This window comes from Phocoena sinus, chromosome 3 (assembly GCF_008692025.1).
Source record: "Phocoena sinus isolate mPhoSin1 chromosome 3, mPhoSin1.pri, whole genome shotgun sequence".
NCBI classification, from domain to species: Eukaryota; Metazoa; Chordata; class Mammalia; order Artiodactyla; family Phocoenidae; genus Phocoena; species Phocoena sinus.
The window spans coordinates 40,075,472-40,147,560 of NC_045765.1; positions in this window are offsets into that span (position 1 = coordinate 40,075,472).

Consider the following 72,089-nt stretch of genomic DNA (forward strand, 5'->3'; position numbering starts at 1 on the left):
ACAAGCTGGCAACCTGGATGCTTAACTCACTTCTCAAGCAGAGTTGGAATCAATTGAGCCCCTCTCCTGGAGTAGTTAGAAGAACATTGCTTATCTTTCAATGATTTTATGACAAGTTCCAGCTTCTGAAAATTACTGGATATTACTCTAAAAATAAAACATTACTTATAATTATCCCTTAGAATGGAACAAATCATTATAATAAGTTGAAAAGTTATCTTGGATATGGAGGAGAGAGTACTTATTTGAAAAAAAATTGCCAATGTACATGAAAAAAAGCTCATTTTGGAGAGGAAATAGGAGAAAAAGAAACTGCTTCATGCTTTCTGAAATTCATTATGCTGATGCTAATAACCAACCCAATGGTGTACAGTCTCCCAGAACCCTGGGAAAGAATTACACAAAGTGTGCTGTAACGAACAGACATTATAGGTGAGTGAAAAGTATTTTCTTAATTCTTGTTGGAGATGATATTTTGGATTTTTCTTGGATAGGAACTGAGACAAATAAGTTAACGTGGAAATATGGCCATTATATACAATTGCAAGGGAAGAAATAAAGCCTTATAGAAGTCTGTGAATAGGAAAAAGGAAGTATCAGTCAAAGTAATAATAAAATCAAAGTCCCATTCATATGCATTGACTCATTTCTTCTTCTTAACTAGCTTATTAGGAAGGTTCTATTATAACCTCCACTTCACAAGTGGGGAAAACAAGCAACTTGCCCAAAGTAGCAGTGCTGGATTTGAATCAAGGTGATTAGGCTCTAGAAGCCACCCTCATAACCACGGCACTGAACTGCTTCTCATGTCTTAAATCAGACATAAAGGGATATGTTCAATATTACATTGTGCCACTGACCCCCCCCAAAACCCTGGAGTTAGTAGCTCCAGATAATGCAGAAATAGACACACACAATGTTGTGTAAAGAGGAAAACTAAATCTTAGAGATCTGACTTGTACCAAATGATGCAAGATCTCCTAGTTCCTAATCCATAGGCATTCCCCCAAACCAAGGTTCCCCATTTGGAGTGCCTTTGAAACACGTGTCACTGTGTTGACAATAAGTCAGACAGTGGGTGATAAGTGATTTAGCAGAGTAAATATAGGCCCTGTGGGTTATCAGGGAGGGATAACCTTCACCTGGGGTATTAGAGAAAGAGGGGCTGCCATCTGAGGTTGAAGAGTATATAGGTGAATAAAGCATAAGAAGAGAGAAAGAGATGTGAAGATATTTCTACACAGAAAACACTGCATAGGAGAGCCTGGAAGAGAGAATGCTATGTTTTCAAGGAAGTCTCATATGGATCCATATGAATGGATGAGACATACGTTTTTAGGATGGAACATTATAAGCAATCACAGTGGAAAATCAACTGGGATGGGACCACACAGAGCTGTGCAATCTCCATGAAAGAGTTAAACAGATAAAGCTATTTTTAGAATTAAGGAGAGAGCAAGACTTCTAGCTGGCATGGCTCCCACCTACCCTCCCAGTCCACGTGCCTACTGTAACACCCCCACTAGAGAGAAATCAGAGAAGAACTAAACAAAACTGAATGACTAAGATCTGCACAGGGGCTGAAAAGAAGATGAAGCCAGAAGGTAAGACGTGAAGGGAGAAGAGGGAAGAAAGCATGTGTCCAAAAAACGGAGTTTCTACTTCCCAAGAAGGCAAGCAACTACAGTGATAAGATTCCTCTGAGCGACGAGATCAAAGGATTTTCCAGCGGTATGTCAAAGCCAGCTAGCGAGAGCCGCATGTTCCATTTTCAGGAATTTTGTGAGCTGGGTGTTCAATCGCTGGTAACTTGAAATCAGGCAGGCTGGGAATACTTTTTCCCTGAACACCAGCAAATGCTTTAAAATAAGGGTTTTCCTTTCTGAGAGCTGGTTACCAGCGCACTGTTGCCTATACTCACAGAGGATTTAGCAGCATTATTGCTGTTATTGGAGGGAGGTAAGTAGAACAGTACAGAGGAGCCATTTTTGAAGTTTCCCATTTCTCCACGTACTCTTCATGCATTGGAAAAGGTAACACAAACCCAAAGTAAAGTGCGGTGCATTTTAAGGGCTTCTGTGTTGGCTTGTCTCACTCTCAGTGAAGCTAAATACTGAACATGATCAACCCTCGTATCCGTGAGTTTCTATCCATGTTTGTAGCTATAAAGCTTTATAAAATTTATTGAATAAAAGCATTACCTTTGCTTAAGAAAGGCAACAAGGCTTGGTAGAAATTCCACCTATGGATCTCAACACTGCCAAAGATCCCATCAGTGGCCTCAATATCCTTAAAGTAAGTAAGATTAGGAGTTTTACAAGGCTGTTCCAAAGACAGAAAAGAACATACCATAAAGATCTATTCCAGACAGTATATGAAAAGTAAATACCTAAGCACTTTCATTATTATTATTTATAATTAATCACATTTATTGAATGCTTGCTATATGTGGAAGGCATCCAATCACATAAAAAACTACACTTGGTTACAAGTATTAGCCCCATTTTACAGTTGAGAAAATTCAGCCTTAAAAGTTAAATAGCTTGTCCAACGTTGTATTATTATTAAGAGACAAGAATTCTCAGCCACTGAATCCACAGCAAAATTTTTAAAACCTACAATAAGTGCCTCACAAAGATTTTTTAACATTATTAGATGTTATGGGATGCAGACAGTACAATGTAATTGTTACAATTTTGAAACTGACATTATTAAAATGAAACATGTGGCCTACAATACACCCACTTATCAAATTAGACAACATTCTTCATACTTTTTACAAGATATATAATGAGTGTCCATGTCAATTGAAGCTAATGGCCTACTTTCTTACATCTCGTACATTTCTAGCCCAATCAGTTGAGTGGTACACATACCAAGAGGCAACTATGTTTGTTCCCAAACCTGTTTATCTCAGTTATTCTTGCTTACAAAAGTGCTTGTTTCTACAATATTATAAACACCATGTAAATCAATAAAAATATGTGGAAAAACTGGACTTGCTGTTTTCATAGAGTAAGTTGAAAAATAGTGGTGCAAGGAATTCCCTGGCAGTCCAGTGGTTAGGACTCTATGCTTTCACTGCCAAGGGCTTGGGTTCAATCCCTGGTCTGGGAAGTAAGGTCCCGCAAGCCACATGGTGCGGCCACAAAGAAAAAGAAAAGAGAGGAAGGAGTGGAAGGAAGGAAGGAAGGAAGGAAGGGAGGGAGGGAGGGAGGGAGGAAGGAAGGAAGGAAGGAAGGGAGGGAGGGAGGAAGGAAAGAAGGAAGGAAGGAAGGAAGGGGGGGTAAAGAGGAAAGGAAGGAGGGAGGGAGGAAGGCAGGAAGGCATAAAAATAGTGGTGCAAATACCACTATAATATGGCAGAAAATATTAACTTGCACAAAAGACATATCCATAATCCATAAAGTGGAATCCATAAAGTGGGATCGAGAGTGGGCATGACAGAGGCAAAGGTTAACTACTTTTGGTTGACTTGAGGTTACGTGGAAGACAGAGCGCTTCATGGAAGAGGGGGTAATCGGCTTAACTTTGAAGAATGACTACATTTTGGAAAGTGGATATTACACAAATTTAAATTAATATGACCAAATAGGGACCAATGGCAGAATCTAATTTAGAAGCATATTTTGACAGAGAACTACTGAATTAGAACAGAATAATAAAGTGAGAACTGCTAGTCTTGGCAACTCATTATTCAGAGGTTTCAAACTGAAACCATGGATGGGCTGCTAGGGGTTCCATGGACTCCTTTCACTTGATGAAAAATGTGTTGTTATTTGCATTTTCCCTAAGGAAAAGGGCCTACAGCTTCTAATACAAAAAGAGATTTAGAACCACGAGCCATAAGTCTTATTCCAAAGTGAACTGATAGGCTAATGAGGTAGCTACTGCCTGTCTCCTAGAATGATAAGTATTCTAAGTTAGTTGTAACTACCAGCTTTATTTGCTTTTAAGTATTCATAACAGACACCACAAGTAATGGGCAGTGACTCTGAAAAGACAAAAAATAATTCTGGGCAGAAAAATGAAGTGGGGTGATCACATATCTCAGAAAAACTCTCAATTCTACGTAGGCCCACAAGAACCCTTTCTTCAGAGATCAAACGTCAAGGTTAAGAAATACATGCTGTAAACCCCCCCGAAAAGCATAAGCAATAGGATACATGTTTTCTAAAAATTATTAAAAAATAACTTAAGTCTCTTCACCTTAAGATATTGGATACACTAAAATAATGCATTAGGAAAGACTGAACAAATTAAAGAAAAATGCCAAAATATCGTGTTTGCACGTATTCAACGTCACTAAAAGGGGGATTCACTTTACAGACATGTCAGTGGGCAAGAAAGAGAAGCAGCAGTATCTGTCCCCAAAAAGGGATTTATGGGATACATCCTTCTAATATGTTCCAGAATTGTAATACTTTAGTAGTGCTTTTCTAAGTGGTGAACAGTTCAATATGGATCATTAGTCAGTGCGTGTTTAATTACATACCAGTATTTCTCAAAGATTAAAAATGTCTGTAGTTCAATTATTCCCACATAGGAGGTCCCATTTTCTACTCATTCAGTTTGGAACAATGCAGTCGCAAAATGTATTATTTTAGATTAAAATCTGTTTGATAGTGCTCCACAGAGCTGATTTCAAAGAGGAAAAAAATACACCTGTTTCACATCTCAGGGAGAATACTAGCTACTGCTTTATACCTTTCTGCATTCATTTTGATTCTAGAGAACAGCCATGCCCCCCTCGGCCCTTTTTCTCCATCATCACTTGCACACAATCTCAATTTTCACACAGCTAGCCTTTCAAGTCCAAGTCACAAGAAATAGCTAACCTTTCATTTAAATGATCTCAACTCTGGTTTTGAGGTCCTGTCCCTACACATAAGCAGATCATCTTCAGAGATTTGGATCAGTGCACGTAGTTACCAGCACAATAAAATTCTGACGAAATCCTATGTGATCCTTCACAAGGAGAGATCATCCTCAGGAAGAGAACAAGAAACGATAGTGTTTAAGTTCTGAATTTAAGGTAGAAGACCCAGAAAAACAATTTAAAATATATAAGTGCTGCTCAGAATAATTTACTTGATTACACGTACTGCAAGTATTTTCTTTCATGTTGTTGTAATGAACCTGACCATGAAAAAACAAATTTATGTCTGTCATCTGTTTCATTTTGAGCTGAGCTCATTTGGTGCGGAAAACCTACAGTTTAATTGCTTGATTTAAATTTGGCTATTAGAATGCATACTGAAACACTACTGTTTTAATTACGTTAATTTATAACTGAAAAGCTAAATTCACAAAGGCAATAACATTAATTATTTACGTGCCCATTAAAGCTGAATATATATTACAGAGCTAATTGGTTTCATAACTCTGCCCCAAAATTAAAAACAAGTTTGTTCACTGATTTATTTTAGAAAGGTACACATATTCTCGGCAGGTTGCTTGTTTTTATTGTATTACATGAAAATGTGTAAAATACTTTATCTGTACAACATTCCACGTTACTTCTTCCTTCCTAGGTTAAAATGCATTTTAAAAAGGGAAGGATTAGGGCTTCCCTGGTGGTGCAGTAGTTAGGAATCCTCCTGCCAATGCAGGGGGCACAGGTTCGATCCCTGGTCCAGGAGGATCCCACATGCTGTGGAGCAGTCAAGCCCGTGTGCCTAGAGCCCGTGCTCTGCAACAAGAGAAGCCACCGCAACGCACACTGTAACGAAGAGGAGCCCCCGCTCGCCGCAGCTAGAGAAAGCCCATGCGCAGCAACGGAGACCCAAGGCAGCCAAAAATAAATTAATTATTTAATTAATTTTAAAAAAGGAAGGATTAGAGTCGGCTAACATTTATTTAATGTTTATTCTGTATCATAGTTATATGCATTATCTCATTTAATCTCAGAACTGAATAAAACATGAATGAGCATTATCTCCTTTTTAAAGATGAAGAAACCAACGTTCAGAAAGATAAAAAATTTGCTAAGCCACAGAGCAAAACAATCAAATCCAGGACTTGCTCTGGAAAGAACCAAGACGTTACCGTTTATGCCTTACTATCTTATAATAATACCTGTTATTCACAGCAAATTGGACACTTGATGACTCAATACAATTCTTTAAAGAGAAGACTTGCTTCAATGTAAAAATCAAATTCTTCAATGAAAAATTTATTCATAACTCCATTTAGATATTGGCATAAAAATAACCACAGAACACAATCAAAAGCACAGAAGTCACCAATGAGTGTGTGACAGAAAACCAGAATAATACAAGGAAGAAGTCCAGCCAGTACAGTTGAACCTTGTCTCTGAAATGGGATTCAATATTAGGCAGATTCCTCTTAGACTGCAACTGAACAAGGGGGCTTACAAATTAAAGATTATACTACCCATGCTACTACCCTCTTGGGCATATTGTGAAGATCAGATGCGAAACTGGGATAAGAGCGAGCTATGAAAATGATCAAGCATTATGCAAATCCAAGTTAGTACAATTAGTATGAGACTGATTTGCAGCTAAAGAATTCCCATGGAATTTACTCTGAGTTTTCGTGCAGACTACAATTTAGCTGTATTCTCATGTAACGCGAAAGGCTTATAAAATTTCTCTAATACAGAGTAAGTTTAACCAGTATCTTGTCCAGAGAAAAACTCCATTGATTTGTGACCTAACGAGGGATGACTAGCAAACAGTCTTTAATTAATACTCAATAATGCATTATAAAATAAAGAATTCCTTCAAAAGGGCTTGGGTCATTTGTATTGGTAATATTTTAAGCAAGTGTTTTTATAACACAGGAAAGAAATCAAAATATTAAGCATGTATTATGCACTGCACACTTTAAATAACAATTTAATTGTTAATGGTTATAAAGCAATTAGGGCCATATTAATATATAATGAAAAGCGAGTCTGTGCACTTTCTAAGAGAGATTTAAATTATTCTGTGAATGTCTACAAGTCTTCCGGAAAGTAAAACAATATTCCACCTTAGCTGATTCCCTGAAACATTTCCAAATGGGCTGGATGATCTTAGAGATTTTCTGTAGTAATTTCAAACCTAATATATCATCATAAATTTATCTTCTAAGACTGCTGTGGAATACTTCATATATCATTCATTATGATGGAGTTTTGCTGAGGGATGGGGTCTAAAACCATCAGATTAGGTTTAAATTACACTTTGGCTCTTTTTTATTCAATATTAAAGCAATGTTGTATTATTTGTCTATGAAAAGACAGAGGCTATTTCTACATAGGAGAAAGAGACCATATAGATTTTTATATCCCTTCCATCACTAAAATGAAAACATTTAATTTTTTATTGTGTTAAACTAAGACATAAAGACATGAATCAATGTGTCCAGCATTTACTTAGGGCCTGCTAAGTATTAAAAGGATTTTCAAACCCTGAGATTACAAATGAAACAGTTCTCTGTAATCTCAAAATAACTTTCCGCCACCCACAGCAGAATAATATTATTCAGCATCAGAACTGGTCATGACATCCTATGGACCAATCTTTCATTTTCATTTATGGAGGCTGGGATAGAAGTGGAGGCTTACATATTACTTTCTATCCAACTCAGCTAATTATTCTGACATCATGGGAAACTAGATTTGTAGTAGCAGTCAGACCTTGAGATTTATCTAAAACTAGCTAAAATTTACCAAATCTAGAGAACCCGATCTAATTAATGAATCTTTTATAGTGATTACTATAGGAATTGCACACAAACCTTATAACAAATTAAAGCAATAGATATGGGCTTTGGATGAAACTAATAATCCACATTTTGCTTGGTAAAACATGTGGAACACTGTTGGAAAAATACATTTAATCCAACATGGTTTTTTGTCTTTTTGAACTATAAATGTTTAAAGAGAAGACTGTGATAGAGGGGAAAAATTAAACGTATACAATAGTGGGCTCTCACTGAGTCCCTGAAAGAAATGTATTTAAAAGCTTATGTATTGGAGGGACCTTGAAGATGGCGGAAGAGTAAGACGCGGAGATCGCCTTCCTCCCCACGGATACACCAGAAATACATCCACACGTGGAACAACTCCTACAGAACTCCTACTGAAGGCTGGCAGAAGACCTCAGACCTCCCAAAAGGCAAGAAACTCCCCACGTTAACTGGGTAGGGCAAAAGAAAAAACAGAGATAAAAGAATAAGGACGGCCACCTGCACCAGTGGAGGGAGCTGTGAAGGAGGAAAAGTTTCCACACACTAGGAAGCCCCTCCGCGGGCAGAGACTGCGGGAGGCAGAGGGGGGAGTTTCGGGACCGCGGAGTAGTGCACAGCGACGGGTGCGGAGGGCAAAGCGGGGAGATTCCTGCACAGACGATCGGTGCTGACCGGCACTCACCAGCCCGAGAGGCTTGTCTGCTCACCCGCCGGGGCGGGCGGGGCTGCGAGCTGAGGCTCGGGTTTTGGTTTCGGACGGAGCTCAGGGAGAGGACTGGGGTTGGCGGCTTGAACATAGCCTGAAGGGGTTAGTGCACCACGACTCGCCGGGAGGGAGTTCGGGGAAAAGCCTGCACCTGCCGAAGAGGCAAGAGACTTTTTCTTCCCTCTTTGTTTCCTGGTGCGCGAGGAGAGGGGTTTAAGAGCGCTGCTTAAAGGATCTCCAGAGACGGGCGCGAGCCGCGGCTAAAAGTGCGAACCCCAGAGACGGGCGCGAGTCGCGGCTAAAAGCGCGAACCCCAGAGACGGGCGCGAGCCGCGGCTGAAAGTGCAAACCCCAGAGACGGGCGCGAGCCGCGGCTAAAACCGCGGACCCCAGAGACGGGCGGGAGACGCTAAGGCTGCTTCTGCCGCCACCAAGGGGCCTGTGTGCGAGCACAGGTCACTCTCCACAACCCTCTTCCGCGGAGCCTGTGCAGCCCGCCACTGCCAGGTTCCCAGGATCCAGGGACAACTTCCCCGGGACAACGCACGGCGGGCCTCAGGCTGGTGCAACGTCACGCCGGCCTCTGCCGCAACGTCACGCTGCCTCTGCCGCCGCAGGCCCGCCCCGCACGCAGTGCCCCTCCTTCCCCCATCCCCCAACCCCCGGCCTGAGTGAGCCGGAGGCCCCGAATCAGCGGCTCCTTTAACCCCGTCCTGTCTGAGCAAAAAACAGACGCCCTCCAGCGACCTGCGCGCAGAGGCAGGGCCAAATCCAAAGCTGAGCTCCTGTGAGCTGTGAGAACAAAGAAGAGAAAGGGAAATCTCTCCCAGCAGCCACAGAAGCAGCGGATTAAAGCTCCACAATCAACTTGATATACCCTGCATCTGTGGAATACCTGAATAGACAAGGAATGATCCCAAATTGAAGAGGTGGAATTTAGGAGCGAGATCTATGATTTTTTTCCCTTTTCCTCTTTTTGTGAATGTGTACGTGTATGCTTCTGTGTGAGATCCTGTCTGTATACTCTTGCTTCCACCATTTGTCCTAAGGCTCTATCCGTCCATGACTTTTTTTAAAAAATTCTTTTTCTTAATAATTAAGTTTAATTGTGATAACTTTATTATACTTTACCTTCGTTCTTTCTTTCTTTCCTTCCTTCCTTCCCTCCTTTAGACAACGAATCACCCCAAATTGAGGAGGTGGTCTCAGGGAGCAAGATTTATGATTTTTCCCCCTTTACCTCTTTTTGTGAAGGTGTATGTGTATGCTTCTGTGTAAGATTTTCTCTGTATAGCTTTGCTTCCAACATTTGTCCTAAGGTTCTATCCGTCCCTTTTTTTTTTTTTTTTTTCTAAATATTTTTTAATTCAATAACTATATTATACTTTATTTTATTTTTACTGTATCATCTTTCTTTCTGTCTTTTATCCTTCTTACCCTCCTTCCTTCCTTCCTCCCTCCCTCCCTCCTTTCTTTCCTTCTTTGCTTCTTTCTTCCTTCCTTCCTTTCCTCCTTTCCTTCTTTCTTTACTCATACTTCTACTAATTCTCTCTACTTTTTCTCCCTTTTATTCTGAGCTGTGTGGATGAAAGGCTCTTGGTGCTCCAGCCAGGAGTCAGGGCTCTGCCTCTGAGGTAGGAGAGCCAACTTCAGGACACTGGTCAACAAGAGACCTCCCAGCTCCACATAATATTGAACGGTGGAAATCTCCCAGAGACCTCCATCTTAACACCAGCACCCAGCTTCACTCAACGACCAGCAAGCCACAGTGCTGGACAACCTATGCCAAACAACTAGCAAAACAGGAACACAACCCCACCCATTAGCAGAGAGGCTGCCTAAAATCATAATAAGGCCACAGACACCCCAAAACACACCACCAGACGTGAACCTGCCCACTAGAGAGACAAGATCCAGCCTCATCCAGCACAACACAGGCACTAGTCCCCTCCACCAGGAAGCCTACACAACCCACTGAAACAACCTTAGCCACTGGAGACAGACATCAAAAACAACGGGAACTACGAAAGTGCAGCCTGCAAAAAGGAGACCACAAACACAGTAAGATAAGCAAAATGAGAAGACAGAAAAACACACAGCAGATGAAGGAGCAAGATAAAAACCCACCAGACCTAACAAATGAAGAGGAAATAGGCCATCTACTGGAAAAAGAATTCAGAATAATGATAGTAAGGATGATCCGAAATCTTGGAAGTAGAATGGACAAAATGCAAGAAATAGTTAACAAGGACCTACAAGAACTAAAGATGAAACAAGCAACGATGAACAGCGCAATAAATGAAATTAAAACCACTCTAGATAGGATCAATAGCAGAATAACTGAGGCAGAAGAACGGATAAGTGACCTGGAAGACAAAGTAGTGGAAATAACTACTGCAGAGCAGAATAAAGAAAAAAGAATGAAAAGAACTGAGGACAGTCTCAGAGACCTCTGGGACAACATGAAACGCACGAACATTCAAATTATAGGGGTTCCAGAAGAAGAAGAAAGAAAGAAAGGGACTGAGAAAATATTTGAAGAGATTATAGTTGAAAACTTCCCTAATATGGGAAAGGAAATAGTTAATCAAGTCCAGGAAGCACAGAGAGTCCCATACAGGATAAATACAAGGAGAAATACGCCAAGACACATATTAATCAAACTGTCAAAAATTAAATACAAAGAAAGCATATTAAAAGCAGCAAGGGAAAAACAACAAATAACACACAAGGGAATCCCCATAAGGTTAACAGCTGATCTCTCAGCAGAAACCCTACAAGCCAGAAGGGAGTGGCAGGACATACTGAAAGTGATGAAGGAGAATAGCCTGCAACCAAGACTACTCTACCCAGCAAGGATCTCATTCACATTTGATGGAGAAATTAAAACCTTTACAGACAAGCAAAAGCTGAGAGAGTTCAGCACCACCAAACCAGCTTTACAACAAATGCTAAAGGAACTTCTCTAGACACGAAACACAAGAGAAGGAAACGACCTATAGTAGCGAACCCAAAACAATATAGAAAATGGGAATAGGAACATACATATCGATAATTACCTTAAATGTAAATGGACTAAATGCTCCCACCAAAAGACACAGATTGGCTGAATGGATACAAAAACAAGACCCTTATATATGCTGTCTACAAGAGACCCACCTCAGACCTAGAGACACATACAGACTGAAAGTAAGGGGATGGAAAAAGATATTCCATGCAAATGGAAACCAAAAGAAAGCTGGAGTAGCAATTCTCATATCAGACAAAATAGACTTTAAAATAAGGACTATTAAAAGGGACAAAGAAGGACACTACATAATGATCAAGGGATCGATCCAAGAAGAAGATATAACAATTGTAAATATTTATGCACCCAACATAGGAGCACCTCAATACATAAGGCAAATACTAACAACCATAAAAGGGGAGATCAACAGTAACACATTCATAGTAGGGGACTTTAACACCCCACTTTCACCCATGGACAGATCATCCAAAATGAAAATAAATAAGGAAACACAAGCTTTAAATGATACATTAAACAAGATGGACTTAATTGATATTTATAGGACACTCCATCCAAAAACAACAGAATACACATTTTTCTCAAGTGCTCATGGAACATTCTCCAGGATAGATCATATCTTGGGTCACAAATCAAGCCTTGGTAAATTTAAGAAAACTGAAATTGTATCAAGTATCTTTTCCGACCACAACGCCATGAGACTAGATATCAATTACAGGAAAAGATCTGTAAAAAATACAAACACATGGAGGCTAAACAATACACTACTTAATAATGAAGTGATCACTGAAGAAATCAAAGAGGAAATAAAAAAATACCTAGAAACAAATGACAATAGAGACACAACGACCCAAAACCTATGGGATGCAGCAAAAGCAGTTGTAAGGGGGAAGTTTATAGCAATACAAGCCCACCTTAAGAAGCAGGAAACATCTCGAATAAACAACCTAACCTTGCACCTCAAGCAATTAGAGAAAGAAGAACAAAAAAACCTCAAAGCTAGCAGAAGGAAAGAAATCATAAAAATCAGATCAGAAATAAATGAAAAAGAAATGAAGGAGACGATAGCAAAGATCAATAAAACTAAAAGCTGGTTCTTTGAGAAGATAAACAAAATAGATAAACCGCTAGCCAGACTCATCAAGAAAAAAAGGGAGAAGACTCAAATCAATAGAATTAGAAATGAAAAAGGAGAAGTAACAACTGACACTGCAGAAATAAAAAAAATCATGAGAGATTACTACAAGCAACTCTATGCCAATAAAATGGACAATCTGGAAGAAATGGACAAATTCTTAGAAATGCACAACCTGCCAAGACTGAATCAGGAAGAAATAGAAAATATGAACAGGCCAATCACAAGCACTGAAATTGAAACTGTGATTAAAAACCTTCCAACAAACAAAAGCCCAGGACCAGATGGCTTCACAGGTGAATTCTATCAAACGTTTAGAGAAGAGCTAACACCTATCCTTCTCGAACGCTTCCAAAATATAGCAGAGGGAGGAACACTCCCAAATTCCTTCTACGAGGCCACCATCACCTTGATACCAAAACCAGACAAGGATGTCACAAAGAAAGAAAACTACAGGCCAATATCACTGATGAACACAGATGCAAAAATCCTCAACAAAATACTAGCAAACAGAATCCAACAGCACATTAAAAGGATCATACACCATGATCAAGTGGGGTTTATTCCAGGAATGCAAGGATTCTTCAATATACGCAAATCTATCAATGTGATAAACCATATTAACAAATTGAAGGAGAAAAACCATATGATCATCTCAACAGATGCAGAGAAAGCTTTCGACAAAATTCAACACCCATTTATGATAAAAACCCTCCAGAAAGTAGGCATAGAGGGAACTTACCGCAACATAATAAAGGCCATATATGACAAGCCCAGAGCAAACATCATCCTCAATGGTGAAAAACTGAAAGCATTTCCACTAAGATCAGGAACAAGACAAGGTTGCCCACTCTCACCACTCTTATTCAACATAGTTTTGGAAGTTTTAGCCACAGCAATCAGAGAAGAAAAGGAAATAAAAGGAATCCAAATCGGAAAAGAAGAAGTTAAGCTGTCACTGTTTGCAGATGACATGATACTATACATAGAGAATCCTAAAGATGCTACCAGAAAACTACTAGAGCTAATCAATGAATTTGGTAAAGTAGCAGGATACAAAATTAATGCACAGAAATCTCTGGCATTCCTATATACTAATGATGAAAAATCTGAAAGTGAAATCAAGAAAACACTCCCATTTACCATTGCAACAAAAAGAATAAAATATCTAGGAATAAACCTACCTAAGGAGATGAAAGACCTGTATGCAGAAAATTATAAGACACTGATGAAAGAAATTAAAGATGATACAAATAGATGGAGAGATATACCATGTTCTTGGATGGGAAGAATCAACATTGTGAAAATGACTCTACTACCCAAAGCAATCTACAGATTCAATGCAATCCCTATCAAACTACCACTGGCATTTTTCACAGAACTAGAACAAAAAATTTCGCAATTTGTATGGAAACACAAAAGACCCCGAATAGCCAAAGCAATCTTGAGAACGAAAAAAAGGAGCTGGAGGAATCAGGCTCCCTGACTTCAGACTATATTACAAAGCAACAGTAATCAAGACAGTATGGTACTGGCACAAAAACAGAAAGACAGATCAGTGGAACAGGATAGAAAGCCCAGAGATAAACCCACACACATATGGACACCTTATCTTTGATAAAGGAGGCAGGAATGTACAGTGGAGAAAGGACAGCCTCTTCAATAAATGGTGCTGGGAAAACTGGACAGGTACATGTAAAAGTATGAGATTAGATCACTCCCTAACACCATACACAAAAATAAGCTCAAAATGGATTAAAGACCTAAATGTAAGGCCAGAAACTATCAAACTCTTAGAAGAAAACATAGGAAGAACACTCTATGACATAAATCACAGCAAGATCCTTTCTGACCCACCTCCTAGAGTAATGGAAATAAAAACAAAAATAAACAAATGGGACCTAATGAAACTTCAAAGCTTTTGCACAGCAAAGGAAACCATAACCAAGACCAAAAGACAACCCTCAGAATGGGAGAAAACATTTGCAAATGAAGCAACTGACAAAGGATTAATCTCCAAAATTTACAAGCAGCTCATGCAGCTCAATAACAAAAAAACAAACAACCCCATCCAAAAATGGGCAGAAGACCTAAATAGACATTTCTCCAAAGAAGATATACAGAATGCCAACAAACACATGAAAGAATGCTCAACATCATTAATCATTAGAGAAATGCAAATCAAAACTACAATGAGATATCATCTCACACCAGTCAGAATGGCCATCATCAAAAAATCTAGAAACAATAAATGCTGGAGAGGGTGTGGAGAAAAGGGGACACTCTTGCACTGCTGGTGGGAATGTGAATTGGTTCAGCCACTATGGAGAACAGTATGGAGGTTCCTTAAAAAACTACAAATAGAATTACCATATGACCCAGCAATCCCACTACTGGGCATATACCCTGAGAAAACCAAAATTCAAAAAGAGTCATGTACCAAAATGTTCATTGCAGCTCTATTTACAATAGCCCGGAGATGGAAACAACCTAAGCGCCGATCATCGGATGAATGGATAAAGAAGGTGTGGCACATATACACAATGGAATATTACTCAGCCTTAAAAAGAAATGAAATTGAGCTATTTGTAATGAGATGGATAGACCTAGAGTCTGTCATACAGAGTGAAGTAAGTCAGAAAGAAAAAGACAAATACCGTATGCTAACACATATATATGGAATTTAAGGGAAAAAAATGTCATGAAGAACCTAGGGGTAAGACAGGAATAAAGACGCAGACCTACTGGAGAACGGACTTGAGGATATGGGGAGGGGGAAGGGTGAGTTTTGACAGGGTGAGAGAGAGTCATGGACATATACACACTAACAAACGTAGTAAGGTAGATAGCTGGGGGGAAGCAGCCGCAAGGCACAGGGATATTAGCTCGGTGCTTTGTGACAGCCTGGAAGGGTGGGATGGGGAGAGTGGGAGGGAGGGAGACGCAAGAGGGAAGACATATGGGAACATATGTATATGTATAGCTGATTCACTTTGTTATAAAGCAGAAACTAACACACCATTGTAAAGCAATTATACCCCAATAAAGATGTTTAAAAAAAAAAAAAAAAGCGTATGTATTACTCCATATAAACTATAACTGCTTTATGAAAAAGAAATAAAACAAACGGTCTATTTTATTAGACAAAGCACCAGCATTGCAGGGGACCACAGAATTGGATGTAATACTGCTGAGCAAACAAAGATCAACATTATTTTACACGTGTGACTTCTGAAAACTGTCTCAGAAACTGCTAGAATCTGGATGTATACATTGGCAGGCTTGAGCCACCAAACATCTCACAACATGTAGAACAATCTCACCGAAAAAAGACGTCTAGACAATAGCCTCCTCAAGTTAGGAAAAATCAAAAACCATGAAAAGACCAATAAAGATGTTAAAAAATATATATATCAGCTTAAAATATGAAAAAAAAAACCATGAAAGAATTCTTCTAAAATATTGACAAATTCCAGGCAATCAACTAAACCATGCCCCTTCCAGCATATCACACATTCTCTCACATGAACGAACAATCAAGAAAGCTTTATTTGCATCTGGAGAGCAAATTCATCACTGGATGGAGTTATAACAGCGCAGTCAATGGAAGTTGGGGTAAACTGGAAGGTGGCGTAAACATTTTGATACACTAGCAACATTCTAATTTTCTTCTACCTTAGGCTACCAAGGAAAGACACTCAACATTTTTTTTTTTAATTTTGGCCACAGAAATTTTTTTCAAAGAAACTTAACTATTTCTGTAACATTTATTCCACAAATAGTTATTGCACATGGGCTAGGACTGTTCAAAGCCCTAGCAGTAATAGAGCTACGAATATGATGAAGAGAGCTAAAAATTCTGTGAGGTTATAAGCCGTCATTGCTCACACTATAGGTAACACCAACTCACACACACAGTTTTTTTTATACAGAGAGAGAAAGAGGCAGAGAGAGAGACAGAGAAAGAAAAAGAGAGAGAAAGTTGGAGGCACCATAGTGGATAGATCATACCGCACATTTGTAGAAACTGTAACTTAATCAAAGAATTTATGGTTCTACTCTAAGATTATCTTTGAATCTTTTTATCCATTACATTTTGTATCTGATTTTCAAAACGTCTCTAAAATATAGGACTTTACAGTTTGAATTTCAGCTACAACCTACAATGTCTTTCGGTAAATGTGCCAAGAAGGAGACAAACTGGTAAAAAATATTGCTGTGCAATTTGAGTAATTAAAGTACATTTACTGAAATGGCACAATGGTAGACTTACTTTCACTTTCAAATATAAAAGATACAGACATTTATAAGTACTCAAAGGAGAAATAAGGATTCAGCAAAGGAGAACTTCTCTAGTTCAGGAAAAGGTACATTCCTATACTCTGTACATCACCTCTGTACTAAAACAAGATGGCCCTCCTCCAGACCCCACAGCCTTCCCTAGCTTCGAACATATTCCTGTTCCACTCACCGCACAGCTGTGAGGTAAGACCTACACAAAATTAGAGATTTCACTGTAAGGACATATAAAGATTTATTCCATCCTGTTGCCTTATACTGATTACCTGGAAATGACGCATGCTGCATCATAGCCAAATGTCCAGCTGAAGCCTCAAGGGACCCACCTATCATCATTTTTCTGAATGCAATTAGATTTCCAGTGTTTTGCCTCTAAATCAAGGTAGACTGTGGCAGTCTTTGCCCTATCTACTAGTGTACGCATCACTTTGAAAGAAACAAAGGTATTTAAAGAATTTCTTGAAAAAAATCTCAATTCCCAGCAGAGCCCATCTTTCTATCACCCCTCCCTTATAGGTTGCTCAATAAATATGATAAATAAATACCATTTTTGTAATAGGAAAAATGAAGAGGCTAAATAATTAGATACCAGAATAATCGTTATTCTTGGATTTCTGATGACAAGAGGAAGAGATTCTATGAGATATACAGATGCCTAATGCTACCTATTTATGGTAAAGAAATAAATTTAAAAATACAAACATTCACATATACACATACTAGAGACGTCATATAAGGATTAATGTTTTGACAATCCCAGGACATAACACTATGATAAAGTATAACAAACAAAATGTATTTTCATGCTTTTTCTGTTTTAAGCCAATTTTATTCTTTGTTGGCTTCCTAAGGCATTAAAACAATAAATATCTTTTCTTTGGTTCTAGATTGGTCAGCACGCTAACTAAGTTGTCCCATTACTTAACGTAGGGACACTCTCATGTAAACAACTTTGCAAAAACAATTGTTGTTTTAGATTCTTCCCCCCCCCCATTTATTTGCCATTATTCTGCAGTACTATGTTAAGGCATCATTTGTAGATTGTTTTGCTTCAATACAGGGCTATGCAGATTAGAGGCAAGTGGAGAATACACACATACATGGAATAGGCCATATGTAAATGTACTGTGACACAGAAGTAATATTCTTATGAAAATCTTTACCACATAGAAAAGTATAAAGTAAAAATTGACAACTTTTCCACTGTACATACAAATACAAAAAACAGGTGGGTGTATTCGTTATCTATCGCTATATAACAAATGACTACGAACTTAGTGGTTTAAAAACAACACGCTTTCATCATCTCACAATTGTAATTGGGCAGAGATCTAGGCACAGCTTAACTGGGTTCCTCTGTTTAATCATCTTTTACAAGGTTGTAATGTAATTAAGATGTTGGTCAGGATTGGGGTCTCATCTGAAATTTAACTGAGTTAATAATCCACTTCCAAGCTCTTGTGGTTATTGGCAGGATTCAGTTTCTTGCAGGCTATTTGACTTCCTTCCCACGTGCATCTCTACATAGAGCAGTTTGCTTTATCAAAGCCATTAAAGGGCAATCAATAGAGAAAGTCTGCTAGCAAGACAAAAGTAACAATTTCTTGTATCTTAATCATAGTGGGGACATTCCATTGTCTTAGACATATACTGTTGGTTAGAAGCAGGTCAGTAGGCCAGCCCATACCTAAGAGGTGGGAATTATAAACACAATGTAGGATCATTAGGGGTTGTCTTAGATCTTAGTGGATATGTGAACAAATATGGAAGTTCATTTTCTATATGCACTTTGGCGACTCTGTTTTATTCACTTACTATATCATGGTCATCTTCCTATTCCAGCATAGACAGATTTACTTTTTTCTTTTAAATAGTCATATACTATTTATTTCATATATTTAATTAGTTTCCTATGCCATATCTTTTCAAACCTCTTCATTTTTCCTTGGCTTTTCATCTCCAGCCCCTAGGAAATGGAGATAGTCTAATACCTTTAGATTATAGAAGATTAGTTCTAGCCGGAAACTTAAAAGGGTTGATATTACTATTTCAACTTACTAATGATTCAGAAGACACACATAGTGTGGCTCCAAACATCACAAAAAGGTACAAACATTTGTCAAGTTTAATTTCTTTAAAAGTTTTATAGGAGTGACAAAAGAAGCATGAAAGAGATAGTCAGTGATTCCACAAATCTATTTTATGTAATTCTAGCATACATTTTTAAAAACTTTAGAAAAATGAGGAGGAAGCCACCCATTGCTCTTGGGGAAGTGATGGCATTTCTTGTTGCTTCTAAGAATTTTAGACTTTACACAACACAGAATGTAGATAGTCTTCTACCCATGTGATGAAGGCACTTGTTAGTCTGGTAAAATGATAGATAGGTTCAAGAGGCCCCATTTGCCCATCACCATACATAAAAATGTCTAATTATAAGCCTGATACTGACACCATAAGTGTTCCTAATTTCTTCTATAAAGGTTTTTACTAATAACTGTGAGTCCAGAGTATATTAGGTACTAGCAAAGGGCTGGACGACAAGATGAGTTATAATAAAAAAATATCCATTTGTGAGATATGGAGAAATATATTTAGATGAAAAATCTGGCACATCAACAATTATACAATGAAAAACTATAGAACACATTTCTGGTTAGGACAGAATGGCAAAGATCCATTTCTACATTCTCCATTCATGCTAAGCATAGCCAGAAACCCTGGAAATGGTATGAGACACAACCAAAGGAGAATCTCAACAGATGCAGAGAAAGCTTTCCACAAAATTCAACACCCATTTATGATAAAAACCCTCCAGAAAGTAGGCATAGAGGGAACTTACCGCAACATAATAAAGGCCATTATATGACAAACCCACAGCCTACATCGTCCTCAGTGGTGAAAAACTGAAACCATTTCCACCAAGATCAAGAACAAGACAAGGTTGCCTGCTCTCACCACTATTATTCAACATAGTTTTGGAAGTTTTAACCACAGCAATCACAGAAAAAAAAAGAAATAAAAGGAATCCAAATCAGAAAAGAAGTAAAGTTGTCACTGTTTGCAGATGACATGATACTATACATAGAGAATCCTAAAGATGCTACCAGAAAACTACTAGAGCTAATCAATTAATTTGGTAAAGTAGCAGGATACAAAATTAATGCACACAAATCTCTTGCATTCCTATACACTAATGATAAAAAATCTGAAAGTGAAATTAAGAAAACACTCCCATTTACCACTGCAACAAAAAGAAAAAAATACCTAGGAATACACCTACCTAAGGAAACAAAAGACCTGTATGCAGAAAATTATAAGACACTGACAAAAGAAATTAAAGGTGATACAAATAGATGGAGAGATATACCATGTTCTTGGATTGGAAGAATCAACACTGTGAAAATGACTATACTACCCAAAGCAATCTACAGATCTCATGCAATCCCTATCAAACTACCACTGGCATTTTTCACACAACTAGAACAAAAAATTTCAGAAATTGTAGGGAAACACAAAAGACCCTGAATAGCCAAAGCAATCTTGAGAAAGAAAAAATGGAGCTGGAGGAATCAGACTCCTTGACTTCAGACTATACTACAAAGCTACAGTAATCAAGACAGTATGGTACTGGCACAATAAGAGAAATACAGATCAATGGAAGAGGATAGAAAGTGCAGAGATAAACCCACACACATATGGTCACCTTATCTTTGATAAAGGAGGCAAGAATATACAATGGAGAAAAGACAGCCTCTTAAATAAGTGGTACTGGGAAAACTGGACAGCTACATGTAAAAGAATGAAATTAGAACACTCCTTAACACCATACACAAAAATAAGCTCAAAATGGATTAAAGACCTAAATGTAAGGCCAGACACTATCAAACGTTTAGAGGAAAACACAGGCAGAACACTCTATGACATAAATCACCGTAAGATCCTTTTTGACCCACCTCCTAAAGAAATGGAAATACAAACAAAAGCAAACAAATGGGACCTAATGAAACTTAAAAGCTTTTAAACAGCAAAGGAAACCATAAACATGACCAAAAAACAACCCTCAGAATGGGAGAAAATATTTGCAAATGAAGCAACTGACAAAGGATTAATCTCCAAAATTTACAAGCAGCTCATGCAGCTCAATATCAAAAAAACAAACAATCCAATCCAAAAATGGGCAGAAGACCTAAATAGACATTTCTCCAAAGAAGATATACAGATTGCCAACAAACACATAAAAGAATGCTCAACATCATTACTCATAAGAGAAATGCAAATCAAAACTACAATGTGATATCATCTCACACCAGTCAGAATGGCCATCATCAAAAAATCTACACACAATAAATGCTGGAGAGGGTGTGGAGAAAAGGGAACCCTTATACACTGTTGGTGGGAATGTAAATTGATACAGCCACTATGGAGAACAGTATGGAGGTTCCTTGAAAGACTAAAATAGAACTACCATATGACCCAGCAATCCCACTACTGGGCATATACCCAGAGAAAACCATAATTCAAGAAGTGTCATGTACCACAATGTTCACTGCAGCTCTATTTAGCAAGGACATGGAAGCAACCTAAGTGTCTATCGACAGATGAATGGATAAAGAAGATGTGGCACATATATACAATGGAATATTACTCAGCCATTAAAAGGAACAAAATTGAACTATCTGTAGTGAGGTGGATGGACCTAGAGTCTGTCATACAGAGTGAAGTTAAGTCAGAAAGAGAAAAACAAATACCGTATGCTAACACATATATATGGAATCTAAAAAAAAAAAATGGTCATGAAGAACCTAGGGGCAAGACAGGAATAAAGACTCAGACCTAGTAGAAAATGGACTTGAAGACACGGGGAGGGGGAAGGATAAGTTGGGACAAAGTGAGAGAGTGGTAGTGTATATATGGACATATATACACTACCAAATGTAAAATACATAGCTAATCGGAAGCAGTCTCATAGCACCTGGACATCAGCTCAGTGCTTTGTGACCAGCTAGAAGGGTGGGATAGGGAGGGTGGGATAGGGAGGGTGGGAGGGAGGGAGACGCAAGAAGGAAGAGATATGGGGCTATATGTATGTGTATAACTGATTCACTTTGTTATAAAGCACAAACTAGCACACCACTGTAAAGCAATTATACTCCAATAAAAATGTAAAAAAAAACAAACAACTGTAGTACACATTTCTGATTAGGACAAGATGACATAGATCCATTTCTACACTCTCCAATCATACTAAGCATAGCTAGAAACCTTGGAAATGGTATGAGAGACAACCGAAGGATAACTCTAATAGGTAAAAAGAAGGTGGGAAACTGGACCCCAGGATGACAGGAACAGCACAGTGGCCAGATGTTTTGTTTCCTCTTTATCCAAAGGAGGAAGGCAAGCCAAATCTGGCATTTACAACAACTGCCGACTTGGGGGTGGAGAGGGGAGAAAGGCAGCCCAGGTAGACTCATTCCTCCCTGTAATTGAGTGGGAGTTCTTATGACAACATGAAGTGAACTCAAAGCAAAAAGCAAGGAGGCTAAATTGGGAGCCCAGCCAGAAAAAAGCAGCCAAGGGGTATGGACCTGAGATCCCCTTCCTAGCAAGACATACATAGGTGGTATGCAGAGCAGGCAGGAGAGACTCCTCTCTAGAAAGCAGCCTGGTCCAGAAAACCTCTCTCCTACTCAGAAACACCAGGATGGGTGGTCAGAACTGGATAAAGGGAAATAATCACTGGAAGAGGGCCATACTAAGTAGCTGCTTTACTACAGTGGACCCAAGACACTCCTACCCTTCCTAAAAACACTGGAGTCGGTGTACCAGTAATGGAATACCAAAAACCCTTATCTCCCCAAGAGACAATAAGTCTCTGTAGTAAAGCAGCCTGACCTGGGGAAACTCTCTCTGCCCCAGTTGGCACTAAGAGTTGGGACACATGGGGATTCCTGTGGCACCAGATAAACCAAGCAGATCAAAATAATAACAGAAAGGATCTGAAAATTAAACTGCCATTGGAAACACAGCCCATAAAATTTGACCAAGACCTACGTGCCAAAACCAAACAAGGTGACTGCCTACTTTAGTAAAAGATTTAAATAGGACCTAGATTCTGACATAACAGACAGAACGTTCAGGATAAAATAAAATATTACCCATCAAAGAAGACCCAAGGAAATCAGAACTTGAATGAGGAAAGACCATCAACTGATGCTAACACCAAGGTGAATCAGGATTGTAACTATTTGACAAAGATTTTAAAGCAGTTGTCATAAATAAGCTTCAGCAATCAATTACAAATGAAAAAAACAGAATCTTAGCAAAGAAATCAACTTATAAAAGCAGAACCAAATGGAAACTACAGAACTGAAAAAATACAGTAATAAAACTGAAAAACTTTCTTCATGGGCTCAAAAGCCAAATGGAGATAACAAAGGATGAAAAATCTGTGAACTTCAGGCCAGAGTAATAGAATTCACTCATCTTAAAAACACACAAAGAATAGACTAAATAACAACAACGATAACAAAGAACAGTGCCTCAGAGACCCATAACAAAAGAGTAATGATAAAAGATCTAACATTTGTATCATTTTCTTCTCCTAAAAGGAGAAGAAAAAAGGGTAGGGAGAGTATTTTTTTGAATGTAGCTCAAAACTAATCAAACCTGGTAAAAAACACAAAACTATTTATGTACAAAGCTAAGTGAATTTTAAACAGGGTAAACAGAGAAATCTAGAACATGACACACCATAATGAAACTTGTGTAAACTAAAAATAAAATCTTAAGAGTAGCCAGAGAGAAACATTACATGGCCAGGCCTCACAGACAGCCAGGCTGCGACCAGCCCTGACCACCAGGGCATCAGCAGCAATTGTGGCACAAACACAACGAGAGGACACACACAGCCCACACTGGAAACAAACCTGGAGCACCTGCTCTGGTGACCAGCAGGGACTGTGTCATTGGGCCCAACAGGACACCATCTACATAACGACACTCTTTCAAGACTGGGAGATATAGATGACATAACTAAAACACAGAAACAAACACAGAGAATTAGGCAAAATGAAGAGACAAAGGAATACCTTCCAAACAAAAGAACAAGACGAAACTTCAGAAAATGAACTGAACAAAACAGATATAAGCAATTTACCAGATAAAGAGTTCAAAGTAATCATCAAAAACGCTACCTGAACTCAGAAGAATTGATGAATTCAGTGAGAACTATAACAAAGAGTTACAAAATATAAAAGAGAACCAATCAAAACTGAAAAATATAATATCAAATAAAAAATATACTAGAGGGAATCAAGAGCAAATTAGAGGATGCATAAGAACAGATCAGCAATCTGGAAGAGAGGACAGTGGAAATCAACCAAACAGAAGAACAAAAGAAAAAATAAAGAAAAAAAATTTAAAAATGAGGATAGCATACTAACAATTGCATTATAGGCTCCCAGATGAAGAAAAGGGAGAAAGTAGCAGAAAATCTATTTGTCTGAAAACTTTTCTAACCTGTTGAGAAATATAATATCCAAGTCCAGGAAGCACAGAGAGCCACAAACAACATGAATTTAAGAGGTCAAAACCAAGAAACATTATAACTAAAATGTCAAAAGGTAAATATAAAAAGAAAATCTGAAAAGCAGCAAGAGAAAAACAACTCGTTACACACAAGGGAGCCCCATAAAACGATAAGCTGATTTTTCAGCATAAATTTTACAGGCCAGACGGAAGTAGCACAAAATATTCACATCACCAAAAGAAACAAAAAAATTAAAACCAAGAGCGCTCTACATGTCAAGGCTATCAGAACTGAAGGATATATAAAGGGTTTCCCAGATAAACAGAAGCTAAAGGAGTTCATTACCACTAAACCAGCCTTACAAGAGATGTTTACTGGAATTCTTTAAATGAAAAAGACCATAACTAGAAATAAGACAATTAGGATAGAAAGAAATCTCACTGATAAAGGCAAACATATGGTGAAAGTACTGGATCAACTAACTATAAAACTAGTATGAAGGTTAAAAGACAAAAGTAGTAAAATCATCTATATCTAAAACACATAGTTAAGCAACATGCAAAATAAAAACATGTAAAAATATGATATTAAAAACAAAATGAGGGCTTCCCTGGTGGCACAGTGGTTGAGAGTCTGCCTGCCGATGCAGGGGACACAGGTTCGTGTCCCGGTCTGGGAAGATCCCACATGCTGCGGAGCGGCTGGGCCCGTTAGCCATGGCCGCTGAGCCTGCGTGTCCGGAGCCTGTGCTCCGCAACGGGAGAGGCCACAACAGTGAGAGGCTGCGTACCACAAAAAAAAAAAAAAAAAAAAAAAAAGGAAGTAAAAATGTAGTGCTAAAAATTGAGACAATTTAGAATGCTGTATACACAGATTGTAATACAAGAAACTCATGGTAACCAATAAACCAAAAACCTGTAACAGATACACACACAAAAAAAGAAAAAGGAATACAAATATAACAGTAAATGAGATCATCAAATCACAAGCTAAGAGAACAAGAGAAGAAAGGAACAGAGAAGAACTACAAAAACAACCAGAAAAAAATTAACAAAATGGCCCCAAGTACATACTTATCAGTAATTCTCTTAAATGTAAACGGACTAAATGCCCCAATAAAAATACATAGGGTGGCTAAATGGATTAAAAAACAATACCCATATATATATGCAGCTCACAAGAAACTCACTTCAGATCTAAAGACATACACAGACTGAAAGTGAAGAGATGGAAAAAGATACTACATACAAATGAAAACAAAAAGAAAGCAGGGGTAGCAATACTTGTATCAGGCAAAATAGAATCTAAAACAAAGACTCTAACAAGAGACAAAAAGGGCATTATATAATGATAAAGGGATCAAACCAACAAGAGGATAATGCTTGTAAATATCTGTGCACCCAACACAGGAGCAAATAAAGCAAATATTAACAGACTTAAGGGAGAAACTGACAGCAACACAATAATAGTAGGGGTCTTTAACACGCCAATTACAATAATGGATGAATCAGCCAGACAGAAAATCAATAAGGAAACATTAGCCATAAATGAGACATTAGACCAGATGGACTTAATTGTACTTAATATTACACCCCAAAACAGAAGAATACACATCCTTTACGAGAATGGAATATTCTCCAGGACAGATTACATATTAGGCCACAAAACACGTCTCAAAATATTTAAAAAGACTTAAATCATATCAAACACCTTTTTTGACCACAATGGTATAAAACTAGAAATCAATTACAAGTTAAAAATAAAAAAACCCCACAAACACGTGAAGGCTAAACAACATGCTTCTAAACAGCCAGTGGGTCAATGAAGAAACCAAAGGGGAAATTTAAAAAATACACGTTGAGAAAAATAAAAATGAAATTATAATATTCCAAAACCTATGGGACACAGAAAAGGCAGTTCTAAGAATGAAATTTATAGTGATACAGGCCTACGTCAGGAAACAAGAAAAATCTCAAATAAACAATCTAAACTTGCCCCTAAAGAAACTAGAATAAAAGGAACAAAGGAAAAGAAAACAAAGCCCAAATTTAGTAGAAGGAAATAATAAAGATTAGAGTAGAAATGAATGAAACAGAGAATTTTAAAAAATATAAAAGATAAATGAAACTATGAACTCGTTCTTTGAAAAGATAAACAAAATTGATAAATCTTTAGCCAGACTAATCAAGATAAAAGAGAAGGGGCCCAAATAAAAGAGGAAATTAATGAGAATTTACAATTAGCATCACAGAAATAAAAAGGATCATAAGACATTAACCAACAAATTGGACCACCTAGAAGAAATAAATAAATTCCTGGAAACATACAATCTTCCAAGACTGAATCAATAAGAAATAGAAAATCTAAACAGGTCAATAACTAGTAATAAAACTGAATCAGAGGTCAAAGAAATCCCAACAAAAGTCCATGACTAGGTGGCTTCACAGGGTTATTCTACCAAATATTTAAATAAGAGTTTAATATTTATCCATCTAAAACTATTCCAAAAATTAAAGAGGAAATAATACTTCAAACTCATTCTATGAGGCCAGCATCAACCTGAAAAGAAAAGCAGACAAAGACACCACACACACACAGTTATGAATTAATATCCCTGATGAGCACAGATGCAACAATTCTCAACAAAATATTAGCAAAACAAATTCAACAGTGCATTAGAAGTATCATAAATCATGATCAAATGAATACAAGGAAGGTTCAGTATCCAAAAATCCATCAATGTGACGCATCACATTAACAAACTGAGGAATAAAAATCATATGATTATCTCAGATGCATAAAAAGCATTTGAAAAAATTCAACATCCAATTTTGATAAAAACTCTCAAAAGAGTGGACATCGAGGGAACATACTTTAACATAATAAAGGCTACATGTGACAAACCACAACTAACATAATACTCAATAGTGAAAAGCTTAAAGCTTTACCTGTAATATTGGGAACAAGACAAGAATGCCCACACTTGCCATTTTGTCATTTTATTCAACACAGTACCGGAAGTTTTAGCCACAGCCATCAGATAAGAAAAGGAGATAAAAGGCATCCAAATTGGAAAGAAAGAAGTAAAACTGTCACTATTTGTAGATGACATGACACCATATAACTGCGTGTGTGTGTATATATACAATTATATATATGTGTGTATGTGTGTATATGTATGTGTATATATATATATGAACCCTAAAGACTCCAAAAAACTATTAGAACTAATAATTCAATTTAGTAAAGTTGCAAGACACAATAAACAGAAATCTGATGCATTTCTGTACACTAATCACAAACTATCAGAAAGATAAATAAAGAAAACAATCCCATTTACAATCACATCAAAAAAAAAATCCCCAAAATACTTAGGAATAAATTTAACTAAGGAGGAGAAAGACTTATATTCTAAAAGCTATACGACAGTCATGAAAGACAGTGAATATAACACAAATAAATGGAAAGATATAGCATGCTCATGGATTGGAAGAATTACTAGTTTTAAAATGTCCAAACTACCCAAAGCAATCTACAGATTCAATGCAATCCCCATGAAAAACCAATGGCATTTTTACACAACTAAAAAAAATAATCTAAAATTTGTTTAGAATCACACACACACAAAAAACCAAATAACCAAAGCAATATTAAGAAAGAACAAAGCTGTAGGTATCATTGTCCCTGACTTCAAACTATATCACAAAGCTATAGCAATCAAAAGTGTATGGTACCGACACAAAAACAGACACATAAATAAATGGAACAGAATAGAGATCCTAGAAATAAACCCATGCTCATATGCTCAATTAATTTAGGACAAAAGAGTCAAAAATATCAGTGGGGGAAAAGACAGTCTCTTCAATAAATGATATTGGGAAACCTGGACACCTACATGCAAAAGAATGAAACTGAACCACTTTCTTACACCATATACAAAAATAAACTCAAAATGGATTAAAAAATTAAATGTATGACTTAAAACCTGAAACTCCTAGAAGAAAATATAGGCAGTAAATTAGCTATATTTTGGCACTGGTCTTAGCAGTATTGTATTGGCTCTGTCTCTTCAGGCAGGGCAACAAAACAACAATAAACAAGTGTGATTACATCAGGCTAAAAAGTTTTTGCACAGTGAAGAAAATCATCAACAAAAGCAAAAGGCAACATACTAAATGGGACAAAATATTTATAAATAATATATCAGATAAGAGGTTAATATCTAAAATATATAAAGAACTCACACAACTCAATAAAAAAACAACAACAAAATCTTATTAAAAAATGAGCAGAAAACAGAGCTACCATATGATCCAGCAATTCCACTTCTGGGCATATATCCAGAAGAAACCATAATTTGAAAAGAAACATGCACTGCAACGTTCATTGCAACACTATTTACAATAGCCAGGACATGGAAGCAACCTAAATGTCCATCAACAGAGGAATGGATAAAGAAGATGTGGTACATATATGCAATGGAACATTAGTCAGACATAAAAAAGAAAAAAATAATGCCATTTGCAACAACGTGGATGGATGTAGAGATTCTTATACGGAGTGAAGTCAGTCAGACAAAGACAAATATCATATAATATCGCTTATATGCGGAATCTAAGGCTCCAAATGAACTTATCTACAATACCAAAACAGAGTTACAGATGCACAAAATAAACTTATGGTCACCGGGGGATAAGGGGTGGAGGGGAGGGACAAATTAGAAGATTGGGACTGACACATATACACTACTATATATAAAATAGATAACTAATAAGGACTCAGTGTATAGCACAGGGAACTCTACTCAATACTCTGTAATGGCCTATATGGGAAAAGACCTAAAAAAGAGTGGATATATGTATTTGTACAACAGATTCACTTTGCTGTACACCTGAAACAAACACAACATTGTAAATCAATTATACCCCAATAAAAATTTTTTAAAAATGAGCAGAGGACCTAAATAGACATTTTTCCAAGGAAGACATATAGATGGCCAACAGACACATGAAAAGATACCCAACATCATCAGATAAATGCAATTCAAAACCACAATGAGATATCACCTCACACCTGTCAGAATTGCTATCATCAAAAAGACCACAAATGACAAGCAGGTGAGGATGTGAAGAAAAGGGAACGCTTGTGCACCCCTGGTGCACTGGTACAGCTACTATGGAAACATTATATAGAGGTTCCTCAAAAAATTTAAAATAAATCTACCATATGACCCAGCAATTCCACTCCTGGGTATTTATCTGAAGAAAACAAAAACACTAATTCTAAAGACATATACACCCTTACGTTTATTGCAGCACTGTCTATGATAGACAAGATATGGAATCAATTGATGTGTCTATCAACAGATGAATGGATAGGAATATGAGATGTGTGTGTGTGTGTACATATATACTTTTATGTGAATATATACATGTATGTATATATATACATGTGTATATATATATATATATATGTGTATATGTATATATAAATATTATTCAGCCATTAAAAAGGATGAAACCTTGCCATTTGCAACAACATGAATGGACCTAGAGGGTATTATGCTAAGTGAAATAAGTCACACAGAGAAAGACATATACCATACTATTTCACTTATATGTAGAATCTAAAAAAGAGACAAATGAACATATGCAGAATCTAAAAAAGAGACAAATGAACATATGGAGAATCTAAAAAAGAGACAAATGAATAAACAAGACCAAACAAATGACTCTTAAGTATAGAGAACAACATATGATAGCCACAGAGGAAGAAGTAAGGTGTTCTGACAAAATAGGTAAAGAGGATTAAGAGGTACAAACTTCCAGATATAAAATAAATAAGTCATGGGGATATAGCACAGCATAAGGATTATAGTCAATGATTCTGTTATAATCTTGTATGGTGACATGGTTATTACACATCATTGTAATCAATTCATAATGTATACAAATGTCGAACAACTATGTTGTAAACCTGAAACGCATAGGTCAACTATACTTCAAAAAAATAAGGAAAAAGCATACACTCAAAACAATATAAATAAATCATGATGAAATTTATAAAATGTTGAACCAACCTGTAGTAAGGTGAGAAAAAGAAAAACAGGGAAACGTGGAAGACAAGTGAAAAGTAATAAAATGGCATACTTAAGCATTAATGTATTCATTCTTTTAAGTTTCCATACATTCTTTATATTTTTTAAATTGAAGTATAGTTGATTTACAGTGTTGTATTAATTTCTGCTGTACAGCAAAGTGACTCATTTATATACATATATACATTCATTTTTATATTCTTTTCCATTATGGTTTATCCCAGGATATTGAATATAGTTCCCTGTGCTATACAGTGGGACCTTGTTCTTTATCCATTTTATAGGTAATAGTTTCCATCTACTAACCCCAAACTCCCAGTCAATCCCTTCCCCACCCTCCCTCCGCCTTGGAAACCACAAGTCTGTTCTCTATGTCTGCAAGTCTGTTTCTGTTTCATAGATAGGTTCATTTGTGTCATATTTTAGATTCCATATATAAGTGATATCATATGGTATTTGTCATTTTCCTTCTGACTTACTTCACTTAGTATGATAATCTCTAGTTGCATCCATATTGCTGCAAATGGCATTATTTTGTTCTTTTTTATGACTGAGTAGTATTCCATTGTATATATGTATCACATCTTCTTTATCCATTCATCTAGCCATGGACATTTAGGTTATTTCCATGTCTTGGCTATTGTGAATAGTGCTGCTATAAACATAGGGTTGTATGTATCTTTTTGATTAGTTTTTGTCCAGATATATGCCCAGGAGTGAGATTGCTGGATCACATGGTAATTATATTTTCAGTTTTCTGAGGAACTTCCATACTATTTTCCACAGTGGCTGCAACAACTTACATTGCCACCAACAGTGTAGGAGGGTTCCTTTTTCTTAACACCCTCTCCAGCATTTGTTATCTATAGACTTTTTAATGATGGCCATTCTGACCAGTGTGAGGTGGTACCTCATTGTAGTTTTGATTTGTGTTTCTCTAATAATTAGTGATGTTGAGAATATTTTCATGTGCCTATTGGCACATGTGCCTGTATGTCTTCTTTGGAGAAATATCTATTTAGGTCTTCTGCTCATTTTTTGATTGGGTTGTTTGTTTTTTTGTTATTGAGTTATATGAGCTGTTTGTATATTTTGGAGATCAAGGTCTTATTGGTTACATCATTTGCAAATATTTTCTCCCATTCTGTAGGTTGTCTTTTAGTTTTGTTTATGGTTTCCTTTGCTGTGCAGAAGAAGCTTTTAAGTTTAACTAGGTCCCATTTGTTTATTTTTGTTATTTCTATTGCCTTAGGAGACTGACCTAAGAAAACATTGATACAATTTATGTCAGAGAATGTTTTACCTATGATTTCTTTTAGGAGTTTTATGGTGTCATGTCCTATATTTAAGTCTCTAAGCCATTTTGAATTTATTTTTGCATGGTATGAGGGTAGTTTCCATACATTTTAAAACAGCCTTATTAAAATACAAGTCACATACAATTAACTTTACCCATTGAAATTGTACAATCAATGACCACGAGTATATTCAGAGTTGTACATCCATTACTACAGTCAATTTTATTATTTTTTTGTTTGTTTTGTTTTGTTTTGTTTTGTTTGTGGTACGCAGGCCTCTCACTGCTGTGGCCTCTCCCATTGCACAGCACAGGCCCTGGATGCACAGACTCAGCGGTCATGGCTCACAGGCCCAGCCGCTCCGCAGCATGTGGGATCCTCCCAGACCGGGGCACAAACCCGTGCCCCCTGCATCGGCTGGCGGACTCTCTTACGCCAGAACAACATGGTACTGGCATAAAAACAGACACATAGATCAATGGAACAGGACAGAGAGCCCAGAGATACACCCACACACTTATGATCAATTAATCTATGACAAAGGAGGCAAGACTATACAATGGAGAAAAGATACTCTCTTCAATAAGTGGTGCTGGGAAAACTTGACAGCTATATGTAAAATGATGAAATTAGAACATTTCTCATACCTTGTACAAAAAATAAACTCAAAGTGCATTAAACATTTAAATGTAAGACCAGAAACCATAAAACTTTTAGAAGAAAACATAGAACACCCTTTGACATAAATTGTAGCAATATTTTTTTTTTTTGGCTGTGTCTCCTAAGGCAAAGGAAACAAAAGCAAAAATAAACAAATAGAACCTAATTAAATTTAAAAGCTTTTACACACTAAAGGAAACCATTGACAAAAAACAAAAAAGACAACTTACTGAATGGGAGATTATATTCACAAATAATATGACTGATAAGGGGTTAATATCCAAAGTATATAAACCGCTCATACAAATCAATAACAAGAAACCCAACAACCTGATTAAAAAATGGGCAAAAGAACTGAACAGACATTTTTCTAAAGAAGACATACACATAGCTATCAGGTACATGAAAATTTGCTCAACATCACTAATCATCAGGGAAATGCAAATCAAAACCACAATGATATATCATCTCATACACATCTTTTCACGTGCTTATTGGTCTTGTTTATATGTTCTTTGAAAAATGTATTTAAATAATTTATCCATTAACATTATTTTCATTATTTAGTTGTTACAGTTCCTTATATAGTCTAGATACAAGTTCCTTTTCAGATATATGATTTACAATATATTTTTTTCCAATCTGCGATTGCCTTCTGATTTTCTTGACAGTATCTTTTGAAGCACAAAATTTTAAATTTTAATTAAGTATGGTTTATCTATTTTTTTAACTGTTGTGTTTTTGGTGTTATATCCAAGGAACTATTCCTAATTAAAGGTCTTGAAGATTTATGCCAATGTTGTCTCCTAACATGTTTATAGTTTTACCTCTATTTATACGCATTTTGTGTTAACTTTTGTATATGGTGTAAGGTTTGGTTCAAACTTCATTCTTCTCATATGGATAACCAGGTGTCCCAGCATAATTTGTTGAAAAGACTATTCTTTCTCCACTAAATTACCTTGGCATCCCTATCAAAGATCAGTTGACCATAAATGTGTAAGTTCATTTTGAGACTCTCAATTCTATAGATCTAGATGTGTATCCTTAAGCCTGAAGAACACTTTCTCGATTGGTCCCAGCACCACTTATTGATTTTTAAAAACATGGCTTGTACTAAATTTTGAAATCAGAAAATTTGTTTCTTCCAACTTTCTTATCCTTTATCAATATTTTTTGTAACACAGAGCATTTTGCTTCTTGTAAATATTTACCCTAAACTGAAATGACATAAATACATCAATCTAAACAGATTTGTAGAGTAGAATAAAAGAAAAGTTCACAGCACAACTATACGGTGCTTATAAGAAATTCACTTCTAATCCAATGACAAAGATAAACTAAAAGGAAAGGATGGAAAAAAGATATAATGTGTCAACATTAATCTAAAAAAGTAACAGTGGCTATGTCAATATCTGATAAAGTAAATTTCAGAGCAAAGAAAATTACTAGAGGCCAAAGGGAAAATACCTTTTGAAAAATATCTACCAGGAAGATTTTAATATCAATTAAAAATGAGTATGCACCAAACAATAGAGCCTCAGAATACATAAAACAAAACTGATAGGATTAAAAAGAGAAGTTGACAAATCCACAATTATGGCACTCTACACCTCCCTCTCAATAACTTATAGAACTACTGTACAGAAAACCAGCGAGGATATAGGTGATCTGAACAATGCAATCAAATAGACTTTAATTGATGTATATAGAACACTCCACCCAACAATAGTAGAATATGCTTTTTCTTCAAGTGACCATGGAACATTGGCCAAGATGTAACATTTAACGGACAATAAAACAAACCTCAACAAATTTTAAATAACTGATCATGTATAGACTTTATTTTCTGACTATATGGAATCAAACTAGAAATCAGTAATAGAAAGATAACAAAAAAATCTCAAAAAGGTGAAAATTAAATAATACACTTATGAAGAATCTATGAGTGAAAGAATTCAAAGGAATTTAAAAAACAGAGCTAAATGAAAGCAAAACACAGCATATCAAAATGTGTGGTATAGCTAAGGCAGTGCTAAGAAGGAAATTTATAGCAATTAATGCTTACATTAAAAATGATGGAAGGGGGCTTCCCTGGTGGCACAGTGGTTGAGAGTCCGCCTGCCGATGCAGGGGACACAGGTTCGTGCCCCGGTCTGGGAAGGTCCCACATGCCGCGGAGCGGCTGGGCCCGTGAGCCATGGCCGCTGAGCCTGCGCGTCCAGAGCCTGTGCTCCGCAACGGGAGAGGCCACAACAGTGAGAGGCCCGCGTACCGCAAAAAAAAAAAAAAAGATGGAAGGTTTCAGGTCAATAACATAACTTCTCATTTCAAGAACCTAGAAAAAGAAGAGCAAAAAACCTCAAAATAAACAGAAGGAAGGAAACAATAAAGAGCAAAAAATCAATGAAACTGAAGATAGGAAAGCAATAAAGAAATGAAGGAAACAAAAATCTGTTTCTTCAAATCAGTCAGTATAACTGATAAACCACTAGCAAAACTGATACAAGTAAAAATGGAGAAAACACAAATCACCAATATGAAAAATGAAGTAATGGATATCGTTACAAATCCTGTGGCAATTAAAAAGAGTATACTACAAACAACTTCATACTCAAAAATTTGGCGACTTAGAAGAAATGGATCAATATGTGGAAAACCACAGACTACCTAGGGTAGGCAGAATAATGGACCCCCAAAATGTCAACATCCTAATCCCTGGGAAACTATGAGTATGTTATGTTATATGCCAAAAGGGAATTAGCTCTGATGATTACGGTGACCAGTCTTGAGATGGAGAGGGTATCATGAATTGATCCATGAATTATCCAGGTGGACTCAATCTAATCACATCAACTTAGAAAAAGTGGAAAACCCTTCCCAGCTGTCGTCAGAGAACCACAAAGATGGCAGTGTGAGAAAGATTCAGCCTAGTGTTGCTAGTTTTGCAGGGGGCCATAAGCCAATGAAAGCTGGCATTCCCTAGAAGTTGGGAAACGCAAAGTAATACATTCTTCCCTAGACTTCCAGAAAGGAATGCAGCCCTGCCAGCACCTTTATCTGAGCCCAGTGAGACACACATCACACTTCTGATGTACAGCAATATAAGATAATATACTTTTATTGTTTTAAACCACTGTTTATTGTAATTGGTTACAGCAGAATAGAAAACTAATACACTACCAAAACAATCAAGATGGACTAGACTATCTGCACAGCCCGAAACCATATGAATTGAATACATAATTTAAATGCTCCTGTAAAGGTATCTCCAGGCCCAGATGGTTTCACTTGAGAATTCTACCACATATTTAAAGAGGAATATCAATTTTACACAATCTCTTCCATAAAAGAGATGTGAGAATACTTAACTCATTTTATGAGGCTACTGTCACTGTGATACCAAAATCAGACAGTCCAAAAAAAGAATAAAAGAATCAAAACTACAGACCAATAACTCATAAACTTAGATGAAAAAATATAAACTTAGATGCAAAAATATAAACCTAGATGCAAAAATTCTAAATAAAATATTAACAAACCAACTCTAACAATATGTAAAAAGAATTAACATACCATGACCAAGTGAGATTTATTTCAAAAATGCAGGGCAGGTTCAACTTTCCAAAAAAAAAAAATCAATGTAATCAAGTATATGGACAAGCTAAAGAAGAAAAATGGCATGATCATACCAAATGACAGATGAAAAGCATTTGACAGAATCCAGCATCCATTTCTGATTTTAAAAACTCTCAGAAAGTTAGGAATAAAAGGAAATCACTTCAACCTGATAAAGAACATCTACAAAAAAAACTATATATGACATCATACTTAATGGTAAAGACTGAATGCTTCCCTGAAAGGTTGAACACAGTACTGGAAGTTGTAGCTATTGCAACAATGCAGGTAGAAGAAATAAAGAGCAGACAGGTTGTAAAGCAAGAGATAAAACTATCTGTATTTACAGATGGCAGCACTGTCAACACAGAAAATCTCAAGGAATCTACAAAAAAACCCCATAGAAGTAATAAATGAGTTCAAAAGGTCATAGGTTATAAGATCTACACAGAAAAATCAATGACATGTCTATATACTAACAAATTACATACAGAAACGGAAATGAAACACACATTACCACCCATAATCCCTCTAGAGAAAGACATACATAGGCAAAACTGTTATGTACTGTATCTATATACTAAAAACTACAAAGTGTTGATGAAGAAATTAAAGAGGTCCGAGATAAATGGAAAAATATACTGTATTCGTGGATTGCAATATTCAACATAGGAAAGGTGTCATTTCTCCCCCAGTTTATCTATATACTTAAGGCAATGCCTATCAAACACAAAGTGTTTTGGTTTTTTTTTTTTTTTTTTTGGTTTGTTTTTGTTTTGTAAACACAGACACGTTTATTCTAAAATTGAATTGAAAAGACACAGGCTCTTGAGCATCTAAAGTAATACTTACAAAGAAAAATGAAGTAGAAGTAGGAGGAGTTATTCCACCTGATATTAAGGCTTATGAGAAAGCTACAGTAATCATGACTATGTAGTATTGTTGGGGGGATAGACACAAAGATTACCAGCATAGAATACAAGACACAGAAATAGATCCACAGAGACTGCCTCAACTGATTATTGACAAAGATACAAAATCAATTCAATGGAGGAAAGATAGTCTTTTCAACAAATTTTGCTGGAACAACTGAACACCTACAGGCAAAAAGATAATCATGACCCAAACCTCACACCTTATGCCAACATTAACTCAGAATGACTGAAACGTAAACCAAACCTGTAAAACTTTTAGGAAAAAAAGGAGAAAATCTTTGAATAGGACTAGCACAGGAGTTTCCTAAATTTTATATCAAAAGCACAAGCCCAAAAGGAAAAACTGGTCAAATGGGCCTCATTAAAATTAACCACTTTAGTTCTTGGAAATTCCACGTGAAGAGGACTGAAGGACGAACTACAGACTGAGAGAAAATATTTGCAAACCACATATCCATTGAAAGACTAGTGTCTTGAATATATACAAAAGTCTCATCGCTCAACAGTAAAATAAAGACAGTACAATTAGAAAAAGGGCAAAAGAAATAAACAATTTCACCAAAGAGGATATACAGATGGCAAACAAGCAAATGAAAAGATGTTCAACATCATTATCCATTAGGGAAATACAGATAAAACCACAATGACATAACACTGTACACCTAACAGATTTGTAAAATTAAAAAAAAATAGTGACAACAGCAACTGCTGGCAAGGATGCTGAGGATCTGGGTGACTCATACATTGCTGGTGGGATTTTAAATGGGCACAGCTGCTTTGGAAAAACAGCTCTGCAGTATTTTTTTGTTTTGTGTGTGTGTGTGTGTGTGTGTGTGTGTTACACGGGCCTCTCACTGTTGTGGCCTCTCCAGTTGCGGAGCACAGGCTCCGGTCGCGCAGGCTCAGCGGCCATGGCTCACGGGCCCAGCCGCTCCGCGGCATGTGGGATCTTCCCGGACCGGGGCACGAACCCGTATCCCCTGCATCGGCAGGCGGACTCTCAACCACTGTGCCACCAGGGAAGCCCGCTCTGCAGTTTTTTAAAAAAAATATTAAACATACAACTATCATATGACCCAACAACTTTACTCCTGGGCATTTATTCCATTTACACACTCCTTGCATATTCCAAACAAATGTAAACTTATGTTCATAGAAAACACTGGTGCATGAATATTCATAATGGTTGTATCTGTAATACCTAAAAACTGGAAATCAGCCTAGTTGTCCTTCAAGGGATGAATGGTTAAAACAAACTGTGGTACATGCATACCACGGAATATAACTCAGTAATAAAAAAGAACAACCTGATACATGCAACAACTTGGATGAGTCTGCAGGAAATTATGCTGAATTAAGGCTAATCACAAAAGGTCACATACGGAATTATACTGTTGAAATGACAAAAATTTTGAAAATGGAGGACAGGATAGTGGTTGGCAGGTGTGAGATGCAGAGCATGTGGAGGAAAGAGATGGGTATGGTTATAAAAGGGCAACATGAGAGCTATCGTGAGATTGAAAATGTTAAGTATCTTGCCTATAAACGTGATACATGAACTAGGTGATGAAACTGTATAGAACTTAGCACACGTACACACACACAGACACACACACAGGTGTACATGAGGACAAGTAAAATTGCAGAAGTCTGAATAAGATTGGTGGAGTATATCAATGTCAATATGCTTCTTGTGTATTACAAGAATACTATAACTTTGCAAAATATTACTATTGAGTGAAACTGGGAAAAGTACATATGGGATCTTTCTGCATTATTTCTTACATCTGTATGTGAATTCATAGTTATCTTAATAAATTTTTCAATTAAAGGAAAAAAGTAAATGATAATAGTATAGGAAGGTGCTCAAAGAGAGACAAGGCCAGAACATTTTCTCTTCTAATGCTTTCCCTAGAGTTTGGCACTTTCCTAGAATAAGGTAACAGAAAGGAGCATTTCGGAGGGTTTGAGTATTTTTTTTTTTTTTGGTAACATCACTCAAGGCTGGAAAACATAACCAGATGTTTACATATAAGAAGGTACAGTTACAATGACAGTGAGAAATTAATCTTTATAACTTTGAGATATTGGTTGTCTTTTAGATGCTTTACTCTGAGGCCAAACCACAGAATTCTTAGAAATCTTGTCAAAACACAAACCATCTCCCTTTATGCCCCTCTGTCTAGGAGCAGAAACTGACCTGGCTGAGAAGGACTGTAAGCGCACAGTAGGGCTAAGACACAAAGGGAGATGGGATTTCAGGAGAGGCCAATTCTTAGAAGGTAGAAGTGGCTGTGGGGAGTGGGGAGTGAGCAGTCAGGAAAGCAAATGAAGATTTAAAGAATGTTTTGGGGAAGGTGAGAGGAAGAATCTCTGCCCTTCTTGTCTGTGTGGGTAAAGGCAGGAAGCACTAGATGATAAACCCCCAAGAGTGGAAGATGAAGGTTCCACAGCAGTGAATGGCACGTGGGGACAAGCTGACTAGGCCAGAGATGACACTTCCATATTCCTACTGCTCTGGACTCGGAGTCTGGATAGAAATTTTAATCTTAAAGAAAAGAATGAACAGAATATCCCGTGGGATTTATTAGGGCCTTCCTGCTAACTGCAGGAATATTTTATTGCTGAATTGTCCTCCTTCCAGCCCCATAAGAAAAGAGGGCTGGGATTAGAAAACTAAGTTACTGGGAAAAGGAGGAAGTGGGCAATTGATCATGCTCTGAGGTATAAATCAGGGGTGGGAGGGCATCACAGAGCCCTGACATCTGAGATGGGTCTTAAACAATAGGAAGGAGGGGGCTTCCCTGGTGGCACAGTGGTTAAGAATCCACCTGCCAATGCAGGGGACACGAGTTTAAGCCCTGGTCCAGGAAGATCCCACATGCCGTGGAGCAACTAAACCCGTGCACCACAACTACTGAGCCTGTGCTCTGGAGCCCACAGGCCACAACTACCGGGCCCGTGTGCCACAACTACTGAAGTCCAGGCACCTAGAGCCCATGCTCCACAACAAGAGAATCCATGGCAGTGAGAAGCCCGAGCACCACAAACAAGAATAGCCCCCGTTCGCCGCAACTAGAGAAAGCCCACGCACGGAAACGAAGACCCAACACAGCCAAAAATAAATAAAATAAAATTATAAGAAAAAAAAGAATAGGAAGGAGTTTGCCAAGTGTGATTTATTTTTAATAATCTTTACAGCTCAGGAGACTGGAGCCAAATATTATCAGAGAGAAGTCACAGTAAGCCATATATCTTACTTGAAATTTGCTTAATTGGCTTCAGTTCCCTCAAGATCCAGAACGGGACAGAAGCAGTGAGGGAGAGGACAGAGAAGGGCAGTTATCCAGGTGTTTTCATAGACATTATTTCCTCCTTCCACCTTTTCCCTTTCATATATAACCCTATCATGTAAATACTATATCTCCCCTTGGGCAAATAAAAAATTCAGACTCAAAGGAGGGAAAGTGAGTTGGCCAAGGCCACACCCTCTGAGGTAGAAGAATATTTAACATGCAGATTGGACCCCAAACTCCAGGCTTCTTCCACCACCATCATACTGTGACTGCAAAAGATATGTTCTTATATGAAGGGATGGGTTACAGGTGTGATGCAAGTTATACAACAAAATGTGTACTGAAATAGTGCATCGTCAGGGCCTCAAGAGCAGCAAAAAGGGGAAAAGGAGGCAAACACACTGAGAATTGCTGAAGATGAACTTCACCTCTGCCACATTTCAGTCAAGGCATTCTTTTCCATCAGGAAAGATTATTAAATGTTTACAGGAGACCCCAGAAGAGCAAATCTAATGAGTCCAATATTACGTTTGAAGATAGCAATGTATGGTGGTAAAGTGAGCAGGTTTTGGAATCAGATTGGCTTGAGTTTGAAACCTGGTTCCTTTGGGAACCAGCTGCACCAGCTTCCTGCTCTGAACCACTACTCAACCTCTGCTCATCCCTTATTCCATCCACTGCTGGAACAATCAGTTTCAAGCAGGCTTTATCAACCTTCACAGCGATGCAAACTGACAGCATCTTACCTTGGGCCCTTGACATATACCTGGTACAAGTACTTGTCCCAGGACTTCACTGACAGTGTGGTGGGAAAAACCAGTGGGAACCCCCCTGGCACTGAGAAATGTATAATCTACAAGTCAGTGTAGGACAACAACCAATGAATAGATGTTTCCCTTTCATCGCCGAGGTGGATGGTTTTAAGATACATTTCTTAAAGCTCCTCAGACTATCCTTCCAGCAAGTTCAAAGAACAGACTTCCCCGTGGTGTTCAACTCCGTAACAAGTCACATACTGGTTCTTTCCTTCACTCCTTGTCACTCCACTCCAGGCAATCATTTCCTGGGAGACTACCTTTGTCTCACTGCTGCTTTCAGAACCCAGCCCAAGAAACTAGCTATATAACTTGAGCAACTTCCTTTACCTGCCCCAAACATAAAGTGGAATTAATAATTATATTTTCCTACAGTCTTATAAGTTTTAAAGAGATATTACATATAAAGCATTTGGCCTGATGTTGAGCCCATGGTAAACAGTCAATAGATGACAGTTATTTTATTCCCTGGTTCCTCTGTAAAGTCACTGGACATCTTATATGGAAGCCCAGGACATACATCCCAGAGTATCTCCAGCAAATGCCCAAATGCGAGCTATGACATACCCTACTTTTTAAAAATATTTTGAAGTTTATTACCCAGATACATAGTGCCCAAGTTTAGAGTGCTCCATTATTGTAAAACCTACAAAAGTTTGAATAAAATTAAAATATTCGAAAGGTAAGAAGGAATTGTGGAAGAGTAGGATTATTTACTGCTGATGTACTACCTACATTAAATCAACAAGAAATGCCAAATAAACCAAACTTTGTCACACAGCTAGCTAGCAATTCTATAAAGTCTGGGGACTGGTTTCAGTCTTTGACATTGCTTCAGCAGAATGCCTGTTTTTCTCACTGCCATCCTCCCCAGATTTCTTAGGCATTCTTTCGAATCCTCCTGTTGTGTTGGGAGGTTTATTTTGAACGGAAGAAGGTAGTAAAGCTTTATGCTATACACTACGTAAAATTATGGTAAATGAAACACCTATTTGGAATTGTGAAAATGAAGGTTATTCCCAGAAGCTCTTGGAAAGAAAAAAAAAAAAAAAAGCAGTGAAAGGGGAGGAAAAAATCCTCCTCCTATATCGAAGTGAAGATACATGGAGGAAGGAAAAAGCATACAAAAAGAAACCTGTGAGTTTTGAAGCAACCTCAACAAAACACAGATGGCACAGAACAACCTCTTTAATTTTCCAAGAGACCTAAATCTCTCCATGTTTCAGCACACTGACCACAAAAGAGTTCTGCCCATCCTTGGAGCTTCTAAACAAGCTTGTTTCATTTTAAAGCGAGCACCCAAAGCCAAAATAAATCCTACTGGTCTATGATATTTTGCACAGCAAAAGGACAAATCTGGAGAAGATTTCAGATTTGAAAGATGAAACCAATCAGTATAGAATTCTGTCTGCGTAGAAGCCCCAAAGCCTACAACAGCTTTTGAATTGCTATTCAGATTGTCATCACAGTCACCAGCTTAAATCTGGAGATGAGTTGCATGATGAAAATGAAGATGATCCAATGGACTCTTCAAATTATTCTGGCCAGCCGTGAGATCTCACTAACTTGGCCTCTGTGAGATTTGCTCTATCACATTTTGTACTGTTCATACCACTGTCACCCCAATACCCATCTTAATTACCTCATATTTGGAATAATACAAAGGCTCTTAATAAGGCTCCCTTGATCACCATTTTCCTTTCTATCCACCAAAATTAATCAGAAATTCTTCTGTCATATTATCGTTGCACAGTATCAGTAGAACAGAGTCCTTGGGCTGTAAAGTGATGTAATGGAGGTGAGGTCTGATGAGATACAGGAGATAGGCCATCTCATCCTAACTTTACCATCTATACCCTCCTGAAAGTTTCTACAAGCCAGTCTCTTGAATCTCAATTATGAAATTAGAAAAACGGAAGGTGGGGGCATTATGGCCATATCCTATGGAATTTTACAGTTGAAGAGGCATTTCAGACCACTGCAGGTGGAGAGGAACGTTAAGAAAGGAAGGTTCTTGGTCAGACAATGGTTTCAATGAGATTTCTTTTTTTTTTAATTGAGGTATAATTGACATAACATTTTATTAATTTCAGGGGTACAACATAATGATTCGATATCCATCTATCAATGCTATTTTTAAAGAATTCTATCAGTGACAACTATACGCATAAAGATAACTGATAGTCTGAGAACATGTCAGCATTCCTTTGGGAAAAAGAGTCGAGTCTGAGGTAAATTAACAGCTAAAAAGGAGAAAGTAAAAGATAAAAAGACAGCGAAGTGGGAAACCATTCACAGATTAGTTTAAATGGCAGCCGTGGATATTTTATTTTCTACTGGCAAGAACCACAAGAATAACTTCTACTTCTTACGTATGTACTCTTTCTAGGCACTACACTTCTAAGCCTGTGAAGTGGCATTGTTGTTTCTTTGTTTTACAAATGGAGAAATCCAGGCTTAAAGAAGGCAAACCACTTTGTCAATGCTTCAGAGCAGCTAAGTGGCAAAGCTGAGATTTGAAACCGAATCCTGTTGCCTCTGAAGCCCGTGGGGCTGAAAATCATTACAGTCTTTTACCTTGCCAGCCACTGGCAACACACACGTATGAAGAAAGCCAAATCCAGGTGGTGCTCCAATCTCGCAAAGTCTGATGTTTGCTGCAAGCGTGGATATCTAAAGTACTTTTCTGACAAAAGTTTAAAATAGCTTGACTCAAGATTTCCCAGACTTTTCTCCCGCACCCCTCAAGTCCTTAGTTCTAAGGCTGCATTCTTGCAGTGGACCACAAAGCCTCTTCCCACAGGGTAAATTTCCTTTAGCAGAGGAAGAAGCTAAATAAATGGGCCTTCCCTTTCCTGGTTTCTCTCTTCTATCTACCGGGAAACTACCCTAATTTAATTAACCTGTGTTCCTCTAGTTTAGGCTTGGTTTTGATCGCTAAGTCTCCTTACTTTCAGCTGAGCCAGTAATCAGTGGCATCTCCCTGAAAACAACAAATTTATTGATTTTAAAAAGAAAACCCACACTTGTAGAAATTTGGAAACTATTGGGCAGCACAAAGAAGAAAATAAAAATCACCTATAACCACTGTTACATTTTGTAGAATACACTTCTCATCGTTTTTTCTAGGCAAGGGTGATAGATATTTATAAAATAATTTTTCTCATGGAAAATTGCAAAAATATAAAAAAGTAGGCAGCCTAGTGTTAAGAATCCAATGCATACATCACTCTGCACAATTAATAATTCATGGCTAAACTTATTTCATCCACAATCCTACCCACTTTCCCCCTTCCTCCATGATATTTTGAAGCCATCCTGGACGTTAGAGCATTTCAACTGGAAAAAGCCCATTATGCATTTTTATAAAATAAAAAAGCTTTTCAATAGTAATAATCTAATACCATTATTTCACCTACAAGTTTAGTAGTTCATTCGGACTTCCCTGGTGGCGCAGTGGTTAAGAATTCGCCTGTCAATTCAGGGTACACAAGTTCCTGGTCTGGGAAGATCCCACATGCCGCAGAACAACTAAGCCCGTGCACCACAAATACTGAGCCTGCGCTCTAGAGCCTGCGAACCACAACTACTGAGCCTGAGTGCCACAGCTACTGAAGCCCGTGCTCCTAGAGCCCGTGCTCTGCAACAAGAAGCCACAGCAATGAGAAGGCCACACATCGAAGGAGTTTCAAGATGGCGGAAGAGTAAGATGTGGAGATCACCTTCCTCCCCACAAACACATCAGAAATACATCTACATGTGGAACGACCCCTACAGAACACCTACTGAACGATGGCAGAAGAACTCAGACCTCCCAAAAGGCAAGCAACTCCCCACATACCTGGGGAGGGCAAAAGAAAAAAGACAAAAGAATAGGGACGGGACCTGCACCAGTGGGAGGGAGCTGTGAAGGAGGAAAGATTTCCACACACTAGGAGCCCCTTCGCGGGCAGAGACTGCTGGGGTCAGAGAGGGGAAGCTTCGGAACCACGGAGGAGAGCGCAGCAACAGGGGTGCAGAAGGCAAAGCGGAGAGATTCCCGTACAGAGGATCGGTGCCGACCGGCACTCACCAGGCTGAGAGGCTTCTCTGCTCACCCGCCAGGGAGGGCGGGGGCTGGGAGTTGAGGCTCGGGCTTCAGTCGGATCCCAGGAAGAGGACTGGCGTCGGGAACACAGGCTGAAGGGACTAGTGCGCCACAGCTAGCCGGGAGGGAGTCCGGGAAAAGGTCTGGAGTTGCGGAAGACGCAAGACACTTTTTGTTGCCTCTTTGTTTCCTGGTGCGCGAGGAGAGGGGATTAAGAGCGCCGCTTAAAGGAGCTCCAGAGACTGGCACGAGCCGCGGCTATCAGCACAGACCCCACAAACGCGCATGAGACGCTAAGGCTGCTGCTGCCGCCACCAAGAAGCCTGTGTGCAAGCACAGGTCACTATCCACACCTCCCCTCCCGGGAGCCTGTGCGGCCCGCCAATGCCAGGGTCCCGTGATCCAAGGACAATTTCCCCGGGAGAATGCACAGCACGCCTCAGGCTGGTGCAACGTCACGCCCCCCCCCCCCCCCCCCCCCCCCCCCCCCCCCCCCCCCCCCCCCCCCCCCCCCCCCCCCCCCCCCCCCCCCCCCCGGCCTGAGTGAGCCGGAGCCCGCGAAGCAGCTGCTCCTTTAATTAACCCCGTCCTGTCTGACCAAAGAACAGATGCGCTCAGGCGACCTACACGCAGAGGCGGGGCCATTTCCAAAGCTGAACCCCGGAAGTTGTGCGAACCAAAGAAGAGAAAGGGAAATTTCTCCCAGCAACCTCAGGAGCAGCGGATTAAAGATCCACAATCAACTTGATGTACCCTGCATCTGTGAAATACCTGAATAGCAACGAATCATCCCAAATTGAGGCAGAGGACTTTGGGAGCAGCTATATATATATTTTTCCTTTTTCTCTTTTTATGAGTGTGTATGTATATGTGTCTGTGTGTGATTTTGCTTGTATAGCTTTGCTTTTACCATTTGTCCTAGGGTTCAGTCTGCCCGTTTTTTTCTTTTTTTTTTTTTTTGCGGTATGTGGGCCTCTCACTTCCGTGGCCTCTCCCGTTGCAGAGCACAGGCTCTGGACGCGCAGGCTCAGCAGCCATGGCTCACGGGCCCAGGCACTCCGAGGCATGTGGGATCTTCCTGGACCGGGGCACGAACCTGTGTCCCCTGCATCGGCAGGCGGACTCTCAACCACTGTGCCACCAGGAAAGCCCTGACCGTTTGGGTTTTTTTTTAGTATACTTTTTAGCGCTTGTTATCATTGGTGAATATATTTTTTTGGTTGGTTGCTCTCTTTCTTCATTTTTTATTACTTAAAACTTTTTTTAATAATTTTTAAAATTTTAATAACATTTATTTATTTTCCTTCTTTTTTTCTCCATTTTATTCTGACCCATGTGGATGACAGGATCTTGGTGCTCTGGCTGGGCATCAGGGCTCTGCCTCTGAGGTGGGAGAGCCACGTTCAGGACATTGGTCCACCAAAGACCACCCAGCTCCACGTAATATCAAACGAAGAAAATCTCCCAAGGATCTCCATATCAACACCAAGACCCATCTCCACTCAACAACCAGCAAGTTACAGTGCTGGACACCCTATGCCAAACAACTAGCAAGACAGGAACACAACCCCACCCATTAGCAGAGAGGCTACCTAAAATCATAATAAGGTCACAGACACCCCAAAACACACCCCCAGACATGGACCTGCCCACCAGAAAGACAAGATCCAGGCTCATCCACCAGAACACAGGCACTAGTCCCCTCCACCAGGGAGCCTACAGAACCCACTGAACCAACCTTAGCCACTGGGGGCAGACACCAAAAACAACGGGAACTACGAAGCCGTGGCCTGAGAAAAGGAGACCCCAAACACAGTAAGTTAAGCAAAATGAGAACACAGAGAAACACATAGCAGATGAAGGAGCAAGGTAAAAACCCACCAGACCAAACAAATGAAGAGGAAATAGGCAGTCTACCTGAAAAAGAATTCAGAGTAATGATAATAATGATCCAAAACTTGGAAATAGAATGGAGAAAACACAAGAAACGTTTAACAAGGACCTAGAAGAACTAAAGAGCAAACAAACAGTGATGAACAACACAATAAATGAAATTTAAAATTCTCTACAAGGAATCAATAGCAGAATAATTGAGGCAGAAAAACGGATAAGAGACCTGGAAGATAAAATAGTGGAAATAACAACTGCAGAGCAGAATAAAAAAAAAAAAAATGAAAAGAATTGAAGACAGTCTCAGAGACTTCTGGGAAAACATTAAACACATCAACATTCAAATTACAGGGGTACCAGAAGAATAAGAGAAAAAGAAAGCATCTGAGAAAATATTTGAAGAGATTACAGCTGAAATTTCCCTAACATGGGAAAGGAAATAGGCAAGTTCAGGAAGCGCAGAGAGTCCCAGGCAGGACAAACCCAAGGAGCAACATGACAAGACACATATCACTCAAACTATCAAAAGTTAAATAAAAGAAAAAAATATTAAAAGCAGCAAGGGAAAAACAACAAATAACACACAAGGGAAATCCCCATAAGGTTAACAGCTGATCTATCAGCAGAACTCTGCAAGCCAGAAGGGAGTCGCAGGACATATTTAAAGTGATGAAAGGGAAAAACCTACAACCAGGATTACTCTACCCAGCAAGGATCTTATTCAGATTCGATGGAGAAATGAAAACCTTTACAGACAAGCAAAAGCTAACAGAATTCAGCACCACCAAACCAGCTTTACAACAAATGCTAAAGGAACATCTCTAGGCAGGAAACACAAAAGAAGGGAAAGATCTACTATAACAAACCCAAAACAATTAAGAAAATGGTAATAGGAACATACATATAGATAACTACCTTAAATGTCAATGGATTAAATGCTCCAACAAAAAGACATAGACTGGCTGAATGGGTACAAAAACGAGACCCATATATATGCCGTCTACAAGAGACCCACTTCAGAGCTAGGGATACATACAGACTGAAAGTGAGGGCATGGAAAAAGATATTCCATGCAAATGGAAATCAAAGGAAAGCTGGAGTGGCAATTCTCATGTCAGACAAAATAGACTTCAAAATAAAGACTATTACAAGAGACAAAGAAGGACACTACATAATGATCAAGGGATCAATCCAAGAAGAAGATAGAACAATTTTAAGTATCTATGTACCCAACATAGGAGCACCTCAATACATAAGGCAAATACTAACAGCCATAAAAGAGGAAATCGACAGTAACACATTCATAGTAGGGGACTTTAACACTCCACTTTCACCAAGGGACAGATCATCCAAAATGAAAATAAATAACGAAACCCAAGTTTTAAATGATACATTAAACAAGATGGACTTAATTGATATTTATAGTACATTCCATACGAAAACAACAGAATACAGTTTCTTCTTAAGTGCTCATGGAACATTCTCCAGGATAGATCATATCTTGGGTCACAGATCAAGCCTTTGTAAATTTAAGAAAATTGAAATCATATCAAGTATATTTTCTGACCACAACACTATGAGACTAGATATCAATTACAGGAAAAAAAATCTGTAAAAAATAAGAACACATGGAGGCTAAACAATACACTACTGAATAACCAAGAGATCATTGAAGAAATCAAAGAGGAAATCAAAAAATACCTATAAACAAATGACAATGAAAACACGATGACCCAAAACCTATGGGATGCAGCAAAAGCAGTTCTAAGAGGGAAGTCTGTGGCAATAAAATGCTACCTCAAGAAACAAACATCTCAAATAAACAAGCTAACCTTACACCTAAAGCAATTAGAGAAAGAAGAACAAAAATCCCCACATTTAGCAGAAGGAAAAAAAATCATAAAGATCAGATCAGAAATAAATGAAAAATAAATGAAGGAAACAATAGCAAAGATCAATAAAACTAAAAGATGGTTCATTCAGAAGATAAACAAACTTGATAAACCGTTAGATAGACTCATCAAGAAAAGAAGGAGGAAGACTGAAATTAATAGAACTGGAAATGAAAAAAGAAGTAACAACTGACACTGCAGAAATACAAAGGATCATGATAGATTACTATAAGCAACTATATGCTAATAAAATGGACACCTGGAAGAAATGCACAAATTCTTAGAAATGCACAACCTTCTGAGACTGAACCAGGAAGAAATAGAAAATATAAACAGACCCATCACAAGCACTGAAATTGAAACTGTGATTAAAAATCTTCCAACAACAAAAGCCCAGGACCACATGGCTTCACAAGCCAATTCTATCAAACATTTAGAGAGGAACTAACACCTATCCTTCTCAAACTCTTCCAAAATATAGCAGAGGGAGGAACACTCCTAACTCATTCTACGAGGCCACCATCACCCTGATACCAAAAACCAGACAAATAAGTCACAAAGAAAGAAAACTACAGGCCAATATCACTGATGAACATAGATGCAAAAATCCTCAACAAAATATTAGCAAACAGAATCCAATAGCACATTAAGAGGATCATACACCATGATCAAGTGGGGTTCATCCCAGTAATGCAAGGATTCTTCAATATATGCAAATCAATCGGTGTGATACAACATATTATCAAATTGAAGAATAAAAAACATATGATCAGGGAAGGGTAAGCTGGGACAAAGTGAGACAGTGGCATGAACATATATATACTACCAAATGTAAATTAGATAGCTAGTGGGAAGCAGCCGCATAGCACAGGGAGATCAGCTTGGTGCTTTGTGACCACCTAGAGGGGTAGGATAGGGAAGGTGGGAGGGAGGGAGACCAAGAGGGAAGAGATATGGTGATATATGTATGTGTCTAAATGATTCACTTTGTTATAAAGCAGAAACTAGCACACCATTGTAAAGCAATTATACTCCAATAAAGATATTTAGGGGAAAAAAAACCATAAGATCATCTCAATAGATGCAGAAAAAGCTTTTGACAAAATTCAACACCCATTTATGATAAAAATTCTCCAGAAAGTAGGCATAGAGGGAACTTACCTCAAAATAATAAAGGCCAGGGCTTCCCTGTGGCACAGTGGTTGAGAGTCCGCCTGCCAATGCAGGGGACGCGGGTTCGTGCCCCGGTCCAGGAAGATCACACATGCCACGGAGCGGCTGGACCCGTGAGCTATGGCTGCTAAGCCTGCGTGTCCAGAGCCTGTGCTCCGCAGCAGGAGAGGCCACAACAGTGAGAGGCCCACGTACCACAAAAATAAAATAAAATAAAATAAAGGCCATATATGACAAACCCACAGCCAGCATCATCCTCAATGGTGAAAAACTGAAACCATTTCCTCTAAGATCACTAATAAGACAAGGTTGCCCACTCTCACCACTATTATTCAACATAGTTTTGGAAGTTTTAGCCACAGCAATCAGAGAAGAAGGAGAAATAAAAGGAATCCAAATCGGAAAAGAAGAAGTAAAGCTGTCACTGTTTGTAGATGACATGATACTATACATAGAGAGTCCTAAAGATGCTACCAGAAAATTAGTAGAGGTAATCAATGAATTTTGTAAAGTAGCAGGATACAAAATTAATGCACAGAAATCTCTTGCATTCCTATAAACTAATGATGAAAAATCTGAAAGTGAAATTAAGAAAACACTTCCATTTACCATTGCATCAAAAAGGATAAAATACCTAGGAATAAATCTACCTAAGGAGACAAAAGACCTGTATGCAGAAAACTATAAGACACTGATGAAAGAAATTAAGGATAATACAAACAGATGGAGAGATATACCATGTTCTTGGATTAGGAGAATCCTTGAAAATGACTATACTACCCAAAGCAATCTACAGATTCCATGCAATCCCTATCAAACTACCACAGAACTAGAACAAAAATTTCATAATTTGTATGGAAACACAAAAGACACTGAATAGCCAAAGCAGTCTTGAGAAAGAAAAACAAAGCTGGAGGAATCAGGCTCCCTGATTTCAGACTATACTACAAAGCTACAGTAATCAAAACAGTAATGGTACTGTCAGAAACAGTAATGTAGATCAATGGAACAGCATAGAAAGCCCAGAGATAAACCCACGCACATATGGTCACCTTATTTTGATAAAGGAGGCAAGAATATACAGTGGAGAAAAGACTGCCTCTTCAATAAGTGGTGCTGGGAAAACTGGACAGCTACATGTAAAATAATGAACTTAGAATACTCCGTAACACCATACACAAAAATAAACAAAATGGATTAAAGATCTAAATGTAAGGCCAGACACTATACAACTTTTAGAGGAAAACATAGGCAGAACACAGTATGACATAAATCACAGCAAGATCCTTTCTGACCCACCTCCTAGAGAAATGGAAATAAAAACAAAAATAAACAAATAGGACCTAATGAAACTTAAAAGCTTTTGCACAGCAAAGGAAACCATAAACAAGACCAAAAGACAACCCTCAGAACTGGAGATGTATTCCTTTAAAACTGGGCCACTGTGACTGGTTGATCATAGGTAACAATCTTCAGATCCATATTCATGTATAAGATGCGATTTCTTTTTAACATAATTTCTAATAATGTCCCTGCTCTTTTTTTTTTTTTTGCGGTACACAGGCCTCTCACTGTTGTGGCCTCTCCCGTTGTGGAGCACAGGATCCGGACGCGCAGGCTCAGCGGCCATAGCTCACAGGCCTAGCCGCTCCGCAGCATGTGGGATCTTCCCGGACCGGGGCATGAACCCGTGTCCCCTGAATCGGCAGGCGGACTCTCAACCACTGCACCACCAGGGAAGCCCTCCCTGCTCTCAATGGGATGCTTGAGCATTAACTGGAAGGAGAGACCGAATAAAATACAGAGTTTTGTTTTTTTTTAATCAGAGCTTTTTATAACATGTTTCTAGTTTTCTCTGACGTCATTTGGAAGAGACCCAATTTAGAAGTGTCCTGCGTAGAAGTCAAAGACACAAGTCACACCTTAAAGAGGAGCTATGGTTATAACACATCTCTGCCAGGTCTATCAGACACTACTCTACTTTGTCCCTTTAAAAGAAAAGAAAAAAGGAAAAAAAAAAACTAGCCTAGGGTCTGAATCCATCTTTGGGAGAAAAACAGATAAATGGAAGCTGGCACTGCTACCGGCAAAGCACTGGAGAAAGGCTTTTCTCACATACCGCCAGCAGGCAAACATCTTGTAACTCCTCTGAGCACAGAACTCTGGTTTTAAATTATTCTTGACTCCTTCTCTTTCCTCACAGGGTAAGGGGGAGAGTGGTCAAAATAGCTTCATTTGGAAACATACTTATGAACCCTGTGTGAAAATAAATAAATAAATAACAAGCATGTTGCCCAGAGTTTTCTAGTTTAAACTATATTTGAGGCAAGAGGATCTGGCCCAGCTGCACGTTTTGATTATATTTTAAGAAAAAGAAGTCTAGTGTCCCTCTTTTTCTGTATTTCTAACATAATATAGAATTGCATACACTGCAAATCAGAATAACTTGAGAGCTAATTTTTCCTGAGAAACAAAAATACTATTTGGAAATTAGAAAAGTGAGGAGAAACGGAATCATGAATATAGGCAAGTACATGAAAAAGAAAGGCCTTTGGGAATTCATGAATGTCCTGGTCGAACAAATACAAAGGTATGCTAAAAGATGTGTGAGATACACCACTACAGAAAATCCTTGTTTACCTAGAATCCAAACATCCAGATGTCTGGAGTTGCACTTCATTTTTTGTGAGAAAGAGTTAACAGGATAATCAGGTTATGAGCCTGAACACTGCAGAGCCTCCAGAACTTAAAAGCTCTACACTCACATCAACATTTCCAGTTTCTTCCTTGACATCTTCCCCCTGATACATCAAAGGCATCTGGAATTTAGCATCATCAGACCGAAGACCTGATTTCCCCTCGCAAACTGGATAGTTTTTCACTCTTCCCTCATCTCAGTAAATGGCCCCAATATTTACCAAGAGGCTTAAGTCAAAACCCAGGAGTCAGGCCAGCTTCAGCGGCATGTGACCAGCGCAATCACACGGAGCCACACGCTCAGAGAGGTCCTGCACTTGAAGTTTAATGCCCTGTGGTCGCTGTCTGGCATTTCTTAATTTGATCTTCTAATTTGCATTTTGTAAGTGAAATCTGATGGAACGGTGAAGCACCCCAAGGGCTTGGAGCTTTGACTCACATGTGGAGCTGCCTCTCGCCACCTCCCTGCATCCCAGGACAGGTTGTCAGTCTCCTGTTTCTCGTTCCCTGGCATCCTGAGTCTCCCCCAGACTCCCCCTTCCTGTTACCGCCCAGCTGCCCTCTGCCCATGACGGTGACCAGATCGTGCTGGTGGCCGGCAGGGGCACTGCACTTTGCAATGGGGACCTGAGGGAAGGTACATGGAGAGTCAAGGTTAAGCACACTCAGCCACTGGTGTCTCAACAGGGCACAGTAGTGGCCATCACTGCTCAGGGCTGGCAGTGCCGTAATGCATTTGCGGGCTACCTGGCAGGGGGAAACCTCTTGCCCACCCCCGCATCCAGGTACCAAATGCATCCTGGCGCAGAGGCTACAACACCTCAGGGGGTGCCTGTTGGCTATGGTTGAGGCAGCAGGCCTGTGGAAGGGGGGATTAACTTCCCAGTCCCCAGTGGGGGGCACATGTCCGTCCCGCATTGGCGAGACAGTAAACCCAGCAGTTGGTTGATTGAGCCCATACCAAGCTGTGGGGCAGAAACCGGGGGTGCCTGTGAGGGTCTGGACTTTGTCCTGCAAGTATCCCCATGACCGAGGGAGAGTGACATTCAATAGCAAATAAAAAAGCATCATGACAGATGCAGAGAGAGACCATGGATGAAAGGCAACAGTTTTACATTTTAGAACTTTTAATGACACTTTTTTTTTTCCTGCTCTTTGAACAAGGAACCCCACATTTGCATTTTGCACTGGGCCACACACATTATACACCCAGCCCTACAAGGAGTCATCATTTGGAAGTCCATATTTTCTGTCTACAACTCTGCTGTTTCCATCACCAAAATAGATTCCACGTTCACATCTCTCCATCTGCACCTCTCCCCTCCACCACGTCATAAAACCTTCCAACGAGGCCTGGCCCCTAACGTCTCCTCACAACACCCGGAGTGATCTTTTAAAGGCTTTAAAGGCTTTAAAGGCTCAAAGGCTTCCCATCATACTTAGTAGGAGGTCCAAAGTCCTACTCAAGACCTACAATGTCCTACCTGATCTGGTCCCTGCCAAATCTCCCCTCTCTTCCATAATATTCCAGCCACTCTGCTTCCTTCCCACCACCTGAACACATCAGTCTGCACCCCTGCCCCCTCCCACCCAGGACCCCTTCCTCCTCTCATAGCATCTCACATCCCATTCCTTCTGCTCAGAACCACAGCCCTTTCCCAACTCCACCCAATACACGGTGCAGGCACTAGGGCGTGCAGGCAGGGCTGGCTGCTTCCAGCCTACAGGCCAATCCTCAGACAGAACCTCCCAGATGTCGTTCCTCAGTCTTCCTCCTACACTATGCTGTTCCCTTCAGGCCAAGTGTGCTGATTGAGGTGTTTGTTTGTCTATTTCTTAACTAGTTTCTGTCTGCCTGCCTCCTGAAAGCTTCATGAGGACAATATGTCTGTTTTCTCAACCAGTCTCTATCCAGGAACCTAGCAGAGGACTTGAGCATAGCACTCAGCAATTAGCTATTAAATTAACAAAAACTCATTACAGTTATAGTATTTGGTGTATTCATTTCGGAAGTTGGAAACCTGGGTATATTATGTGTAGTTATTAAGTTTACCACAAAGGAGACAACTCCTGTCTCTCCCTATATCGTCAAATATAAATTTGCACATTAATTTTTATGTCTCAACCCAATCATTGAACTGTTGACTAGGGTATCTATGAGTCATGTTTTCATGGAAGAAGGGAAACACAGTGTTACTTTGGAAAGAGTAAGCTAAATTTTGAGATGAATCAGAAATTATCTAGAGGGATAAACTCAAAATCAAACGAGCTTTCTCTCTCCCTCCCTCCCTTTTCCTTCCTTCTTGCCATCTTTCCTTTGTTTTTAATAATAGTCCAGAATATCCATCCCTCAAATTTCATTACAAAGTTTAAGAAAGCAAATAAAATTGCTTTTTAAGTAAATTGTTCACTATTTATTTCAGCTGTTCTTTTAGTTTCTGGTAAAGGTTTATGTGGTTAAGCTGAATAATGGTCCTCCAAAGATGTCCACATCCCGACCCTGGGACGGAGAATATTTCACCTCACAAGGCAAAAGGGTCCTTGCGAGGTGATGAAGTGAAGGATCTTGGGATGGGGAGATTATCCAGTTTGGACCGGTGTAATCAAACAGATCCTTATAAGAGGGAGGCAAGAGGGCCAGAAACAAGAGACTGGAAAATGTTACCTTGCTGGTTTTGAAGATGGAGGATGGGAACAGGAGCGAGGAATGCAGAGGTAGTCTCTGGAACTTAGAAAAGGCAAGAAAATGGATTTTCCCCTAGAGCCTCCAGAAGGAATGCAGACTTGCTGATACTTAATTTTAGGACCTCTACACTGCAGAACTGTAGGATAGTACACTTGTGTTGTTTTAAGCCACCAAATTTGCGGTCTTTGTTGCAGCAGCCATAGGAAACTAATATGGCTAATGATTAAGGACAGTTATATAGTTTATGCTTTTACATATAGTGTAGAGCAGAAGCATAGGTGAAAAAAAGCCAGAACATATGATCTACCCTGCTGTTTCCTAAACTTGCCTAGGGATCAGAGTCATGTGGGGCATTTGTTGTGAACACGACACCCAGGACTCCTTCCTTACACACACTGGGTCAAGAATTCTGGTCCAATACAGGAAATGAAGCCCAAGAAAGTGAAATGATGTTCCCAAGGCTGCAAGGATAGTCATTAGCTAGTCAAGAGCAAAACTCTGACCCTCAACCTATAGTTCCAAGATTACTGTTCCACACTGAGCTTTTATACTGATCATGAAAGGGCCTTACAAACAATTTAAAGGGATTAGAGCATAATTTTATGTTTTTTTAAAGATTAAGATGTTTCAACATATCAGGTCATACATAAAAGTGGGAGGGGCCTATGTTAGATTAAAGAGTCTTAAGGACCTATTACTGACGGAACGTGTCGTCCCCCCACCCCCAAATTCATATATTGAAGCCCTAACCCCAGGGGGACTGTATTTGGAGATGGGACCTCTGAAGAAGTAATCAAGGTTTAATGACGTTATAAGGATGAGGTTAGTGTCCTCAGAAGAAGAGATGCCAGCAAGCTTGTGCCTGGGTTCTCTCTCTGTGTAAGTACACATGGAATGGCCACGTGAGCAGACAGGGAGAAAGTGGCCATCCACAAGCCAGGAAGAAAGCTCTCACCGGAAACTGACCGTGTCGGACCTTGATCTGGGACTTCCAGCTTCTACAACTGTGAGAAAATAAATTCCTACTGGTTAAGCCACCCAGTCTCTGGTATTTTGTTATGCCAGCCTGAGCTGAGTAAGACAGGACCATAATAACCAGATGCATGTGTGGGCCTGAATTGGATACTGATTTAGGCAAACCAGACTTAAAGGGCATATTTGACTCAATTGGGGAAATCTGAATGAGGTCTGGGTATTAGATGAGATGAAAAGTTATAGAAATGGAAAAGTAAAGTTTATGAACTGAAAATACACAGATTACAAAATAATATGTATAGTATTATCTCATGCTGTGAAACAATACAAAAATGTGTGTATGTGTGTATATATATATATATATAGATATGTATGTGTGTATATATATGTATATATACATATATAATACATCTGGAAAGATACACATTAAAGTGTTATAGTTTGGAGCTCTCAGTGCTGGGAATGTGAGTAATTTTTAAGTTTACTTGTCTGTATGCACTAATTTTCTTCCATATATATGTACTACTTCCATACAAAATGAAATACCATTTAAAAAATTGATGCCAAGTCCTCCTTTAGGAAAAAAAAAAATCCTGTCAATTTATGGAATCTTTCTGATCTTCTTCATGCCTCACACTGAACCATTTTCACTGTCCCATCTTTCTCCCAGTGGACCAGCCACAATTATGATCAAATAGCTGTCAGTAAGGAGAGCTGCTAATAGATACCCTGCCGCATAAAAAAGGAAAAGCAACAAGCGTCGTTTGCCCACTGGGTCCAAGCTTCCATTCATTTATAGTTGAGGCAACTCATGATTCAATCTAATTCAAACAAGACTTGCTGGGTGAATTAACCCATTCTCCCTAGGAAAGTAGTCCTCTAAATAATGTAGTATTTACATTAAAAAGGTATGTAAATACCATCTTCTGTTCTGACATCAAAGTATTCAGGAAACCATTAGACATGGCAGTAGAGGGACATAACTGAAATACAAAGTTTTAATTTTATTCCATTCAACAGCCTTTACTGAGTATCTAATGTGCTCAAAGCTCTAGGCTGGAACACTCCACTCCCTCTTACGTGAAATGTTTTAGTCTTTCTTCTTCACCGCTTATCTGAATTTCACCTCTTCTAAAACACCTAACCCAGATTTCTCCAAGAAGTCTTATCTGATTTCTCCAGGCCAGAGCAAATATCCCACTTGTCTGAAAATGCAGGATGCATAATATCTCTTTGAACCCATATAAGCCTTCAGCCCTCAGTTATTTAAATATATTTTTAACTTCTCTCCCTGTAGGGCCTGTAGACTGTAGGGCCCTGTGGGGTAGAGTCCTTTTTAAAAATCATCAATATTTTCCACAGCATTTTATACTCAGTAGACACTGAATAAATGCTTGTTGATTAACTGACAGATCTGGGATTTGCCTTTCTCTTGGTCCAAAACTGCAGTACAAAACTGATAGAGTACAGTTAATATCTGTTGAAATAGATGCCAATTCTTGGTCTCTAAACACAGCAGTGATCCCTTTCTAAAGAGTCTTGGATTTTACCCTGTTTTCTAACTGGCTCTACAAAGGGCAGGGCTGGTGTGTTAAGTTACAATACAAAGAAGAAATCTCTTCCTTCCAGTCTGTGCCAGATGCGTTGAAAAACTGAATGAGAACCGGAGGCTTCCACAGTCATGCACCAGGTGACAAGAAAGAAGCTTTTTCGAAGGAGTAAAACTGCGCTTTCTCTGCTAAGAGAGCATCTTAAGAAGCAAGAAACAGCCAGGGTGAAAGTTGTGTCTTTGCCCCCACTTTTCCAGTGCTGAGCCAGGAAAATGAGATACTGAAGACGTGAAATGTTGCCAAACCCCTGAGAAATAAGGCATTTGCTACTGGGGATGCAAGAGGGTTGGTGACATTTAATTGAGGAATTGCCCAATTTTCCATCTAGTTGAAGGCAATGGATCTTAGCAACGAGATGGCTCTGTTCCACGCTCTGAGGATGCAGTTAGAAACACGGGAAGCTTCATGTCTTGACTCTGGTTCTTCCAGAAAGACACTTAGAGTATGTTACATTTTGAACCTACTCTACTATGCAGCCGAAGCTGATCACATAAGACATGGGCTGTGGAGTTACACAGATTTGTGTTAAATAACTGGCTCTGCCATTTATTAGCTATGTGGCCTTGGACAAGTATTTCTCTTTGTTCCTTAATTTTGTGATCTGTGAAACAGACACTCTCATATAATACATATACGTACACACACATCACAATGATTGGCTAAGGCAAGTAATTTTCAGGGCATCTGACACACACTTCTTTAAAAATGGAGTTTCTATTATTATTCTATACTGTCACCAAGGACACTCTTAAATCCTTATAAATTCATAATCCTTAGTCTACTGAACTTCCAGCCTTGGAGGAAACGGTCTACCCGAGGCAGTTCTACGGAAGATCAGAGTATATTAGAACCACTGGAACAGTTGCATCCAAGGCTCTCAGTGTTACCTCACTTCAGTTTTACAAGTCTCTAGACTGGTTGCTATGCTATTCCTCATGTTGATCAAGTGCTTTATACCTTTGCCTTGTCACCTATTTATTGCCTATTCCTAGCATGTCCTTGGCTGTCATTCTCTATATATAGCCAAGTCCCATAACCCTTCAAAGCTTAGTCCAGGTCACTGTCTTTGTGGAACTGTAAGCCACAGAGAGAAGCTACCGTTTTTTGACTAGAACCTCCCCATACAGTATTTTGCTATTACTTCCTTTTCACATTTATTTCATTCCATTTTCCATTTGATTATCTATTTAACAGGCAAGCTGTTTTGCATCTCCAGCAGCAAATGCCTCATTTCTCAAGGATGTATCTTTTTACAGAGAGTACACCCTCTGCAAATGTGTATATTTCACACCTAGAAAGTGCAAAAAGATACATGGGTCTGGGGGCTGCGCGGTTGAGAGTCCGCCTGCCAATGCAGGGGACGCGGGTACGTGCCCCGGTCCGGGAGGATCCCACATGCCGCGGAGCGTCTGGGCCCGTGGGCCATGGCCGCTGGGTCTGCGCGTCCGGAGTCTGTGCTCCGCAGTGGGAGGGGCCACAGCAGTGAGAGGCCCACGTACCGCAAAAAAAAAAAAAAAAAAAAGATACATGGGTCTAGATCTTTTTACATAATTGGTGCTCAATAAATGGCTGATGAATAAATAAATAGATGAAGAGCTTCCAGCCTATTTTTGAATCAATTAAAGAACCTGATCTATTCTGTAGGAGGAACATCCATCCTCCCCCCTCCTAATTTCCACCATACTTCTTCTGGTATTGCTACTTTTCCCCATAAAACAGCAACATCTGCTCTTTTGGAAGTATTGGTAAGAACACTTCTGTCTGTCCTCCCACCCTGTCTCACTCATTCCTGCCCAAATGAGGAAGAAGGAAATATCTCACCAGTAAGGTAAGAAAGGGGCCCAAGGGCTTCCCTCGTGGCACAGTGGTTAAGAATCCTCCTGCCAATGCAGGGAACACGGGTTCGAGCCCTGGTCAGGGAAGATCCCACATGCCACGGAACTAAGCCCGTGCGCCACAACTACTGAGCCTGCGCTCTAGAGCCCGCGAGCCACAACTACTGAGCTCGCATGCCACAAGTACTGATGTCCACGCGCCTAGAGCCCATGCTCCGCAACAAGAGAAGCCACCGCAATGGGAAGCCCATGCACCGCAATGAAGAGTAGCCCCCACTCGCCACAATTAGAGAAAGCCCGCGTGCAGCAATGGAGACCAAATACAGACAAAAAATAAATAAATGAAACAAATAAATTTAAAATAAAAAAGAAAGAAAGGGGCCCAAGTATCAGGCAACCAACCCATTCCAGAGGCTCAGCATGCCACCATATGGGTAAGTCAGCCTGATTCAGAGGCACTATTGGTCTAGGCCATCAGTGCTAACCCAGCTTGCCCATGAGTCCTATGTGGACTTTTCACCTAGTTCACAACTTATAGAGGGATAAGGGCATGACCTGCCTCTATGTAGACATCTGATAATACTTTTCCAAGTCCTGACATTGAGCTAATGCTGGGAAGGGTACCAGGAAGAAATAATATTTCAAAATATGGCATTTCTCAAGGAAAACAGAATATTCTGCAGTTTATACATCAGAGGGATGAAAGAAAACCCCCAAGAAGCTGTAACCCTTCTTTGAATTGAAATTCTAAATATGATGTTTTATTAATAGGCTACTATAAAATCAAATGGGCCTCCAGCCAGTGCATTCTTAAATTAGAGGCTTACACATCATTGGAACAAGCTCCACCAGGATGGCACTATATTCAGTAGAGGATGTTAAAAGTCCTCAAATAATTTGACGTAAGGCTTAATAGTAGGTGCCCCGCCATAAAAGATTAAAAATGTCATCTAAATGGAAATAAGGGCATGCATCTTCCTACACTCATAGGAGGTTTACACACAACTAGATGACAGATCCTGACCACAACACAACACATCTTTGAATTCATTTACCGCAATAGCAAATGCAGAAGAGTGTAAAGTGGTGGCTTTTCACAGACACCAATTTTAATTCAACAAGGATCTAATGAGTTTCTGCTTGGTATGCAGTATGCTAGTAGAGCAGGATCCCCCTAGGCATCAAAACACATGTTGTCTAGCTTGTTGTGTACTCCATACTGGTATTTTTGTTTGAATTCCTCTACTGGATAATTATAATCAGGGGCAGATCCAGATTTTATGGGGCCTGAAGCTTATACAATTGGAGAGTATGCTCTTTAAGAAAAAGAATACAAAATTATAAACACAAAATCAAGTGGACATTCTTGGAAAGGGTTCCTGTAAGCCAAGACACTGAGGCTTAAGATGCACTAGCTTTTCAGTAAATCTTCGTCTGCTTATAGCACTTAGTCCTTGTCCCAATAAAATCCTCTAGCTAATGGTATGGTCGATACCTGCCAAAAAGACTCTGCAAGTGATGAAACACAAATGACGGTGAAGATGATGATGAATATGATAATGACGAAGATACGGTGAAGATGATGAATATGATAATAATGATGAAATGATGATCAAAAAGAAGGAGGGGGAGGAAGAGAAGAAGATTTATACACACAGCATATCTCTGTGTCGCTTCATGCTCTTGCCACTGGCCAGTGGAACTCCGTATCAGAAGCCTAGAAGACAGCGCTCTCCTAACTCAACTGTCTTGTAGCAGCTCTCTGCTACTCTCTTCCACACACAACCCCTTGTCTGGAGCCTGCTGCCCCAACAAATGGCCTGACATTCACTATAACTTATCTTCACAGTGCACCATTCAGAAGAATCTGAAGGGACCGTACATCAATCTCTTTCATTTCTACAGTAGTTTAGAGGATTTTTTTTTCTTTTATACCAGAGTCATCACAAAAGCCAACTGAAGTTTTTCTGCAAATATATCTCCTGTGATATGTTACTTCTCTTTCTTTCATGATTGTGAAACAGAAAAGGAAGACAATTTTCTCTATAGTAAAAGGAGGTTCAGTGGATACCCAGGTGTAAAGGCTAAAAGGAGAAAACATAGGATTATTTCAATCTAGTTAAGTTAGGTTTCCAAATGTTGCTTTTCCTTAACAGCTTAGTTGGTTTTCAGAGAAATACTTTAACTACCTAGTTTTCATCTCATGATTTATTTATTCAATAGGTAGTTTAAATGTGTACCATGTGCTTGCAGTCTGTTAGATGCAGGTGATCTAGCCATGAATTTGTAAGAAATGGCACATGCCTAGACATCATGCAGAAAGAAACCCTCCCCCAAGAAACATACCACTCACCTTATCGGTGGGGGTATATTGCATCTACGTTTGGTACTAGGATGCTGAGGGGTGGGCATACAGGGATTAAAAATAACAAATAGCATTTGAGAGGCTCTTTTAAAATGGGCAATAAAGTTTGGCAGTTACGCATCTATATATTAGTGTGTTGTAGGGAAAAAATGAACATGAAAGGCTAAGTGTGCTGGTTGTTTCAGTAGACAGGCACAGGGTACTACCGGGGGAGGGGGGGGCAGAAATAGATGGACTAATTAGTTCTTACGGGTAGGTGGTGGGGGAGACCATAATGGAAGAGTACATATGACCTAAAGATGGCATCCCAGTACTATGTGTGTATGGGGACAAGAATGCCACTCTCCAGGCAGATAAACAGGTCCTGTGGCAGGGAAGTGCATGATGCATTTGGGGAAAGAAGAGGATAACTGAACTGTAGAGAGAAGGTGAGCCCGGGAAGGTGGGCAGAGGCCAAGTCTTGCAGAATTTTATAGCCCATACCAAGGATTTAGCCTTTTACCTAATATATGCCATTTTGCACATTTGTGAAAACAGATAGAAAAAAAGACTAAAACAGCCTCTACGTGTAGTATGGTGGATGGAAAGAGATCTTGTTAGGATCTTCCAAGCCTTTGGTACAAACCCAGAGAAAAGATCCCCAAGGGTGAAAAATGTTTCTTATCTCCATATTCCCCAAGTCTAACAAGGTAAGTAAAAAAGTAAGACTCTGGGGGCTTCTCTGGTGGTGCAGTGGTTAAGAATCCGCCTGCCAATGCAGGGGACACAGGTTTGATCCCTGGTCTGGAAGGATCCTACATGCCGCGGAGCAACTAAGCCCGTGCACCACAACTGCTGAGCCTGCGCTCTAGAGCCCGCGAGCCACAATTACTGAAGCTTGCGCACCTAGAACCGGTGCTCCGCAACAAGAGAAGCCACAGCAATGAGAAGCCCGCGCACCGCAACAAAGAGCAGCCCCCGCTCATGGCAACTAGAGAAAGTCCGCGTGCAGCAACAAAGACCCAATGGAGTCAAAAATAAATAATTAAATTAATAAATTTATTTAAAAAATAAAAGTAAGACTCTGGGTGGGCATGTTGCCTCTGTACATTTCGGTTTCCTTATCTGTAAAGTGAAACCTTTGCCATAGGTTTGTGTCTGTGTGTGGCCCCATTTTTTAAAACTTATTATTTTGAAATAATTTTAGATGTGCAGAAAAGTTGTAAATATTGATACAATACAGAATTCCTGTATATACCTCACCCTGCTTCCCCTAATATCAACATCTTACAGAAGCATGGTATATTTATGAAAACTGAGAAATCAACATGGGTGTAATACTTTTCACTACACTGCAGACTTTAATTAGATTTCATCAGTTTTTCCATTAACACCTCTTTTCTGTACCAGGACTCAGCTCAGGCCACCTCACTGCATTTAGTTGTCATATCTCCTTAGCCTTCCCCAATCTATGACCGTTTCTCCATCTTCCTTTGTCTTTCATGACCTTGACACCTTTGAAAAGCAGTGGCTAGGTATTTTGTACAATGCCTCTCCCCATGTTTCCCCACGGATAAACTGAGGATGTGGATTTTGGGGTAGAATACTCTCTCCTTGGCCATATGATTTTGAGTTTTGCACAGCTCTGTACTTATAAGAAAGTCATTTTCCCCTGGTCTCTACCCTCTTCTTCATTCTACCAGGTGCAGGGTCATCTGCACATCAGACCTGAAGGAAGCTTAAGATAGACAGTCACAGGAAGTCCTCTGTCCTACCTAGTTTTCTTTTTAGGAGCCTCATTAATCTTTAACCCTCCTTAAACATTATTTATCCTCTTCATTTCTTCTATTTTTCCCTTCTCTCTGTACCCTGAAGCCACTACAGATGCAATATGTCTACAATGACAAGGTAAGTATTATGTTCTGTGGAAGAGTTTTCTTTTTAATGTGATTATTTTTTTGTCTCTAATACCCCCAGGGAATCTCTTTCAAGGTAGCCTAGTCTATCTACACTGGCAGGGAATTAGCACGTGCAAGACCTGTGCCTGCAAATTTTCTAGACCTCACTGTTTGCTCTTTAAAAAGACAATGACTCATTCCCAATTATCTTTTCTCTTGAAGACAGAATTGTCTCCCTGGATTTAAATCGCACCCATCAGTGTGCTACCCAATCTTTGGATGGAAATCTGTAAAGTTGGAACACAATAGAAGCGAGATTTCTTTGTGCCTTAAGATAAGTCTCTTTCAGTTTGTACAGGTAACTTTGACTTTAGGTAAATTTGATGGGCAGAATCGCCCGCTTTCAGAGTTAGGAAATTAGGATCTGAGAACTGTGAAGGTGTCATTAGGTGAACTCAAAGACTTGGAGAAATGCTGGGTGTCAGGGGAAACACTGAAGAGAAAATTATTGTAGTTGTACTGCTTTAAAAGTTCCATCACACTTGCTTTCACTTTCTTGAACACATGGTGCTTTCCTCTGCCTCAGGGCCTTTGCACATGCTGCTCCTTCCACCTAGATAGCTCTCCTCCCCATCTTCCTTTTTTGCCTTCCTTGGGAAAGCCTTCATCCACCAGACTAGGTCAGGTCCTCCTTCATATGCTTTCACAATTCCATGTGCTTCTCTCCTTCATAGACTTTGAACACAGTTTATACTTACACATGTGTGTTGTAAATTAATAACCATGACGTCAGCTAACAATTTCTGGGCACTCTCTCCGCATGCCAAGTGCTGTACCTCTCATTCAGTCTCCAAAATAAAACTCTGAGGAGCCTGAGCTACAACTAGATCAATGTCTGGCACGCCAGTAAACTGCAAGTGACGGGAGGACAGGTTCAGTGTTTGTTTTGCTCTACCCTAAATCACTGGTGTCTGGCAAAGAGCCTGGCAGGAAAAAAGATGCTTGGTACGCATTTATTAATCAAACACATGCCTGCAGCATGAGTTAGCAGGAAAAACACACGCTTCAGCGTCAAACACATCCAGTTTCAAATCTCAATTCTATGATTGGCTAGCTCTATAAACTTAGACAAAGTACTTCCTTTCTGTAGGTCTTAAGAGTCCTCATCCATGAGAGATAATGGGACCTCACTACAAAAGCCTTCAAGGGGATTAAATAACATAGCTGAAAGCATATAGTCATGCTCTGCGTGAACTAGATGGCTTCGTTACTCCTTTGCTATCCTGTCAGTACCTTAGTTCATTTGGATACTTTGCTCACCAAATGCTATGCTTCAATATAATGACTTCGGGTTCCTCCTATGATGTTATTTCAAGAATGAAGATGGGTTTATTAATGCTCAGGGGAACACATGTCCAGTGGAAACTGACAGGAAATCATCATTTTACAATCTATTTTATTGGTTTCTAAAGAGGCAAACTGCATTCTGTTCCACTCTTGCAAAACCAAGAGTTCTGGTTTATAAACTCACCTGCTTTAACCACTTTATTAAAGTTTTGGTAGCAGGTGGAAGTTGTACTGATAGATGGCAGAATTGAATCCCAAATTAAAAGATGCAGGAGATGAAAGAGACTCATGATATCAGCATTTCAAAGTAGGAAAGCAAACAGAAAGACTCACAAAGAAAAAGTGTAAAAAACACCTTAGACATTCCTTTGAAATACCTCAATTTCCAAAAATAACAGAATGGTTATCTAGTGGTATCCATTATGTCCTCCTAATTACCTTATGAAATTTATGCTGGACACATGTAGAAGTCATGAAAAATAAAACTGCCAATAAAATATGTGAGACTAAGGAGTGCTCACAGACAGAAAATAACAAAACTTGCTTACATTTATTAAGCATTTACGACATGCTAGGTAGGCTCTGAACCAGACATTTTAACTGATTTCATTTTCATTGTGCCCTGTGACATACTTATTCAACAAATATTTATCAAGTGCTTGCAATGCATCAGCCACTATGCTTAGAACAAGACAGACAAGATACCTGCCTGCACAAAGCATGCATCTAGGAGGGAAGACATACATTAAACAGTTTCTTAACGTTTACTGCATAACTTAGGGTGACCAACTTATCCCAGTTTGCCCGGGACTTTCGGTTTCAAGACTGAAAGATCTGTATCCTTGGAATACACCCTCAGTTCTGGGCATAGGAGGAGAGCTGGTCACCTAGCAAAATGACAAAAGATATAATTAAATATAGTAAGCACTATTATAAAGAAGTGCAGGGTTATATGAACTATGAATGATTAGCTCTCTTTTGACAGTTGAAGAAACTGAGCTTTACAAAAGTTAATATGCCCACGTAGAAAGTAGGGATATGAAGCCCAGTTGTTCTGACTCCCAATTGCATGGCCTGATTCCATGTCTGAGTCAAAGAAATATCTTCTGATACTTTAAACTTGAGAGTACAAATCTAGACTTGCACTAATTAATGAAATGCTTCCAAAAGGTTTGGTGCAGGAATAGTCATCAGAGCAAGGAAAGAAAGAATTCAGAGCAAATCCCTTGGGTCTGGACCCTGAATGCAACTCCATCCCTATTGGAAATGCATGAAAAAGAAACAACTGCATACCCTCTGCCATCCCCACCCTGCAGCTGTGGGTGGCTCAGGAACAAACAAAGGAAAGCATTTTGCAGCTTGACTGCAGTCTTTTGTGGGAGACAAATTGTGTTTCTTCAAGGGTAAGGAGTAAGGTAGGAGAGGGTGACTGTTAAAAATTGGCAAGGCATACCTAAATACCTCTGGGCAGTGGAGGAAAATGCCCCTGCAGGGGGTTTCAGCAGACTGCACCAGCTTGTTTCCATTAGAAAGATGCAGTTTTCCCTTGGTATAAACTCAGTGAAGGAAGGATTGTGTCTTGCACTGAGCAGTTCTATTTCGCTGGCATCCTTTACAGGAGACACAAAACCAAGTGGTCTACAAAATTCGCAAGGTGGGGCAGTAAAAAGAGACTGGGTTACGAATTCCCCCATCACGTTAGCTCCAATGACGGCAGGGTCTTTGGACTGTTTTGGTCACTGCAGTACACAGAACTATATCTTACACAAAGTAGGCACTCACTAATATTGGATGGATGGATGGATGGATGGATGGATGGATGAAGAGATAAATGAGTGGATGGATAAGGAGATAACAGTCCTAGTTTCTAATTTGTGAGTGTAAGACAGCTACTTTACCTCCCTGGGCCTTAGCTCTCTCATCTATTAAATGGGAGAATTTAACTGCATGACTTTTATACCTTCCAACAAAGTTCAGAGTTTATGCTCCAAGGTGTATACTTCAGGTTAAGAATCCATCTGTAGATAAAATAATTCTCAGTATCAGGATATATTTCTAGATGCCCAACTACAGAAGAATAGTTCAATATATTATGGCATACTCATAAAATAGAAAAGTAAATTACCACTGACATTGATATAATAGAAGCACATTTATTGACAAGGAAATTGCTCATGGTACTGTTAATTTTTTAAAGAGTTATAAAACAGCATAAGCAGTACAGTGTAATCCATATGTGTATAAATGTGCAGGCTGAGAGAGAAATCTGAAAAGATATATACTAACATCTTAGCAGTGCCTATCACTGGGTAGTGGATTTACGGATGAGTTTATTTTTTTACGATTATTTGTATCACCTAATTTTCCTCTATGATTATGTTGTTGTCATATAATATAAACAGATATAATGACCTAGCACCTATTAAGCTCCTAGATCTTCACTGGTGAGGTGCTGTAATATAGGAGTTAGGACATGGGGTCTGGAATTGGACAGCCTGGTTCAAATCCTGGTTAAGCCCCTTAGTTACTGTGTGACCTCAGGTAAGTTACTCAACCTCTCTTAGCTTCACTTTCCTCTTATATAAAACAAACAGTAACACCCAACTCACAGATTGGTGCTGAAGTTCAAAATTGGTAATCTATGCAAAGTGCCTGGCATACCTTATACATTTGATAAATGTTAGTCATTATTATACCAAATACAAAGAGAGGTTTTTTTTTTTTATACACCTGCCAAATGACATAGTCCTCAGAGAGTTTTTAATTTGGTGAGAATAATAAGACTAACACACAAGAAACAAAAAGAAAGCATTGCAATAACCACCCAGAGCAAAAGATGTGGAATAACTATTGCTTCTCTCTCCCTGAATCTTTACAGGTGATGAGATGCCAAGACCACGTGGTAGAAATCTTCTGCCTCATCTTCACGCCCACCACCACTCCTCCAGCTCTTGTTTATCTTTTGTCTGTTCATTGCATTAAGCTCCAAAGGGTTTCTTGGCTTAACGTCTCTTCAAATTCCCATCTCTCTATGCCAGAGGCCCTCAAAGGGGAGGTTCCCAGAGTAATAGCACTAGTATCACCTGAGAACTTGTTAGAAATGCAAATTCTTGGGCTCCACCAAAGAGCTACTGAATCAGAAACTGTAAGGATGGAGCCCAGTAACCTGTGTTGTAGAGCCTTTTCTGGATACGATACTGTCAGATCAGTTTTCCCAAAGGATACATACTCCTGTCACTCTCTACTCTCCAGTTCTCTCTGCCCATTGAGTAAATGGTGCTAGATTTTCTTATCCTGCTGCTGAAGGTTTTCCCTCTAAGATTTTGCCCCAGTCTACTTCTCCAAGCTCATCTTCAGCTACTTTTAACACTCACAAAATGCTCTAGAAAACTAAAGCACCTAACTCTCCCTGGACACAATCTATGTTAGGATTCTATTCATATATGTTATGCCTTTACTCATGCGAATTCCTAAAAGTGTAATGTAATGTCTTCTTCCTTCCCATCTTTGATGTTTAAACCCCACTAAACCTTAAGACACAGTGCCCACCCATGAAACTTCCCCCACTATACAACCAATCCCCTACAGAGATGACTGCTTTCTCCTCAGAACATCCAAAGCATTAAACTGGCCCAATCTTGCCTCATTTCTTCCCTTGGAACCATCATGATGCATTAGTTTCCTAGGGGTACCATAACAAACTACCACAAACTGGGTTACTTAAAACATTAGAACTGCATTCTCTCACAGTTCTGCAGACTAGAAGTCTGAAATTAAGGCGTTATCAGGGCCATGCCTTTTCTCTCAGGGTGCGGTGTTTCTGGTAATCAGAGTTCCTTGGCTCATAGAGACACCACTCCACACTCAGCCTCTGCAGTCAAAATGGTATTTCCCCTGGGTTTCGGTGTCCATTCTCCTCGTCCTGTAAGGACTCCAGTTATATTGGATTAGGATCGACCTCATCTCAACTTGGATACATCTGCAAAGACCCTATTTATAAATAAGGTCACGTTCTTTGCTACTGACAGGATTTCAACATTCTCCCCAACGTACGGGGGAACACAATTCAACCCATAGTAATGTGCATATATGACACAGCGCCCCTAACTCATAGCAGGCTCCTTGAAGGCAGGTACTCTAGCTCATTCCTATTTTCCCTTCCCTATGCATCCTCCCCAACTCTTGCACCCAATCTCCCCATGGGACCTCGTTCTGAAAAAGAACTCCTTTGGCATATTATGGTTGAATGGATGGAAAACTAAAGACAGGAGGCAGAAGGTAACTAAGCATTAGTTACATTAACTAGTAACTAAACACTAAATTGTGTGATGTGGTCTATTCAGTTGCGGGGAATTGGGAAGTCAGAGAAGTGGGTCTATGAGGGATGGGGTGCTTAATAAAGGCTTCTTGGAAGCAGAGGGGCTTCTTAATGAATGGATAGGGCTTGGGGAAAGACAGAAAAGAGTACAAGTTTCCAAGTAGGAAAACAGTATGAACAAAAGATTGTGGAAAACGAAATTAATTTTTTTTTTCCTGTATCAACAGAAACAGAGCCCTGGCAAGCAGATCTGGAATGAAAGGTGGACACTAGGCAGAAATGGGAAAAAATCCATTGCTTGTTCTTATTAGTTCAGTGATCACTGTTTGATTTCTCCTCTGTTTCTCCTGCTTGTTTATTATACCCTAGCTGGACTCTAAATTCCATTTCTGAGAGAAGATAATTGAGTTGGCAGCCACATGTGCCTGTGGAACCCTGGACTTCATTCTCCTGACACCAATTATCTTCCTGTGCTAGAGGGCAAGCTAGAGAGTGAGGATAAAGACCAGGTCTGGTTACATTACTGTAGTATCTCCAATGCCTGCCATATAAATAGGCTTAATACACGTATCTTGAATGAATGACAAGATAACTATAAGAATGTCCGCATGTATCAATACATGCATGTGTGTGTGTATGTGTGCATGTGTATTTATCAGTGGTTATTTCATTCCATTAACTATAGCTTCCTGATGACCGGAAAGTAACCATTCCATTATTGCCTTGGGTTCCTAGGCAATGTTAATTGCTTATTTGACTCAGTTTTTTGTTGCTTAGTCCCCAAACTTGTTTATATTATTAATCCATTAGACGGGACTTGCATTTATTTCTGTTTTTTTTTATATAGTTCATTTATTAATTTATTTTATTTATTTTTGCTGCGTTGGGTCTTCATTTCTGTGCGAGGGCTTTCTCTAGTTGTGGCAAGCAGGGGCCACTCTTCATTGCGGTGCGCGGGCCTCTCACTATTGCGGCCTCTCCTGTTGCAGAGCACAGGCTCCAGACGCACAGGCTCAGTAGTTGTGGCTCACGGGCCTAGTTTCTCCGCGGCATGTGGGATCTCCCCAGACCAGGGCTCGAACCCGTGTCCCCTGCATTGGCAGGCAGATTCTCAACCACTGCGCCACCACGGAAGCTCTATTTCTATTTTATAATCAGTTGAATATAGCTTTGTTTGATCAACATTAAATACACCAAAGAACACTAATGCAGAATCTGCTTGTATTCAAATTCAAAGCAGATGATGAGGTCGAAAATGGTGACCTTTTTGAATGAATTCTTAAATTGAATTCTTAAATTGTGGTGTAAAAAGATCACAAAAGCCTAAAAGATGAATGGAAAATGTATGATATTTTGCATACTAGTTTCCCCCTGAATTTCCTCCAGGATACACACTTGAAGTGTATTAAACAAGCAGTACATACGGTTTGTGATTTTGTGCTGAGTCGTATGTCCTCCTAATGGGTAGCATTAACACTGACAGTCTTTCCTTGACAAGCAACAGTATGTTTGGGACAGCATCACGCTTTATTCTCTTCCTTGGGAAGGAGGAGTATTAAATTTTTATTTTGTGATTTAGACAAAATATTGAATCTCTTTCAAGGAAAAATAATTCCCCCCAAACTTCTCAGATCTCATAATGTATGGTACCTACGTTTTACTGACTCGTCTAGTACCGCCACCTTCGTTATGCAGAGAAGCTTAAGAAAATCAAAAATAATATTCTGATTGATAGAACTCACCATCATTATCATCACAGCAAGTATTTGTTGAAGAATTCCTATATACTAGACAGAGTTTTCCATACTCATTAAGGCAGAGCATTCAGTTCCCTAATTTAATCATCATGATAATGTTATGAGCTAAAAATTATGATTACTATTGTTTTACACAGGATGAAACTGAGGTATGAGAGGATAAATAACTTGCCCAACGGCACAAAGGTAGTAATTCAAGGAGTCAGGTTTCAATTCAGGTCTGGCTGACTCTGGAACATATGTGCTATTTGCTGAATTATTTTTTTACTCATTTTTTAACAGAAAAAGTTAAGCCATAAGAAAATCAACTGATTTTTGGGAATTGCCTGGTGGTGCAGTGGTTAAGAATCCTCCTGCCAATGCAGGAGACACAGGTTCGAGCCCTGGCCCGGGAAGATCCCACATGCCACGGAGCAACTAAGCCCGTGCACCACAACTACTGAGACTGAGGGCCACAGCTACTTATC